General features: G+C 35.0%; 2 pseudogenes; both read left to right on the forward strand.

Annotated features, from left to right (window-relative positions):
- The first annotated feature begins 23,003 nt into the window (after window positions 1–23,003).
- Window positions 23,004–23,882, forward strand: LOC113630217 (microtubule-associated protein RP/EB family member 1 pseudogene; annotated as a pseudogene).
- Window positions 23,883–48,840: 24,958 nt separating this feature from the next.
- LOC113630202 (EH domain-containing protein 1 pseudogene) lies at window positions 48,841–50,202 on the forward strand (annotated as a pseudogene).
- The last annotated feature ends 21,887 nt before the right edge of the window (window positions 50,203–72,089 follow it).

The raw sequence follows: 72,089 nt of genomic DNA on the forward strand, positions 1-72,089 counted from the left end.
TCATGGCATTCTTCACCAAGATGATTGGCAAAACAGTTTTATTTCATTCTGGGTGCCGTGGCTAAAATGCAGAGTTTAAGGCTGAATGGAATTATAAAACAATAGGATGAAAAATATTTTTTCAACAGCTCTACCTTATAAAGGGAAAGAGAAAAAACAATAGCAGAGAGAGGGGATTTTATGTACAAAGTATTTTTTGACAATGAAGAGACATGTGTATCATTAACTTTCTCTGGGAAGGATCTAATTTAGAAGGAGTAGCAGAAGAAAGTTGATTATTGAAAAAGGGACAGCCCACTCATGAGACGGCAGGAATATTTGAGAATCGTAATCCAGATGGATGAATTAGGTTTAGGAAATAGGATAGACAGTAGGGATTGATGAAAATGTTAAAGTTTAGTGGCAAGAAAATAGTTCCATTTTTATCTAGAGTCTTTTATTTTCTCTGAAAAGTGGAATTAATGTCACTTAGAGTGAGACAAAGTGGGCTCATCAAAGATAACAGAAGACTAAAGTTTTGAAATGGCTTCATGACACTGCGCTGGATGATGAAAATTATTAGACTGATGTTTTCTTATTTGCTATGTGTTTAACTAAATTCTACTTTGTATTCCCATCAATTTCAAAATGTTTAAAATGCTTCTATTGTGTAAATTTGCATGAACTAGAATAATTGAATATTGTAGAATAAAGAGATAATAATATCACACATATATCTTACTCTTTTCTCCATAGCCAGTTGAAAAATCTAGTGGGATTGTCTAAAACTGCATTTCTCAAATGGGAGGGAATTGTAGGAAGAGGCAAGTCATGATCAGTTTTAAAGGAGCTGACTTTTGCTTTGGGATGAAGCTTACCGGTGTGCTTGAATAGACACTTTCAGGTGAAAATGATTGGCCTTTCTTCTCCCCTATGCAACTAATCTTTTAATGTAAAGAAAAGCATTAAAATTGTTGTCTTAAATAGTTCCAGATTATATTAATACTCCAGTTTTATTTTTATAACTTCCTTAAATGAGAATTTAATATACTTAATTTTGAAACACACAAAAAACATTTTCAACTTTATAATGCTGCCTAGGGATAGCTTAGGCCCTGCTATGTCAAGATAGTCAGAGATCTATTATTTCTAGAAATCTATTCTTATCTAAATGGATAAATGAGCAATTATTGCATTATAGAATACAAAAACAAAACAAATAAATCCCAAATTTTTACACATCAGCTTTTTATAGTCAGTGCAAGAAACTCTAATGGGAAAAAATACATCAAAATACCTTGTATTGCTTTTGCTATTATGTTTCTATATCAACCTCTAGAGAAAGTATTATTATTAATAGTAGTTATTGCTCTTGAAACTATATTGCCTTTCCAATAAAATATAATCCACAAGTCTTGAACTTTATAAAAGTAGCCTGGAAACACATGTAATAATAGCAAAGGTATCTCTGGTTTTCCTCTCCAAAAATCAGAAAAGTAATTACAGGACTTGCTGCCTATGTGAAATCCCCCTGATAATTTTAGTAAATATTTTTTCTTTCCTAAACTATTGAGTAGTTTTACTTTTTGCCATTTGATAAGGAATTGTGAACTAGCTTTTGGTTTTAACCAAACAGGAATAATTTTGGGAAACATTTTTAAGAGTGGGAGTCTGTGTATAAACAGATAATATCTTACACTGTATATTTTCATGATTACTTGAAAATATTCATATTTTCATCATTGTTTGAAAATATGCACTCCAGATTTTCTCTTATTCAGTTATGCTCAAATGACATTGAAAAGCAGACAAAACATTTTATTTAATTATATGAGTTAGTGAAATGCAGCTTAAATAAATATATATTAACTTCATGAAGCAAGCTTTTTATAAAGTTGATGATTTTTCAGTTTTTGACTAACTTGTCTACTGTAATAATCAGTTAAAATCTACTTGGGATTGGAATTCTGTATTTTGGGAGTACTGAGAAAAAAATGTAGAAGATGTTTGAAATTACTTGATGATATAAGAAATATTTAAGATTTTTAAACATTTATCTACAAATAACATAATTATATAATATATGGTAAAACCACTTATAAATGTTTATGTTTTCTATACAGAGAAAACAATAGAACAATTAAGCAATGTAGCAAAGTAGACAGTTTTTATTTTAGCCCATGATGGATTCCATTATTTCTTTCAAATGAATTTGACCATCTATATTGATGTCATAAGCCATCCTGGATGCCACTGTATTCTATACAGGGGTAGGTATGCCCTTGATTGAGAAAGTATGCTATTTTTTCAGAATACCCTAAGTTACTACTCAAAATTATCCCAGTAAAATCATATCAGTGGCTTCTGTGGAGGTAGGTAGACCTCTTTTCTATATGCCCTGAAAAATGCTGTTGTTTGCTTACTTATTCCATATCATTTCCTGTATCTAGGCTGAATCTATTTCTTTGTCTATTTCTTCTCTACCATTATGTGCTCTATAATATGAGGGCAGAGGAAGAATTCTCATCTCTGCCCAGAAATAATCGTTTACAGACTGGAGTTGAAGATAGAAAGGGTTCCTTAGATAGAAGTGGAGATATAATAATACTTCATGGTATAAAACAATGAATTCTTTCTTCACCTTAGCAGCTAATGAAACACTTTTTGTTTAACCAAAGAGAACCAAGAAGCTGTAAGACTGCTTAGGAGGAAATACTTATGTGTGTGAGCGATTTAAATCATGAGAAAACAGCCTTTTATTAATTTGCAATTTTTTTGACTGATTTTTTGCATTTTTCCAATATTTACAATTATTTCAGTAATGTAAAACAAGGTTTATAATTAAACTTATAAATTTAACACTTACATAAAATAGACCAAAAGAAATAAGCTAAATTCAAAATGAGTTACTCAGCAAAAGGCAGGATTGGGTGTGTATGTGTAGCTTTTGAATTCTTTTATAGCTGCTTAGCCTAAAATGGACAGTAAATTACACATTGGCAGTTGTGATTATTAGTAGAACTACTGCATTTTGTGTGGAAAATATATATTTTGTAGAATTGGCACATAAAAGTCATTCAGTTTGCTTGATTTCAAGCCCTTCTGCCAATATAGTAGATATAATCAGTTTACAATGTATTTTAGGATTGATGGACTAGAATACTTTTTTTTTTAAGATTTTACTCATTGTTTAAGGACCATATATCAAGGATCTACTGTTTCTAGGCTGTTGACTATGTACTGAATCTAAAGTTGTGGCTAAATCTATATCGATATCTCCTGTATATCTATATCTATCTATGTATTTCCCTCACCTCACAGAGCTTTGAGTTTAACAGGAGAAAAAGAGGGAAGAAAATTAATAACAGAAAATATTCTACATGCTACAGCTACATAATGGAACAACTGGGATTAAATATGAAAGAAGATTTAGGCATCTAGTATAATTTATTTTTATTTATTTATTTATTTAACATCTTTATTGGAGTATAATTGCTTTACAATGTTGTGTTAGTTTCTGCTGTATAGCAAACTGAATCAGTTATATGTATACATATATGCCCATATCCCCTCTGTCTTGTATCTCCCTCCCACTCTCCCTATCCCACCCCTCTAAGTGGTCACAAAGTACCAAGCTGCTCTCCCGTGCTATGGAGCTGATTCCCACTAGCTAACTATTTTACATTTGGTAGTGTATATATGTCAATGCTACCCTCTCACTTCATCCCAGCTACACTTCCCCCTCCCTGTGTCCTCAAGTCCATTCTCTGGTAGGTCTGTGTCTTTATTCCTGTCCTGCCCCCAGGTACATCAGAACTTTTTTTTTTTTAGATTCCATATATATGTGTTAGCATATGGTATTTGTTTTTCCCCTTCTGACTTACTTCACTCTGTATGACAGACTCTATGTCCATCCACCTCACTACAAATAACTCAATTTCATTTCTTTTTATGGCTGAGTAATATTCTATTGTATATATGTGCCATATCTTCTTTACCCTTTCATCTGAAGATGGACACTTAGGTTGCTTCCATGTCCTGGCTATTTTAAATGGAGCTGCAATGAACATTGTGGTACATGACTCTTTTTGAATTGTGGTTTTCTCAGGGTATATGCCCAGTAGTGGGATTGCTGGGTCATATGGTAGTTCTATTTTTAGTTTTTTAAGGAACCTCCACACTATACTTCATAGTGGTGGTATCAATTTACATTCCCACAAACAGTGCAAGAGGGTTCCCTCTTCTCCACACCCTCTCCAGCATTTACTGTTTGTAGATTTTTTGATGATGGCCATTCTGACTGGTGTGAAGTGATAACCTCATTGTAGTTTTGATTTGCATTTCTCTAATGATTAGTGATGTTGAGCATTCTTTCATGTGTTTCTTGGCAATCTGTATATCTTCTTTGGAGAAATGTCTATTTAGGTCTACTGCCCATTTTTGGAATGGGTTGGTTTTCTTTCTTTGATATTGAGCTGCATGAGCTGCTTGTATATTTTGGAGATTAATCCTTTGTCAGTTGCTTCATTTGCAAATATTTTCTCCCATTCTGAGGGCTGTCTTTTCATCTTGCTTATGGTTTCCTTTGCTGTGCAAAAGCCTTTAAGTTTCATTAGGTTCCATTTGTTTATTTTCTCTTGGAGGTGGGTCAAAAAGGATCTTGCTGTGATTTATGTCATAGAGTGTTCTGCCTATGTTTTCCTCTAAGTGTTTTATAGTGTCTGGCCTTACATTTAGGTCTTTAATCCATTTTGAGTTTATTTTTGTGTATGGTGTTAGGAAGTGTTCTAATTTCACTCTTTTACATGTAGCTATCCAGTTTTCCCAGCACCACTTATTGAACAGGCTGTCTTTTCTCCATTGTATATTCTTGCCTCCTTTATCAAAGATAAGGTGACCATAGTGCGTGGGTTTATCTCTGGGCTTTCTATCCTGTTCCATTGACCTATATTTCTGTTTTTGTGCCAGTACCATACTGCCTTCATTACTGTAGCTTTGTAGTATAGTCTGAAGTAAGGGAGCCTGATTCCTCCAGCTCCGTTTTTCTTTCTCAAGATTGCTCTGGCTATTCGGGGTCTTTTGTGTTGCCATCCAAATTGTGAAATTTTTTGTTCTAGTTCTGTGAAAAATGCCATTAGTAGTTTGATAGGGATTGCACTGAATCTGTAGATTGCTTTGGGTAGTAGAGTCATTTTCACAATGTTGATTCTTCCAATCTAAGAACATGGTAGATCTCTCCATCTGTTTATATCATCTTTAATTTCTTTCATCAATGTCTTATAATTTTCTGCATACAATCTTTGTCTCTATAGGTAGGTTTATTCCTAGGTATTTTATTCTTTTTGTTGCAATGGTAAATTGGAGTGTATCTTTAATTTCTCTTTCAGATTTTTCATTATTAGTGAATAGGAATGCAGGAGATTTCTGTGCATTACTTTTGTATCCTGCTACTTTACCAAATTCATTGATTAGCTCCACTAGTTTTCTGGTAGCTTCTTTAGGATTCTCTATGTATAGTAACATGCCATCTGCAAACAGTGACAGCTTTACTTCTTCTTTCCGACCTGGAGTTCTTTTATTTTTTTTTTCTCTGATTGCTGTGGCTAAAACTTCCAAAGCTATGTTGAATAATAACAGTGCGAGTGGGCAAACTTGTCTTGCTTCTGATCTTAGAGGAAATGGTTTCAGTTTTTCATCATTGAGAACAATGTTGGCTGTGGGTTTGTCACATATGGTGTTTATTATGTTGATGTAGGTTCCCTCTATGCCTACTTTCTGGAGAGTTTTTATCAAATGGGTGTTGAATTTTGTCGAAAGATTTTTTGCATCTTTGAGATTATCATATGGTTTTTATCCTTCAATTTGTTAATATGGTATATCACATTGATTGATTTGTGTATATTGAAAAATCCTTGCATTCCTGGGACAAACCCCACTTGATCATGGTGTATGGATCCTTTTAATGTGCTGTTGGATTCTGTTTGCTAGTATTTTGTTGAGGGTTTCTGCATCTGTGTTCATCTGTAATATTGGCCTGTAGTTTTCTTTTTTTGTGACATCTTTGTCTGGTTTTGGTATCAGCGTGGTTGTGGCCTTGTAGAATGAGTTTGGGAGTGTTCCTCCCTCTGGTATATTTTGGAAGAGTTTGAGAAGGATACATGTTAGCTCTTCTCTAAATCTTTGTTAGAATTCTCCTGTGAAGCCATCTGGTCCTGGGCTTTTGTTTGTTGGAAGATTTTCAATCACAGTTTCAGTTTCAGTGCTTGTGATTGGTCTGTTCATATTTTCTATTTCTTCCAGGTTCAGTCTCAGAAAGTTGTGCTTTTCTAAGAATCTGTCCATTTCCTTCCAGGTTGTCCATTTTATTGGCATATAGTTGCTGTAGTAATCTCTCATGATCCTTTGTATTTCTGCAGTGTCAGTTGTTACTTCTACTTTTTCATTTCTAATTCTGTTGATTTGAGTCTTGCCCTTTTTTTTTCTTGATGAGTCTGGCTAATAGTTTATCAATTTTGTTTATCTTCTCAAAGAACCAGCTTTTAGTTTTATTGATCTTTGCTATTGTTCCCTTCATTTCTTTTTCATTTATTTTTGATCTGATCTTTATGATCAGTTTCCTTCTGGTAACTTTGGAGGGTTTTTTTTTTTTTTTTGTCCCTCTTTCTCTAATTGCTTTAGGTGTAAGGTTAGGTTGAGTTTTTTCTTGTTTCTTAAGGTAGGATTGTATTACTATAAACTTCCATCGTAAAACTGCTTTTGTAGCAGTCCATAGGTTTTGGGTCGTCGTGTTTTCATTGTCATTTGTTTCTAGGTATTTTTTGATTTTCCACTTTGATTTCTTCAGTTATCTCTTGGTTATTTAGTAGCATATTGTTTAGCCTCCATGTGTTTGTATTTTTTACAGTTTTTTTTCCTGTATTTGTATCTAGTCTCATAGTGTTGTGGTCAGAAAAGATACTTGATATGATTTTAATTTTCTTAAATTTACTGAGGCTTGATTTGTGACCCAAGATATGATCTATCCTGGAGAATGTTCCATGAGCACTTGAGGAGAAAATATATTCTATTGTTTTTGGATGGAATGTCCTAAAAATATCAATTAAGTCCACCTTGTTTAATGTGTCATTTAAAGCTTGTGTTTCCTTATTTATTTTCATTTTGGGTGATCTGTCCATTGGTGAAAGTGGGCTGTTAAAGTCCCCTACTATTATTATGTTACGGTCAGTTTCCCCTTTTATGGCTGTTAGCGTTTGCTTTATGTATTGAAGTGCTCCTATTTTGGGTGCATAAATATTTACAGTTGTTATATCTTCTTCTTGGTTTGATCCCTTGGTCATTATGTAGTGTCCTTCTTGGTCCTTGTAATAGTGTTTATTTTAAAGTCTATTTTGTGTGATATGAGAATTGCTACTCCAGCTTTCTTTTGATTTCCATTTTCATGGAATATCTTTTTCCATCCCCTCACTTTCAGTCTGTATGTGTCCCTAAGTCTGAAGTGGGTCTCTTGTAGACATCATATATATGGGTCTTGTTTTTCTATCCATTCAGCCAGTCTATGTCTTTTGGTTGGAGATTTAAACCATTTACATTTAAGGTAGTTATTGATATGTATGTTCCTATTACCATTTTCTCAATTGTTTTGGGTTTGTTATTGTAGGTCTTTTCCTTCTCTTGTGTTTCCTACCTAGAGATGTTCCATTAGCGTATGTTGTAAAGCTGGTTTGTTTATGCTGAATTCTCTTGGCTTTTGCTTGTCTGTAAAGGTTTTAATTTCTCTGTTGCATCTGAGTGAGACCCTTGCTGGGTAGAGTAATCTTGGTTGTAAGTTTTTCCCTTTCATCACTTTAAATATGTCCTGCCACTCCCTTCTGGTTTGCAGTTTCTGCTGAAAGATCAGCTGTTAACCCTATGGGGTTTCCCTTATATGTTATTTGTTGCTTTTCCCTTGCTGCTTTTAACATTTTTTTCTTTGTATTTAATTTTTGATAGTTTGATTAATACGGTTCCTGGCATGTTTCTCCTTGGATTTATCCTGTATGGGACTCACTGCGCTTCCTGGACTTGATTGAGTCTTTCCTTTCCCATGTTAGGGAAGTTTTTAACTATAATCTCTTCAAATATTTTCTCAGACCCTTCCTTTTTCTCTTCTTCTTCTGGGACCCCTATAATTCGAATGTTGGTGTGTTTAACATTGTCCCAGAGCTCTCTGAGACTGTCCTCAATTCTTTTCATTCTTTTTTCTTTATTCTCCTCTGTGGTAGTTATTTCCATGATTTTATCTTCCAGGTTACTTATCCGTTTTTCTGCCTCAGTTATTCTGCTATTGAGCTCATTTAGGCGGTGCTCTGCCTTCTGTGGGCAGACTGGGAAGGAATCCTCTCTCCTTGTGCACCCTGAAACAATGGTCTCTTGCCTCTTAGGCAGGTCCAGACTTCTTCCCAGACTCTCTCCCAGCTAGTTATGGCACACTAATCCCCTTCAGGCTGTGTTCACACAGCCAACTCCAGTCTTCTCCCTTGGATCTGAACACTGAAGCCCGAGCCTCACCGCCCAGCCCCGCACCCCCAGCGGGTGAGCAGACAAGCCTCTCAGGCTTGTGAGTGCTGGTTGGCGCCAATACTCTGTGTGGGAATCTCTCCACTTTGCCCTCTGCACCACTATTTCTGTGCTCTCCCCCGTGGATCCGAAGCTCCCCCCCCACCCACCCTCTGTCACCGCCAGAGAAGGGGCTTCCTACTGTGTGGAAACTATTCCTCCTTCACAGCTTCCTCCCAGAGGTGCAGGTCCCATCCCTATCCTTTTGTCTCTGTTTATTCTTTATTCTTTTGCCCTAACCAGGTATGTGGGGATTTTCTTGCCTTTTGGGAAGTCTGAGGTCTTCTGCCAGCGTTCAGTAGCTGTTCTGTAGGAGTTGTTCCACGTGTACACGTATTTCTGGTGTATCTGTGGGGAGGAAGGTGATCTCCGTGTCTTACCCCTCCACCATCTTGAAGGTCCCCATCTAGTATACTTTAGATTGAGGTTATAAACTGGGAAAGTTGTTTAAAATTTGAACAGATTTTCAACATTTTAAAATTGATATTAGAGAGGAAAGTCTGTTTTCCTGGACTCTTTTGAAAAGCTGGAAGATGTTACAATACTGGGCAAATACCCATGTTATAGTGGTCCACTGGGTCTGAGAGGAGCCACCTCTGTTAGACAAGGGACATATCAGTCGAATCTATGTATTCCACTATCCCATATTTACAGATTTACACTGATGTTGACAATTGACATTTTCATTTGCTATCCAGCCAGTTAAAATATAATTTGTATTATAAAAATGTAAAGGGCTTCCCTGGTGGTGCAGTGGTTGAGAGTCCGCCTGCTAATGCAGGGTACACGGGTTCATGCCCCAGTCTGGGAAGATCCCACATGCCACGGAGCGGCTGGGCCCGTGAGCCATGGCTGCTGGGCCTGCGCGTCCAGAGCATGTGCTCTGCAACTGGAGAGGCCACAACAGTGAGAGGCCCGTGTACCGCCAAAACATAAAATAAAAAAAAAAAAAAGTAAAAACTACACAAACAAAGAAAACAACAACAACTATAACAACAAAACACTTGGTTTTCTTGAATAACAGGACTTTGTAGTTATGTGTGATTCTTCTAGAGCAAGGAATTTAAAGCTTTCTGAAGGAAGTGATATATAAGCTGAAACCTGAAGGAGGAACAAGGAAACAACAAGGGTGAATTTAGCTGTTAGGCATTTATCCTCTCAAATAATAAACGCTCACAAGTACCTAATATGTGGCAGGCATTGTGGCATATTGGTTTGGACATATACTTAGTTCCTGCTCTAATGGAGCTCACAGTCCATGAAGGAAAATGTATGTGCCAGACCCAGGATTTGGCAGGCATGAAATATGGAATTTGAATAAATTCACTATGGTTGAAGGTAGAGCCTGAGGGTGAAAAATGTTGATACATTACTTTGAAAAGAGAGATAGGATTTACACTGAAGGCCTTATAAGTCATGTTAAGAAAATATGACTTTATTCTACAGACAAATAAATGAGAAGGCACTGCACAATTTTAGTGAACTAACATAACTCTGTGTGTGTGTGTGTGTGTGTGTGTGTGTGTGTGTGTTACACTTGAAAAGGATATCTTTGACCACAGATTGGACAATTATTAAGAGAGGTGGAGCATGGAAGCATGTAGTCTGGTTAGTTTACTGTATCAGTAACAAAAGTGGGAGTGACTGTGGGCTGAAGTAGTTAAGATGGAGATGGTCAGGAGTGAACTGAATAAAGAGTTGCATGATTCAGAAATAAGCATGAATATAGAGACATTCACCTCATCTTTCTCAGTGGCTAATACATTTCCTGGTACATAGGAGACATCAGCAATTTTGTTATAAGTTGTCTTATTTGTTATAAATTGTGCCTGGCTCACAATAGGCCCTCAGTCAATATCATCGATGTGACAGACGAAGAAAGGTATTGTAATGACAATGAACATAAGCTCTGGAATCAGACTGTTTGAATTCAGATATCAGACAATGTTGTTTAACTAGATTCCAACTTTCATCAGCTTTGTAACATGGAGGCATGTTATTTAACTTTATTGTGCCTCAGTTTCCTCAGTTGTAAAATAGGGCTTATACTGGTGCAAGGATTCAGTGTGATACTGCATGCAAAGGGCTTAGAGCAGTGCTTATCAAATATGGAGAGATCAAAAGTCCTGGGTCTGTCCTAATTAGCAAGATGGGCAGTTGTGCCTCTTTAACCTTTGATCTAAGCGAGTACAACCTAAGAGAAATTCTAGACACCAAAAAATAGCTGGATGTGAAAATATAAAGAGGGACAGTTAAGGCACGATAGAATATAGGTGGTGTAGTTACCATAAGCAACTCTTACAGTTCTAAGCCTATTAGAAACAGAAAAAAGATGGTTAAATACATCAGCTAAACTATAGTTTCTCATGAACCATAATGTTCAGAGTAACAGAGAAATGTAACCAGACCAGAAAGTAGGATTATATTAAATTACAATTACAATTACCTTAAATTACCTTAAAGCACAATTACAAAGGAGAGGAGCTACCAGAGAGCAGAAATAGAGTGCTCACACTGATTTGTCCTTCCTTTTAGATTTGAAAAACCATTCAACAGACAAAAGACAATAGACTAAAGTGTAACTCACTTGTTTGAAGTTAGCCACTGGTCTAAATAGATGTTGCCTTATGTAATAATGAGTAAAATTTATTGAGATGCAGCAAACTAACCAAAGATGCTGGCAAAGGAGTCTCCAGAAAGCTTGAAAAGAAACAATCATAAAATATGTGATCAAAATATTTGAGTGGAAAAATTTTGATGTTTTCGGATTAGAGGGGCTTTTCTAAAGTAAGACCTTATCTTGATCAATGACAGCCCCTCCTTCCCTAAAGGTAAAACCTGAATTGGAGGCTTGCAAATAGTTAATTTTCAAAGCAATATTAGGGAGTGAGCAATATAGAAATGGAACAGAGAGAGCAAAAATAAAAAGATAGGGCTTCCCTGGTGGCGCAGTGGTTGAGTCCGCCTGTTGATGCAGGGGACACGGGTTCGTGCCCTGGTCCGGGAAGATCCCACATGCCGCGGAGCGACTAGGCCCGTGAGCCATGGCCACTGAGCCTGCGTGTCCGGAGCGTGTGCTCCGCAACGGGAGAGGCCACAACAGTGAGAGGCCCGCGTACCGCAAAAATAAATAAATAAATAAAAAGATAAAGAATTAGTTATGAAGGATGGTTTATGAAGTTGGTCACCAATTTGACAACTGATGTTTAATCCTGTGTGACATTCTGTGGAGCCTTTGTAAAAGAATAGCAGAACTATACACAAGGGTTGGGTTATTAAAGGGGAACCCTTATCCACTGTCCAGCATCCATCATTGGTCAAGCAATGCATTTACAGGGTTCCTCTGTGAATGGCAGTTGTGTCACTTGGAAAAGTTTTAAGGCTGGCAGCAAGAGACACTGCAGCCATGTGCTGGTAGGGTGAACGTGTGAAGTAGGTAAAATCTGCTCTGAACCAATCAATTCGACATTGGCAGTCGGGGCTGGAAAGATTTAAGTAATCTACAAAAGGAGGCTAATACAGTCTGTAACATTATTAGGGAAAAGTGTTGAACTATAAGAATGAGGAACATATCCTATAAGTCTTCAGTGAAGGAGGAGAGATTTTCTTCAGTCACTTCAAAATTTTTTTGCCTCAGACTCCTAAACAATAATGAATACTGCAAGAACGAGAAGAGTTTTACTCTGCTTTATTTGGAAGCTGTTATTACCCAATAACTTTATTCTCAGCAAATGAATAAAGATTGTTTTTGTTGCAGTTGATGTTTTTGTTGTTGTTCTTAAAATGATGATAGAAAGACATTCTTGTACATGAAAGGGCTCGGATGTCATTAGAGTCTTATACTCCTGGAAAAAATAATTATCTAAAGTTACTTTCCAGGCAAGGAGGGTAGAATATGAAAAAGAACTACAGCAATGTGGAAGAGAAAGTATGAAAGAACAGGAAGTAAACACTGAGGAGACAGAGAACCCTATAAAGTCTCACCTACTCATTTTATCTAGAGTACTACATTCCCTCTCCTTATTTTTTATCATAGTCAAACCATTGATTTCCTTCCTAAAGCTTACTGTTAATATTTTAAAATATTATGTGTAAAATAGATGAATTATTCTTAATCTCCACTAAATTGTAAAGACCAGGAGCACTAAAAGCATATCTTTTCTTTACCATTCTACAGTCAAGGCCGTGTTCGTTGTATCAAATTATATGTTTATTGAATTAATTAATGCATTAATTTCCAGCTAATGTCAGGGGAGAGTGAAATTGTACTCCCAAATAGCATAAATAGATGTTCCACAAACTCAAAGAGTCTTTGAAGTTGCTTGATTTGTTTTAGAAATTCAAGCACATTTTGAATTTTATTACCCACTCTATCCATGTTTGTACTGATTAACCAAAATAATGGTTTAATTTGCTTATCTGGAATAACATTCTTGCTTTAGGGAGATGGCAAATGTTTACTAATTAACAATTCAGCCCCTCCAGTGCTGCCTGCCTCTATTTAGAAGAAAAATGATAAAAATCTAAATATAATATATAATTAATGTTTTGCTAGATAAATTCACACTTTTGAATAACAGACATGTTTTTAGCTTTCAAATGGCTTTTAGAAATTTGATAAATCAAGATTTAAGGGTTCTTCCTCCCTTCTCCTGCAGAGTCTGTTCTCTCTTACTTGAGTATCATGAAGCTTTAATCCCTTGCTTAACCATAAAACAATTTAAAATACATATATTTCAGGTATTACCAATATATAAAAGAGCCCTGCCATTTTGAATTTTTATATTTAGGACATGAAGTGTGAGAGTCACCTAGCTTCTTGTTGGTGAGCATTTTCCTCATTCCTTCCTGGGCATCATAGATGAGTAGACTCTTAGTAAAGTCTGATTTAAATTCTGATTCTTAGCATACTTTCACATTCTACTCCTCAAAGTGTGCAGCAATTAAAACACACACACATACTTATGAAATACTCAATTATCCAAATCATAAGTTAATAATTATAGTGAAGAGAATTGCATAGCTTCAACCAAAGACGTACCTTGCCACTCTTATTTAACACACCAGCCCTTGCTAACATACCCACATGAGCTGATAATGGAATTTAAACAAGGCACTTCCTTCTCATTCTATACCCTCCATGATAACAAGGACTCAAGTCTTCTCAATCTGCTTTCCTTATTTATGCTATCTCCTTATTCCCTTAGAAACAAGAGATCCTTATCCTCTTGGATTCTATTCTAAGTGGTTCTAAGCTTACGACTTTCTCTTCAAATCCAAAATGGGATAAATCACTTAAAGTAGCTCTCTTAGGGAATTCCCTGGTGGTGCAGTGGTTTTATTTTTTATTTAAAAAATTATTTATTTATTAATAAATAAATTAATTAAAAAAATAAATTAAATAGTTCTCTTATTTAAGTGGATTTTCATAATAATATTTTAACAAAATGAAAAAAAATAAAACCAGGAGATTCTTTCTCATTTTTTTTTCATTTTGAAGGTCAATTTATTAGGACTTGCTTTTCATTGACTTATTTCAATTTTATGATTTTCTTAAGAACATAGGTATCTAATAATTAAATTGAGGTCATTACCTTTTTCAAAAAGAAACTAATATTGTTATTATGATAATTAACATGTGTTTTATTATGTCTTGTTGAATGATAAAAATTCCCTTGTAATTCAGTTATTCAAAATAATATAATTTAACAAAATTGTATTTCATTTTCATTGTCTCATTGTAAAACATTAAAAAATAGTATCATTTGTGCATATAGTATTATGTATTATATGTAATAGTGTTTTCTTCTTAGTATAATCAGTTTATCTTAAATTTTATTTTTTTCTGTATTTCTCTACAACCAGCTTGTGACATGACTTTTAATATCAATAAATTATTAGTATATTTCAAAACATATAAATTTGCTTTCTTAAAAGTTAATTACTCACTAAATGTTTCTATGTATTCCTCTGTGTGTGTTTCTTACTTCATACCTACTGTGAAAACAATCTTGTTCTTGAGAAATATTCTCAGACACTAAATAAATATATAGATAATTCCTTGATGATTGATAATTGAAAATCTACTAGAAAAATATTTCAAGGGATGTTTAGAATCCTTTGAAGTAGTTTTGTCTAATAATTCAATTTATAATCTGACTCCATATAGTAAGTGGTATCTTATGGGAAGATATTGTCCTGAATCTATTATTCTTTTATAATTTATATATTCTGTATCTGTAAGTAATTTATGTAGAGAAAATAAACTGGGTCTCTCCAATCCAATTATAAACTAATCACCATGAAAACAAAATGTTAAGCACATTGGTGTAAAATGGTCCTAAATTATATCACTAGAAAGTGTTTACATAATAGGTTTTCATTTTGGTTTTCTAAAGAAAGCAGATACTTACTTTTGACAATTTAAATACTGTAATTCAATGACAGGATAAAATATTATTTCAAGAGAGATACACATGGTTCCAGTAGACCTTTGTGTAATGATTATTAACCCTAGGTAACCTAAGTACAAATAGGTGTAAAAAGACTTGGTAATTGATCTACCTGCATAGGTGTGGTCAGTGACAGAGCAGAACTGAGATGCGTGCTGTTCTGAGTCCATAGCCCATTTTTCTTTTTAGATATGATGAGTTTCTCAGCAATTGTACAACATCATCAGTTGTCTATATGAGTACTTTTGTCCTTTGCTAGCTACTATGCAAAATAGTTAACAGACATACTTTTTCAGTATTAGCTTCCAAAATGAGAAAAAACACAAATGTGGATTTAATAAAATTAGAGCAATAGTTTTAAATACCCCAAATATACATTTGAAGGGAAAAGTAATACATATCTCATGAGGAGATAATTTTTTATATGTAATGAAGATTAAATTGAGGTATTTAGAAATTGGTTGTCGAGGTGTTCAGTTCTATTGCCAGTATAAAGGGAAAAAAATCAATGATATAGAAAGTAATTTACTGAAGGTGGTAACCCCACTTTGAAAATGTAAAAAATCATTTTTTAATTTGTTATTTAATTAATTTCTACACTGTAGGAGGTCCAGGAGAACCTAATTATCACTCCTCCCTAAAGAATTCTAATTAATTAGAATTTCATTTAATAGACATATTCTTCAAATGGGAATAAAAGTATCTTTTTTCTGCTATCGCTAGACTGGAGAACTTGTTTCCTAGGTAAGGATAAAAACTGTATTAAACAAATTCCATAATGAAGTAAAATAATCCTTATACTCTCCTCCATCTCTTATATGAATATACAGTTGGAGAATATGCCCCAGTAGTGGGTAGATACATGGAGAGCTTCATGGTAGGGGTGAGTAGGCAGGTAATGGAGAATTCCTGCTGCAAGGACCTTAAGTATCAAAATAATGTATGGTTTGTATCCATCCCAGATATTTGCTACAAACTTGGCAGAAATAACTAGAACTGTATACTTTCAGTGTGTGTTACCAGATCTTCTCGTGAAATATCTGCTTCAGAGGAGAATTGTTTCAAGTGGTGAGCTGAGGGGCCTAAACTAGGAAATGTGCTCAATGTAACCAAATTTGTTGTTAAAAATTTGGTAAATATCAACTGAATTCGCAGAGTAACCTGAAGAAGAAATTTTTAGGTTTTGATTGGTCTTAGAATAAGAAGCTTCAATTTTATCAGTCATTTGCCTTTTTTATTTAATAAAAAAATATAGCAAACACTTGACTGCTTAGTAAGGGACGGGACTATTTAATCTTTACACCAGCTCTATAAGCCAGGTTTTACTAGGGTCATCTTTTCCTTGATTGGAAATCAAAAGTTTGGAGGCTAAATACCTTGTCCAAAGTCTTTAGAGTAATTAAGGTTGATGGAGTTTTTATTATAACCCAAGCCAATTAAATTTAAGAATCATTATTTTCATCATCATGTAATATCATTCTTGAGTTTGTAGTCACATTTGAATACCTTGAGAGTATTCTTCCAATACATTATTCAAAATAATAAGGTAGGGTTTCATACATATTCAATTTCATGCTAAAAATCTAAAAGAATAACATTACAATTTCTCAAAGTCTTGAACTTGGTGTCAGCAGAACATCCCATAAGAGTAAGTTGCTTAAATTATTAACATTTCTGAAGATCATTTCATTAATATATGATACTTAAAATATAGTATGTTTTTTGCCTGCCGTTGGGAGCTATAGAGTTCCTTGCTTGTGGATCTGTGTTAACTACCATTATTTTTTCTAAAGAGGGAAATTAAGTCTTATTTTAATTTTAATATACTGTGTTTATCACATGACCATAACATAAACTAGTAAGAGGGTGTCAAATTAATGTATGCATCCATGAATGAATAAATTATAATTATAGTATTATTAGTTATAAGTAATTATAAGTAACCAACTTACAGAGAAATCTGTCAATTTAAGAAGCATTATGTATATAAATAGATGATCATATTTTAAAATACCATGCAAACATATTTTGCATGCAATTCCAAAATGACTTAAATTACATTTTAACAAGCAATTATGAAACAGAACTTGTAAATTTCCAAATGGCCATTTTGAAAAAAATTACACTCAAGGATGCATATAAATATGGTTAGTATTAATACATTACAAGTTGAGTCATAGGATTTTATATTCTCACATTATGAATTTATCATATGTCTTACTTATTATACTACAGAACTGGCATAATTATTCATTGTGCCCAAATTTACTCTCTAAAGTATTAAAGAAACCTTTAAAAAGTAGTTTATCCCAATGCTGCTTAATCTATTATGGAGAATAGAAAATAAAGGAAAACTTCCAAATTAATTTTATGATGAAACCATAATATTCTTTAAGAAAATTGTCAAGAACTACACAAAAAAGAAAGCCATATACCAGGCTCATTTATGAATATAAATTCAGAAATATTAAATGAAAAATACCAAACAGAATTCAATAGCATATTGAAAAAGTAAAAAAAAATTAAAAACATGACTAAATAGTTTCAACTCTCTCAGAAATCCAAGCATTTCAATAGAAGCAACTGTTTCAATATAGTCAATCATAATAATATAAGGAGAATCACATAGTAATTTATAATATTTTATAATTTTATAAATTATAAAAAATGAAAAAAATGCCCATTTGTGGTAAAGAGCTCTAAATAAAATAATAATTGATAGAACGATATGCATTCACCCAAAGATCTTTATCTATTTAATGGAAAAACATAAAAACCTTTTCTGCTACTGTCAAATATATAAGGCGTTACATTTTCACTACTATTTAAAATAATGTAAGAAACATTAGTCAATGCAGCTGGAGAAGAGAAAAAAACATAGAATTTGAGAGAAAGAAATTAAACATTATAGATGATGTCACAGCCTAAATAAGCCAATGTAAAACTACCATGAAAACAGGAAAACTTACTAAAGTAATAACAATGAAATGTACATAAAACCAATAGTTTACATATAGGCAAAGAAAGCCTATCAAAAGAGATAAAAATATAGAGAAAACCCCCATTTACAATTAAAAGAAACAATTTACAAGGATGACTGGAAGTAAAATTAGAAAGAAATCAATTTAAAGTAGATGTTAACATCTGTAAAACTTTCCTGCATCAAAAGAAAGTAGATTTGAAAAAAATGAAAAATTCTCTTTGAATAGAAGTGATCAATATAATAGGTATTACATTTTTATAGGTTAATTTATAAATTTATTACAATTCCAAATAAAATGCTGTTGTTTTCCACTTTTTAATAGTTATTAAAATCAATTACAAAGTTTATTTTGAACAACAAATATGCCAAAAGAAGAGCAATGATAGGGAATTACTTCTTTAAGACACCAAATGTACTATTAGGTCTCTATAATGTAAATAATTTGGAATTGTCACACATACAAAATACATCTCAAAAAATAGAATAGAAAATCCAGGAAAAAACAAGATTGCTATATACAAGAGTTCATATATATACAACTGTTTATATAGTTTAAAGTGACACCACAGTGGTTTCTGCTCTAACATATAAAGACCCTGGAAGTCATAGCTTCCACCCTCATTACAAGAAAAAAAATCTCTGAAAAACTGAAAATCAGCAACTCTTCTTAGATCTATCAGAGAATTGAGGTCACAAGGCAAACTGTCTCAGAAAACGGGGGGAAAATGCAAGTACACAGAATCATGACTTATCAGGAGAGAAGCCACAGAAGACAGTGACTGGTAGAAACCCCAAACAGTTGCTGATGAACTGTTGTAGACTGAGTGTGGAACAGACTGAAAGTTAAATTCCTATAGGCCCAGTATAAGGGCAGCCCCCACAGTTTCATTAGTTTTACCTTCAGGAATACCACCAGGTTCACACTGCAAAAATTGGAAAAACATCCCCTTTCCTCAGCCCTTACTCTCCAATAGTTCAGGCAGGGAAAGGGGAAAAGTAACCACTTTGAAAATGCTCAAAGGAGAGAAATTATTTTGAAATCACCATATCCAACTATACATAGAACACTTAAAAGTAAGCAATAAGAAAATAAACAACCCACATGAAATGCAGGAAATATCTGAAAAGATAGACCACCAAAGAAGATATATAGTTGGCAAGTGAGCTTAGGAAATGATGGTCAACATCATTTGTAATTAAGAAGCTGCACATCAGGACTGCCAGTTCCCAGTCCTGCATGTTAGGGGCTTAAAAGCCTGCCCTAATAACAAGTAAAAAGCTGAACAATGTGAAAAATCAACTCTTCTTAGATATGTCAGAGAAGTGAGGTCACAGGGCAAATTGCTTCTCTAAAAGTTGGAGAGGCAGACAGGTAGATAGAGAGAACTGCAGCTTTTCAGAGCAAAAATGAGGGAGCAGAGGTCTCCGTGGGATTCAATACTAGGGCAGGAAAATCTGAATTGAAAAATTGCTGGACAATCAGTGATAACAAGTTTGTGAGTTTAAAACTCCATGGGGGAGCCCCACACTTTAGTTAGTTTTATTTCCTGGAGCTCTTCCAGTTTCCCAAGGTGAATACTGGAGAAATTTTCCCTTTGGTTTCCTACAAGACGGGGGGAAAGTAACCACTCTGAAATATGCCAGAGCATTCCATTCTTCTTAACAAGACCTACCCTCAAAAGGAACTATTTCACCACAGCCTATTGGGGTTTAGTCAGAGACTCACTGATCTACGGCAAGGGAAATACCCAAATCCAGTCTCCTCTAGCCTTCTAACGGCGGTAGAAATACCCAACTCCAGTCCCCTCCACCCATACTATCCCACCTAAGATGGGGGTAGGAGGATTGACAGGTACTTGTGAAATTCACAGGTTCACAAAAAGACTAGTACGGAATCATAGGACTACAGAATGTTTCCCCTGCCCCTACACCTCACCACCGCATCACTAAAACACTAATTACTGGAGTTCCCTTTACCGAGCACATCATGTCCAACTTTCAACAAAACGTTGCAAGGCAAAATAAAAGACAAAAACAAAGTTTGAAGTTACAAAACAAGACTGAAAACCAGACTCAGGTATAGTAGGGATTTTGGAATTATCAGACTATGAATTTAAAACAACTTTGATTAAAACATTAAAGGCTCTAATAGAAAAAAAAAAGACAATATGCAAGAACATAAGGATAATCTAAACAAGGAGTTGGAAAGAATCAGAAAGAAATTGCTAGAGATCAAAAACACTAAACAGAAATAAAAGTCTTTGATGCACTTAGTAGTAGAATGGATACAGCTGAAGAAAGAATCTCTGAGCTTGAAGATAGGTCAATAGAAACTTCCAAAACTGAAAGCAAAGAGAACAGAGACTGAAAAAAATGGAACAGAATATCTAAGAAATGTGGGGTAAGAACAAAAACTGTAACATAGCATATAATGTAACATACATATATGGGGATATCAGACAGGAAAGAAATAGAGAAAGGAACAGAAGCAGTATTTGAAGCAATAATGATGGAGAAGTTCCCTAAATTAATACCAAACCACCAAACCAGACACCAAATCACAGATGCACGAAGCTCAAGAACACCAGGCAGGAAAAATGCCAAGACAAAACAAAACAAAACAACAACAACAACAGAATTATACCTAAGTGTATCATAACTGCAGAATATCAAAGATAAAGAAATAATCTTGAGAGGAACTGCAAATTAAACTACAATTTGTTACTACTATACCCCTATTAAAATCCAAAAAACACCGACAATACCAAATTCTAGCAAGAATGTAAAGGAACAGGAACTTTCATTCATTGCTGGCAGGAATGTTAAATGGAGCATCCACTTTGCAAGACTTTTTGATAGTTTGTTACAAAGCTAAACACAGTCTTGCCATATGATCTAGCTAAGCTCCTCAGTATTTACTGCAATGAATTGAAAACTAATATTCACACAAAAATCTTCATGTGACTATTGACAGTAGTTTTACACATAGTTGCCAGAATGGAGGCAGTCAATAAGTCCCTAAATTGATGAATGGATAAATAAAATACCATGTTTATATCCATACAATGGAATATTATTCAGTAATAAAAAAACTATCAAGCCATGAAAATACCCGGAGGTATCTTGCATGTATGTTGCTAAGTGAAAGAAGCCAGTCTAAAAGGGCTACTTACTGTATGATTTTAACTATGTAATATTCATGAAAAGGCAGAACTATAAGGATGATAAAAATATCAGTGATTTCCAGGGTTTGCACAAGTAGAAGGAGAGATAAGTGAAGCACAAAGAAATTTGGAATGGTGAAACTATTCTATATTTAGAGAAATCAGAAATGTGGCTTGTGGTTGCTTCTGGGGAAAAAACTGCCCTAAGAGGTATATAGAGAAATGTTTTTAGCTAATATTAAGGTGGTAAACATATTGCAATATATAAATATATTGAATCAACATATTGTACACCTTAAACTTACATGATTTTATGTCAATTATATCTAAATTAAAAACAAATAAACAAAAAAGCACTTAAAACCATCTAATATACCATTTAAAATAAAGAGAAATTCTCTGGGGTAAAGGAAATCTTATACATCTCAAATGATAGATAAATAGATCTAAAGATTATATATATGTAAAAACTCATCCAATGTACACATAAGATCTGTGAAATTCACTAAATGCAAATTATATTTCCAATTTTAAAAACTGAGAAAGAAAAAGAAAAAAAAGACTTGAGGGTTATATCATCCAATTATATACACAGATATTACTTAGCTTTGTCTTCAAACTGTTAAAAAAGAAATTAAAAATGGATTTATAATACAATTGATATCATGTGAACAATGGAACCAACCTAAATGTCCATCAACAGATGAATGGATAAAGATGGATAAAAAATATCCCATATATACCATGGAATATTACTCAGCCATAAAAAGAAATGAAAATGAGTTATTTGTAGTGAGGTGGACGGACCTAGAGTCTGTCATACAGAGTGAAGTAAATCAGAAAGAGAAAAACAAATACCGTATGCTAACACATATATATGGAATCTAAAAAAAAAAAAAAAGGTTCTGATGAACCTAGGGGCAGGACAAGAATAAAGATGCAGACGTAGAGAATGGACTTGAGGACACAGGGAGGGGGAAGGGTAATCTGGGATGAAGTGAGAGAGTAGCACTGACATATATGCAGTTCCAAATGTAAAATAGATAGCTAGTGGGAAGAAGCTGCATAGCACAGGGAGATCAGCTCGGTGCTTTGTGACCACTTAAAGGTGTTGGATAGGGAAAGTGGGAGGGAGATGCAAGAGGGAGGGGATATGGGCATATATGTATACATATAGCTGATTCACTTTGCTATACAGCAGAAACTAACACAACATTGTAAAGCAATTATACTCCAATAAATATGTTAAAAAAATAAAATAAAATAAAGCCCTCCCAAGTTTCTACAGTTATCAATTCGTGTTGGATCTTGAATGCAAACACCTAACTACAAAGGTAGTTCAACTTCAAATTTTCAAAAGAATAAAGTGTATTCTTTGTACTGTGGCCCGTTATACTTTAACTGCATTCCTTCAATTCTCCAGTAACTAGACCCTTGCTTTATTACTTAACAGCTAAACAATAATAAATGTTTTATTGGAATACTTAATATCTTGGTTTTAATCCTTGCATGGCAATCTACTTCTTTATATTGTTCAATTAATCTTCATTTAACTTGTGCCTATCTGGCTTTTTCCTCAATAGTCTTTCACTTTAGCGTTCTAATTTCTCAATCTTAAACCAATTTGGGATTCCATACATCAATAGGCCCATGACTTTTTTTCATATTTGAATTTTTATCAGTTATTAGACTGTTTTTCCCACTTAGTACTTTTCTGTGTGATCTCTTTTGGAATCTATAAATCTCTGATTCAGACAAGTGGATGCTTAATAAAAGCTTATTAATAATATATACACAGGGGTGGGCGGGGTCAGGCGGTTTGAATGAGATGAAGATGGAACCGGAGCCGGGTATGGGCAGCAGACGTAGTCCAGCCGAGAGCCGAAGATGGCAGTGAATGTGTACTCAACGTCGGTCACCAGTGATAACCTCAGTCGACATGACATGCTAGCCTGGATCAATGAGTCTCTGCAGTTGAATCTGACAAAGATTGAACATCTGTGCTCAGGGGCTGCCTATTGTCAGTTAATGGACATGCTGTTCCCTGGCTCCATTGCCTTGAAGAAAGTGAAATTCCAAGCTAAGCTAGAACACGAATACATCCAGAACTTCAAAATACTACAAGCAGGTTTTAAGAGGATGGGTGTTGACAAAATAATTCCTGTGGACAAATTAGTGAAAGGAAAGTTTCAGGACAATTTTGAATTCGTTCAGTGGTTCAAGAAGTTTTTTGTTGCAAACCATGATGGGAAAGACTATGACCCTGTAGCTGCCAGACAAGGTCAAGAAACTGCTGTGGCCCCCTCCCTTTTTGCTCCAGCTCTGAACAAACCGAAGAAACCTCTCAGCTCTAGCAGTGCAGCTCCACAGAGGCCCACTGCAACACACAGAACTACTGCAACCCCTAAGGCTGGCCCGGGCGTGGTGCGGAAGAATCCTGGTGTGGGGAACGGGGATGACGAAGCAGCCGAATTGATGCAGCAGGTCAACGTATTGAAACTTGCCGTCGAAGACTTGGAGAAAGAGAAAGATTTCTACTCTGGAAAGCTAAGTAACATTGAATTGGTTTGCCAGGAGAACAAGGGGGAGAACAACCCTGTATTGCAGAGGATTGTGGATATTCTCTATGCCACAGACGAAGGCTTCGTGGTACCTGATGAAGGGGGCCCGCAGGAGGAGCAAGAAGAGTATTAACAGCCTGGACCAGCTGAGCACCATCCGAATTCTTCATTCCAAATCATGTGCTTAACTGTAAAATATTCCCTTTTATTATTCTTAGAGGACTCACTGGTTTCTTTTCATAAGCAAAAAGTACCTCTTCTTTTATTTTTTTTGCTGTACGCGGGCCTGTTGTAGCCTCTCCCGTTGCGGAGCACAGGCTCCGGACGTGCAGGCTCAGCGGCCATGGCTCACGGGCCCAGCCGCTGCGCGGCATGTGGGATCTTCCTGGACTGGTGCACGAACCCGTGTCTCCTGCATCGGCAGGCGGTCTCTCAACCACTTCGCCACCAGGGAAGCCCAGTACCTCTTCTTAAAGTGCACTTTGCAGAAGTTTCACTCCTTTTCCAATAAGTTTGAGTTAGGAGCTTTTACCTTGTAGCAGAGCAGTATTAACATCTAGTTGGTTCACCCAGGGAACAAAGAGGCTGACCATGGGGCTCACTGTGTAGATGCTGGTAGCACTGATGGCTGGAGAAGGTGGAGACCTCAGTAGAGAAATGTAAAGACTGATTTGAATTTTAAGCTAATGTGAGATCTTGACAGAGAACGCTTTAATAAATAAATGCCTTAAGAGTATTTAAAAGATGTTTCAATATTTCAAAATGTAAAATGTAACATGGCAGGAGCTTTTGTGTGTTTGACATTGTGTCTGGGAAGGAAGGGCCAGAACTTGGACCCTTTGGGACCTGCTGTTCCCAGCCCTCACGGGGCTGCCTGATCCTCACAGGCCCAGACCTTGGCCCAAAAGGAAAGTTTGAAAAGTTGCTTTGTAAAGCCAGTTAGTGTCCTTGACCAGTTGCATCCTTGATAAGAAGCAGGAGGCATTGTTGCCTGGATGAAAAAGCGTGTGTTTCAGCCCTGAGACATTTTGAGTAAAAGAGCTTGATTTTCATAGAACATTTCTCTGGTGATTTTTCCAGTTATCCCTGATATTTCTATGTACTGTGTTTTGTTGTTGTTGTTTGAAATGCGGTGTGTCTAGTTTTTAAATCTAACAACTACTTTTGGGGACTTGCCCACATCTCTGGGATTTGAATGGGGGTTGTGTCCCATTTTACTGTCTTTTAAGTTTACGTTTAACATGTTTCTCTTCTCTGCTCCCCTTGCTCACTGGGGACTCCTCTTTGGCTCCTTAAAGTTTGCTGCTTAGAGTGGAAGTTCAGCAGGCAGGTGATCATGCTGCAAGTTCTTTCTGGACCTCTGGCAAAGGGAGTGATCAGTGAAGGAAGGCCACTGCTACCTTGGGATCTGCAAGGCTGGGTGTTTTCAGTACCTGCTGTCCACAGCCCTCCACTGTTTTCGGAATACTTTGCCAGCACACTAATCTCTTTGGAGATAAAAATGTTAGTGTGTTACTAAATGTTAATTTTCTTTTGCAGGAAATACAGTACCATGTCTGAGTTAATTATTAATATTTAAAATATTTCATTCCTTAACTCCCTCATTTGCTTTGCCCACAGCCTATTCAGTTCCTTTGTTCAGCAGAATTTTGCAAAATGTGTGTTACCCACTACTGAGATTGTTCCCTGATGTATTTGTATTGATTGGTTTCTGGTGGTAGCTTGTCCTAAAATGTGGGTAGCAAGCAGGTATTTCATGATAAAATTGTTGTGTAGTGCATGCTCTGTGTGGAATTCAGAGGAAAACCCAGATTCAGTGATGAACAATGCCAAAAAATGCAAGTAACTAGCCAATGTTCAAATGACAGTGGTGCTATTTCTCTTTTGTAGCCTTTTAGACTTTTGCTGCCCTAAAATTCCATTTTATTGGGAACCCATTTTCCACCTGGTCTGTCTTGACAGGGTGTTTTGCTACTTTAAACAGTTTCTAAATAAAATTCTGTATTTAAAAATAATAATAATATATACACAAATACTACTGTTAATATCTCAACAGATGTTTTCATCCACCATTTTATTTTGAGAAAAACCAAGAAACCATCATTTTAATTGAAATGCTAATATAAATGCAAGCCACGTATCTTCTGGGAGATAAAAATACAACTGCTTTGCTTTAATTAGATATGGCAAAAGACCTTTAGTATGAAGTACCTATATTTAGAAGGTTAATTATCAATTTACAAAATGACCTTGAAAAAGATGTGCCTGCCTTAAGACTACAGACAGATGGACTTTTATGGATTTTAAAGAGCAGCTTAATTGTGCTAATAAAATCTAATATGAAACAAAATGGATTAGGTGAAATTCTTTAGTATCACTAATTATGCATATGTTAGAGAGATTAAAATTACCATCAGACCAAGACAATTTCACTAATTTACCCAAATTTCTGATAATACTTATAAGCTATTTTTCACCATTGCCTCCATTTAGAATTAGGGTAGTTATAATATTCATAATCTATTAATGTCAAATTCAAAGATACATACTGAACTCCAAGAGGCAATATATGACTCATTAATAGCACAAAGTTTGGAGTAAGGGAGATTAGATCGACGGTTCTCAAAACTGGGCAAATCTCCCCTCCCCTGTGGGACTTTGGGAATATCTAGAGACATTTTTGGTTGTCACAACTGAGTGAGAAGGTAGTTGCTACTGGCTTCTAATGAGTAGAGCCCAGGGATCCTACAATGCGCAGGACAACTCCCCCCAGGAATTACCTGGCCTTAAAATGTCATCAGTGCCAAGGGTTACAAACCCTGGGTTAGTGCATGTTCTCTGTTCTGCCTCATAGTATCCATGCTACTCAACTGCATTAAAACTGAGTTTCCTAACCTGTAAAAATGTGATCAAAATAATATATATTTGAAGGGTAATTGTGAAGATTAAATAAAAGAATACATCTGAAAGACAACAGCTCAGTTACACACAAAAAAGAGCTTAAATAATGTCTACTACTTGTCTTCTTTGCAAAACCTTTTATCTTACTTGTATAACTTGCTATAAGTAAGACTTTCACACTCTTCACAGCCACACAAAGAAAAAACATGGGTATCCTTCTCTTTATCTACTTCTTAAATATGTCAGAAATAAATCATTAAATTAATTCTCTTCTGCTTCTTGAACCCACCATTTCTTTTCCATCCATATTACCACATTCCTCATTAAGAGTCTGAACTTTTTCTTATCCAGGATCATTTCAAACTTACCTACTTCTAGCCCCGTGTCTCTCAACAGCAAGGTTTGCGTTACCGATCTTACAAGGAGTCTTAGAAAAAAATCAGCTCCAATAAGAAGATATGTGTTGGGTGGAGATTTTTACCATTCAGCTAAACCAGAAGGAGGGGAACCGAGCTGAATTTTGGAAACATGTGCCTGCTATGCTGAAAATCTTCAAAGTCTGGCTAAAGGACTGTGTGAATTTTGGCTTCCATTTAGGATGTAAAAAGCTTGAAACAGCATCATTCCCACTCTTAACAACAGCAAAAACAAACCAACACACAGAAGACACCAGACAATCAGCAAATTCAAATTTTCTTGTTTCCATCAAAAACTGAGGTCACAGGGTGACCAACTAAACAGAAACCTAAGAAAAGACAGGCACTTCTAAACAGAGAAGTAATGCTAGTACTAGCTCACCCGGGACAGCTGCTGCTGGCCACCAGTAAGAAGAATTCTGGGGCTTCCCTGGTGGCGCAGTGGTTGAGAATCTGCCTGCTAATGCAGGGGACACGGGTTCGAGCCCTGGTCTGGGAAGATCCCACACGCCGCGGAGCAACTAGGCCCGTGAGCCACAACTACTGAGCCTGCGCGTCTGGAGCCTGTGCTCCGCAACAAGAGAGGCTGTGATAGTGAGAGGCCCACGCATCGCGATGAAGAGTGGCCCCCCCTTGCCACAACTAGAGACAGCCCTCGCACAGAAACGAAGACCCAACACAGCGAAAATTAATTAATTAATTAATAAACTCCTACCCCCAACATCTTCTTTAAAAAAAAAAAAAGAATTCTGGAAAAATTTTAATTAGTAAGAGAAGCTAGGAAAATATTATAGCAGGGGTCCCAAGCCCCTGGTCCATGGACTGGTACCGGTCCACAGCCTGTTAGGAACTGGGCCTCACAGCAGGAGGTGGCAGCAGGCGAGTGAGCAAAGCTTCATCTGCCGCTCCCCATCGCTTCCCATCACTCGAGTTACTGCCTGAACCGTACGCCCCACACCCCGCACGTGGAAAAATTGTCTTCCACGAAACAGGCCCCTGGTGCCAAAAAGGTTGGGGACCTCTGTATTAAAGAACCCTTTAAAGCCATATACACTGAAGAAATTTCCAACCTCTCTCAGGCTCTTTTCTAAGGACAGTATCAGGTGTTCACTCAAAATTTGCGAGGTCCTGAGAAAGTCTCACTCTTGCTGCAGGCTTTGGGGGCAGGGTGAACAGTGGCCACTGTGGAACTCAGATTCTTCTCTCCATGTCTCCTTTAGAATAAAAACATGAAACTTCTGGGAATGACAATGAATTACAATAGCCAAAGCTATACTGAAAAAGAAAAAGTTGGAAGTTTCACATGGTTAACTATCTAGTGCCCAGACCTACAGTAATGTTTCATTAATCACAATAATGTGGTTGGAGAAGGTATAGGCAAATATATCAATAAAAGAGAACAGAGTCCAGAAAGAGTACTACATATACTTGTCAATTGATTGAGATTTAATGGACTCCAATCCAATGGGAAAAAAGCTGGTGTTTCCAATAGTGCTGGAATATTCGGAATAGTCACATTAAAAAAACAACACACACACAACATATACACAACTTAAAAAAATTAACTAAAACTAGGTCATTGTCCTAAATGTAAAACCTAAAGCCATAAATTTTCTAGAATAAATATAGGAAAAAAACATTTGTGCCTTGAAGTTAGTTGAAAATATTTTAGCTATAACACTGAAAATAGCATTTAAAAATCATAGTAAATTAGACTTTATCAATGTTACAAGTTGGCTCTTCAAAAAGCACTAGTAAGAAAATGAAAAGAGTCACAGGATGGGAGAGTGTAATTGAAAATTGCATTCCTACCTATAGATTATATTCAGGATTAAAAAAAAATCAAAACTTAACAATAAGAAAATAAATAATTTAAAATAAACAAGGTTGCTCTATAAAGCCAAAAAGTACCATAAAGAAAATGACTATTCCAGAGATTTAAGTATCATTGAAAGTATCAATTCCCTCCAGGTTCCTTGCTTATCCCTGTGGTCTATATTTTTGAACTTTAATTAAGCATGAATTGGGGATAGAAGAATCAACAGTCTGGAAGTAGCAAGATGGAAGGTTGGATCAGACATCTTCACATGGATACATGTGCCCAAAACGCAAAACTTTCAGTGGATAGAAGAGTATAATAATGTATACTTTCAGAAAGGAAACAGTAACTTCCATTATACCTATTGTTCTCTAGATCCTAACCAGTATTCTTAAACAGTAAAAAAAAAAAAAAAAAAAAAGGATAAAACAAGAATTTGAAAGAAAACACAAATTTATAATTAGGAGATAATGTAATATGCATGTAGCACATCACAAACACTATAAGAAATTCAATAAATCAATAGGTTCAAAATCCCTAAATATGGAGAAATAAGGATAATATTTAAATAAACAAAACTATTTTAAAAAGCAATAAAATCATTTTTTTTCTGACCACACCACGTGGCTTGTGGGATCTTAATTCCCCAACCAGGGATTGAACCCAGGCCATCAGCAGTGAAAGTGCAGAGTCCTAACCACTGGACTGCCATGGAATTCCCTAAAATCTTTTTCAATAGCAATAAAATATATGATTTATATTAAAGCAGAGAAAGAGATATTCTCCTGCTCTGAATTTTCTGGTCTATAGGAAAGGTTCTGGTGAATGAAATACAGGCAGAAAAGTTTTTCAACTCCAAGAAGGGTTGGAGAACTCTTTACTTACCGTTAACTACTCCATTCTTTCTCTACTGCTGTGATGGAGGAGGCTGTATGTCCCATGTGATATATTTAAAACTAGTAAACTCTCCATCATCCAGTAACCCAGAATTATTGATTTCCCAAAGTTCCCTGCCAACCTACATGTGACATGGTGTGTGAATAGAAAATAAACTTTTGCTATATAAATCCCTTGAGAATATTGTCATTGTTGTTGTTTCTGCAGCATAATTTAGTCCGTGCTTACTAACTTACAATACTGGTATCAGGAACTGGGTGTTATTGTTGCAAAATATCTAAATGTGTGGCAACGGCTTAGAAAGTAAGTTCCAAAAATGAGGATGCTAATCTCAGAGATTGAAAAGATGGTACCACATGTTATGCAGTGGCAAAATAGCTTTTTAAAAAATGGATGACTTTTCTTAAAAAAGAAAACATTGTAGGTTCTAAGTGAATAGGTTGGAAAGCCATATGTGAGTGTTCAAAGTTATTGTAAATTTTTATCAAGTTAATACAAAAAAGAAGAGTTTAGAAAAATTATTGGCCTATTGCAAGCAAAATTGAAAGGAATACAAAGAGTTCAGAAATTCAGGCAGTGTTGGATAAGTCAATTGTTTTAATTTCTTTTTAAGAGCAAGAAAACCCTCCTAAAACTTCCTTAGTTAACTTAACTCCAAATATGATTAGCCAATATTGTAATCCAGGCCAAAGCCTATATCATTAGAAAGGAACACATTCTAATATATAGTGCACAGAAAACACCCATCCCTGTGGTTTATGATTCCATAGTTTCTTGACTCAACAAATTTGCTTTCAGGAAGAATAGGAGAGCATGAATGGATAGTAAAAGAAAAAAAAAAGTGTTTCCTGCATATAACATACAAAAAAACTACTTATGCCTGTGTACATTTTTACCTTTCTCCTGCAGCTAACACCTCCTCACTCAAATCTGCGCTCTTATACACAACTTATGATCTTCCAAACGTAACATATTGTTTCAAGTCTGTATTTTCTTATGCTACCTTTTTACTGATCTGCACTCTGAGACTTGGTCTACCAAAGGAATGCTTTAACCTAATAGACTCCACTCAAGTAACTGCCTCTGAGAGAGCCTTCCTTAACCTCTCTTAATCTCTTTCCCAAGACTAGTTGAGTTTACCTCTCTATTTTTATGTCACTATGATGTTTAGGAATTACACCTTTTGTAACCCTTTACTTTTGCTATTATGTTTTATTTATTTATTTTTTACATCTTTATTGGAGTATAATTGCTTTACAATGGTGTGTTAGTTTCTGCTTTATAACAAAGTGAATCAGTTATACATATACATATGTTACCATATCTCTTCCCTCTTGCATCTCCCTCCCTCCCACCCTCCCTATCCCACCCCTCTAGGTGGTCGCAGTGCACCGAGCTGATCTCCCTGTGTTATGTGGCTGCTTCCCACTAGCTATCTATTTTATGTTTGGTAGTGTATATATGTCCATGCCACTCTCTCACTTTGTCACAGCTTACCCTTCCCCCTCCCCATATCCTCAAGTCCATTCTCTGGTAGGTCTATGTCTTTATTCCTGTCTTACCCCGAGGTTCTTCATGACATTTTTTTCCCTTAAATTCCATATATATGTGTTAGCATACGGTATTTGTCTTTCTCTTTCTGACTTACTTCACTCTGTATGACAAACTCTAGGTCCATTCACCTCATTACAAATAACTCAATTTCGTTTCTTTTTATGGCTGAGTAATATTCCATTGTATATATGTGCCACATCTTCTTTATCCATTCATTCAATGATGGACACTTAGGTTGTTTCCATCTCCGGGTTATTGTAAATAGAGCTGCAATGAACATTGTGGTACATGACTCTTTTTGAATTATGATTTTCTCAGGGTATATGCCCAGTAGTGGGATTGCTGGGTCATATGGTAGTTCTATTTGTAGTTTTTTAAGGAACCTCCATACTGTTCTCCATAGTGGCTGTACCAATTCACATCGCCACCAGCAGTGCAAGAGTGTTCCCTTTTCTCCACACCCTCTCCAGCATTTATTGTTTCTAGATTTTTTGATGATGGCCATTCTGACTGGTGTGAGATGATATCTCATTGTAGTTTTGATTTGCATTTCTCTAATGATTAATGATGTTGAGCATTCTTTCATGTGTTTGTTGGCAGTCTGTATATCTTCTTTGGAGAAATGTCTATTTAGGTCTTCTGCCCACTTTTGGATTGGGTTGTTTGTTTTTTTTGTTATTGAGCTGCATGAGCTGCTTGTAAATTTTGGAGATTAATCCTTTGTCAGTTGCTTCATTTGAAAATATTTTCTCCCATTCTGAGGGCTGTCTTTTCATCTTGCTTATGGTTTCCTTTGCTGTGCAAAAGCTTTGAAGTTTCATTAGGTCCCATTTGTTTATTTTTGTTTTTATTTCCATTTCTCTAGGAGGTGGGTCAAAAAGGACCTTGCTGTGATTTATGTCATAGAGTGTTCTGCCTATGTTTTCCTCTAAGAGTATGATAGTTTCTGGCCTTACATTTAGGTCTTTAATCCATTTTGAGCTTATTTTTGTGTATGGTGTTAGGGAGTGACCTAATCTCATATTTTTACATGTACCTGTCCAGTTTTCCCAGCACCACTTATTGAAGAGGCTGTCTTTTCTCCATTGTATATTCTTGCCTCCTTTATCAAAGATAAGGTGACCATATGTGCGTGGGTTTATCTCTGGGCTTTCTATCCTGTTCCATTGATCTATCTTTCTGTTTTTGTGCCAGTACCATACTGTCTTGATTACTGTAGCTTTGTAGTATAGTCTGAAGTCAGGGAGCCTGATTCCTCCAGCTCTGTTTTTTGTTCTCAAGATTGCTTTGGCTATTCGGGTTCTTTAGTGTTTCCATACAAATTGTGAAATTTTTTGTTCTAGTTCTGTGAAAAATGCCAGTGGTAGTTTGACAGGGATTGCATTGAATCTGTAGATTGCTTTGGGTAGTATAGTCATTTTCACAATGTTGATTCTTCCAGTCCAAGAACATGGTATATCTCTCCATCTGTTTGTATCATCTTTAATTTCTTTTATCAGTGTCTTATAATGTTCTGCATACAGGTCTTTTGTCTCCTTAGGTAGGTTTATTCCTAGATATTTTATTCTTTTTGTTGGAATGGTAAATGGGAGTGTTTTCTTGATTTAACTTTCAGATTTTTCATTAGTGTATAGGAATGCCAGAGATATCTATACATTAATTTTGTATCCTGCTACTTTACCAAATTCATTGATTAGGTCTAGTAGTTTTCTGGTAGCATCTTTAGGATTCTCTATGTATAGTATCATGTCATCTGCAAACAGTGACAGCTTTACTTCTTCTTTTCCGATTTGGATTCCTTTTATTTCCTTTTCTTCTCTGATTGCTGTGGCTAAAACTTCCAAAACTATGTTGAATAAGAGTGGTGAGAGTGGGCAACCTTGTCTTTTTCCTGATCTTAGTGGAAATGGTTTCAGTTTTTCACCATTGAGGACGATGTTGGCTGTGGGTTTGTCATATATGGCCTTTATTATGTTGAGGAAAGTTCCCTCTATGCCTACTTTCTGGAGAGTTTTTATCATAAATGGCTGTTGAATTTTGTCGAATGATTTCTCTGCATGTATTGAGATGACCATATGGTTTTTCTCCTTCAGTTTGTTAATATGGTATATCACATTGATTGATTTGTGTATATTGAAGAATCCTTGCATTCCTGGAATAAACCCCACTTGATCATGGTGTATGATCCTTTTAATGTGCTGTTGGATTCTGTTTGCTAGTATTTTGTTGAGGGTTTCTGCACCTGTGTTCATCTGTAATATTGGCCTGTAGTTTTCTTTTTTTGTGACGTCTTTCTCTGGTTTTGGTATCAGGGTGATGGTGGCCTCGTAGAATGAGTTTGGGAGTGTTCCTCCCTCTGCTATATTTTGGAATAGTTTGAGAAAGATAGGTGTTAGCTCTTCTCTAAATGATTGATAGAATTCACCTGTGAGGCCATCTGGTCCTGGGCTTTTGTTTGTTGGAAGATTTTTAATCACAGTTTCAATTTCAGTGCTTGTGATTGGTCTGTTCATATTTCTATTTCTTCCTGATTCAGTCTTGGCAGGTTGTGCATTTCTAAGAATTTGTCCATTTCTTCCAGGTTGTCCATTTTATTGGCATAGAATTGCTTGTAGTAATCTCTCATGACCTTTTGTATTTCTGCAGTGTCAGTTGTTACTTCTCCTTTTCAATTTCTAATTCTATTGATTTGAGTCTTCTCCCTTTTTTTCTTGATGAGTCTGGCTAATGGTTTATCAATTTTGTTTATCTTCTCAAAGAACCAGCTTTTAGTTTTATTGATCTTTGCTATCATTTCCTTCTTTTCTTTTATTTCTGATCTGATCTTTATGATTTCTTTCCTTCTGCTAACTTTGGAGTTTCTTTGTTCTTCTTTCTCTAATGGCTTTAGGTGCAAGGTTAGGTTATTTATTCGAGATGTTTCCTGTTTCTTAAGGTAGGATTGTATTGCTATAAAATTCCCTCTTAGAACTGCTTTTGCTGCATCCCATAGGTTTTGGGTCATCGTGTCTCCACTGTCATTTGTTTCTAGGTATTTTTGATTTCCTGTTTGGTTTCTTCAGTGATCATTTCGTTATTAAGTAGTGTATTGTTTAGCCTCTGTGTGTTTGTAGTTTTTACAAATCTTTTCCTGTAACTGATATCTAGTCCCATAGCATTGTGGTCCAAAAAGATACTTGATACAATTTCAATTTTCTTAAATTTACCAAGGCTTGATTTGTGACCCAAGATATGATCTATCCTGGAGAATGTTCCATGAGCACTTGAGGAGAAAATATATTCTATTGTTTTTGGATGGAATGTCCTATAAATATCAATTAAGTCCATCTTGTTTAACGTGTCATTTAAAGCTTGTGTTTCCTTATTTATTTTCATTTTGGATGATCTGTCCATTGGTGAAAGTGGGGTGTTAAAGTCCCCTACTATGAATGTGTTACTGTTGATTCTCCCTTTTATGGCTGTTAGTATTTGCCTTAGGTATTGAAGTATTCCTGTGTTGGGTGCATAAATATTTACAATTGTTATATCTTCTTCTTGGATCGATCCCTTGATCATTATGTAGTGTCCTTCTTTGTCTCTTGTAATAGTCTTTATTTTAAAGTCTATTTTGTCTGATATGAGAATTGCTTCTCCAGCTCTCTTTTGGTTTCCGTTTGCAGGGAATATCTTTTTCCATCCCCTCACTTTCAGTCTGTATGTGTCTCAAGGTCTGAAGTGGGTCTCTTGTAGACAGCATATATATGGGTCTTGTTTTTGTATCCATTCAGCTAGTCTGTGTCTTTTGGTGGGAGCATTTAATCCATTTACATTTAAGGTAATTATCGTTATGTATGTTCCTATTCCCATTTTCTTAATTGTTTTGCATTTGTTATTATAGGTCTTTTCCTTCTCTTGTGTTTCTTGCCTAGAGAAGATCCTTTAGCATTTGTTGTAAAGCTGGTTTGGTGGTGCTGAACTCTCTCAACTTTTGCTTGTCTGTAAAGGTTTTAATTTCTCCATCAAATCTGAATGAGATCCTTGCTGGGTAGAGTAATCTTGGTTTTAGGTTTTTCTCCTTCATCACTTAAATATGTCCTGCCAGTCCCTTCTGGCTTGCAGAGTTTCTGCTGAAAGATCAGCTGTTAACCTTATGGGGATTCCCTTGTGTGTTATTTGTTGTTTTTCCCTTGCTGCTTTTAATATGTTTTCTTTGTATTTAATTTTTGACAGTTTGATTAATATGTGTCTTGGCATGCTTCTCCTTGGATTTATCCTGTATGGGACTCTCTGTGATTCCTGGACTTGATTAACTATTTCCTTTCCCATAATAGGGAAGTTTTCAACTATAATCACTTCAAATATTTTCTCAGTCCCTTTCTTTTTCTCTTCTTCTTCTGGGACCCTTATAATTCTAATGTTGGTGCGTTAAAGTTGTCCCAGAGGTCTCTGAGACTGTCCTTAGTTCTTTTCATTCTTTTTTCTTTATTCTGCTCTGCAGTAGTTATTTCCACTATTTTATCTTCCAGGTCACTTATCCTTTCTTCTGTCTCAGTTACTCTGCTATTGATCCCATCTAGAGTATTTTTAATTTCATTTATTGTGTTGTTCATCATTGCTTATTTCATCTTTAGTTCTTCTAGGTCCTTGTTAAATGTTTCTTGCGTCTTCTCTATTCTATTTCCAAGATTTTGGATCATGTCTACTATCATTATTCTGAATTCTTTTTCAGGTAGACTGCCTATTTCTTCTTCATTTGTTAGGTCTGGTGGGTTTTTATCTTGCTCCTTCATCTGCTGTGTGTTTTTCTGTCTTCTCATTTTGCTTATCTTACTGTGTTTGGGGTCTCCTTTTTGGAGGTTGCAGGTTCGTAGTTTCCATTGTTTTTGGTGTTTGTCCCCAGTGGCTAAAGTTGGTTCAGTGGGTTGTGTAGGCTTTCTGGTTGAGGGGACTAGTGCCTGTGTTCTGGTGGATGAGGCTGGATCTTGTCTTTCTGGTGGCCAGGTCCACGTCTGGTGGTGTGTTTTGGGGCATCTGTGGACTTATTATGATTTTAGGCAGCCTCTCTGCTAATAGGTGGGGTTGTGTTCCTGTCTTGCTAGTTGTTTGGCATAGAGTGTCCAGCACTGTAGCTTGCTGGTCGTTGAGTGAAGCTGGGTGTTGGTGGTGAGATGGAGATCTCTGGGAGATTTTTGCCGTTTGATATTACATGGAGCTGGGAGGTCTCTTGTGGACCAGTGTCCTGAAGTTGGCTCTCCCACGTCAGAGGCACAGCACTGACTCCTGGCTGCAGCACCAAGAGCCTTTCATCCACACAGCCGGCCTGCCGGCCCCACGACTGTTGCGGCTTCGGCTGCCGGGGCCCCTCCAGAGCCAGCAGCAGCCTCAGTGAGGCCGCCCTTCCCTCGGGCTCCGGGGCAGTTCTGTGATGGCGGAGGGAAGAGACCACTATTATGTTTTTAAATATGACTTTGCTTCACCAAATTTTGAGTGCCTTTGAAACCAGGTCTTCTGTCTTATAATTGTTATAAGCTCAGTATCCAGCATTTAGTAGACACTAAGTCAATACTTGCCAAATGACAGAATAAAAATAAAACAGGTTTTTTTTGCCTTATACTCAGTTGAATATCACATTAAATGATGACATTTTGAAATAAAAAATTAAGCAGCATATTGCAATTAATGATGTTTTAAAAAATGTTTTCTTCTTCTAAGTTTCTACTTTTCTACTAATAGTTTCCTGTGTTTATGGAAGCTAATTAGTGAAGTGTCTGATTTTCTTCACTAGCCTAAAAAATCTTAGATCTTCACAATGATTTTAATATTTTAGTAGTAAGAGAACTTTATTTTCTTCCTCATTATGCTGTTGATAGGATTCAATTAATCCCATTGTCTAGTTCTATAAATAGCTGCCTTTACAAAAAATTGTTTGCTGTTTTCATTTTATGTTTTCTAGTTGTTCTTCCAAGAAATACCATGTTACAATAATTATATATGTTTATATATATATATATATACACACGTGTATATATATGTGTTTGTGTATATATATATATATATATATATATATATATATATATATATATATAAAGAGGTAAGAGCTGAGATCTGTAGTGTGAGTTAGCAAGCTGAAAATCCAGGAGAGCTAATTGTTTAGTTTCAGTTCAAGTCAGAAGTCTTGAGAACTAGAAAAGCCAATGCTGTGGTTCCAATCCAAAGGTCAGCAGGCTCGAGACATAGGAGGGGCCAATGTTTCAGTTCAATTCTGAAGTCAGGAAAAAAGCCGATCATTCAGTTTGAAGGCTATCAGGCAGAAAGAATTCTCCCTTACTTGGAGGAAGGTAAGCTGTTTTAATTTTTTTTTTTTTTTTTAGTTTAAGTTATCAGCAGATGGTCTCTACATTATAGAGACCAATCTACTTCACTCTACCAATTTAAATGTTAATCACATCCAAAACACCCTCAGAAAAACACTTAGAGTAATGTTTGAAGAAATATCTGGCCACTTTGCAGCCCAGTCAATTTGACACATAAAATTAACAAACAATGTGTCTATAATTGCATTTGCATTGTGCATATAAGGTTTCTATTATAAAAATGTTATAATTATTTCAATTATAATGTTCATGTCACATTTAAAAATATAGGGGAAGAATCTCAAGGCCATATAAGAATATAGAATAACCATAGCTAGAATCACTTGTGGAGAAGGTCAGGGAATAATTGAACAATGAATGTCAGTGGCTGAGTAGAAATACAGCTCAACTATGAATCAGAGGAGAAATGAGTACAGTTCCGATGGTCAGAGAGAAGACAAAAAAACTGTTCTTGGAGTGATTATTTTTATACATTAACCCCCAAATCCAGTGATTTAATGCAATAGGAGTGTCTTTCTTACTCATGGGAGGTCCAAAATGGGTTTGTCTGATGAATATGTGGTCTTATAAATGGTCTTTCAGGTACACAGGTCCCCTCCCCGGTTTGGTCTACCCTGCTTTAGAACTTTGAATCCTCTGAATTCAGCCAGCATGTCTGATAAAGATGGTAGAAATAACACATGGGAAATATTTGGGGCCAGGCCTGGAAGTCATCTGTGTAAATTCTGATGACTTACTTGCCACAACTGAGTCACATGACCACACTAACTGCATAGAGCCTAGGAAAGGAAATCTGGCTCTGTTCAGAAAGAAAAAAAAATGGTTTGGAGAACAAATGGGCAACCTTTGCCACAAATGAGAAGCAAACCACTGCTGATTTTAAAGTGATGAATCGAAAAATTGAGGTTAAAAGACCAGAGGGTCTTTTCTGAAATCTGTGTGCATGGTATATTGCCGTATCTAAAGATAATACAATGAGCAAATTCAAAATTAAAATTTATCCCTTGAAAAATCATTCTCATTCATCGTCTATAAAGTATATAATTCTCTATTATATATTTCTTCAAATAAAGACATTTTATAAAAAATTGCCAATAAATAAATGAATTAACATAATAAAAACAAACAATATTCCTGAAGATATATAATAAATGGTCATGACATTTGCCCCCATAGTTTATGCCTAAACTTTAGCAGTATATTTTTAACCCTGAGTCAACAGAAAAAAAGAAGTTATGAATTAGATTCTGATTAAAAAGAAAATCTTCCCCAAAACTTATGAGAATCAATAGGGGTTTTAGAAAAAAAACAATAAATACACAAAACTTTTTGGGTATCACTGAAGTTAAGAGAAATGAAAATTAAACTACCCAAAATATTTGATTTTGCTATTAGAATTTGAAAAGACAATTATGAAAATAAACATTGAGCCTGAAGGGCAATTTTTAAAGGTAAATATTAATTTTGAAAATTAAAGAACAAGGACATAGATAGGTAGAAAATTGAAATAAAAGTACTATCATCTTCCTCTGCCAAATTCTTACCAAAATAAGATTTAAATTATGCATTTATGTATATGTGTGTATATATGTTTGTTAGTTGTTAGCTTGTGCAAGTGTGCTTTATATGTATATATGTACTATATATATATAGTAATTAAAATATGTGGCTTTAAGCTTAAGTAACTGTTACTCATGTCAGCTATAGTCTGGACTATAGCCATAATGAATAGCTTGATAAGTGCTTAATAAGTTTATGATATTATCACCACATATTATCCAGTATAGAATATCCTTTTTAAACAAATATTCATAATAAAAAGGTATTTTAGATTTATTTAGACATAGATACTAAGAATATATCATTTTAAAATTAAATATATGGTCAATGAGAAAATAAAACGGTTAAGGTTTTTTAAAATACTTTTCCCACACAGTATCGTCTCTTTCCAGTAAAGAGTCATGAGAATATAGCAGGTTTTTGAGTGTTTTCTCTTTAAGGGCTTTCGTCCAAAAATCTTCAATATTTTCCCAAGTTGTTGACATCCATTTTTATATTTTTGATGCTTGTTTTTTTTTTTTTTTTTTTTTTGCGGTACGCGGGCCTCTCACTATTGTGGCCTCTCCCGTTGCGGAGCACAGGTTCCGGACGCGCAGGCTCAGTGGCCATGGCTCACGGGCCCAGCCGCTGCGCGGCATGTGGGATCTTCCCGGACCAGGGCACGAACTCGTGTCCCCTGCATCGACAGGCAGACTCTCAACCACTGCGCCACAAGGGAAGCCCTTGATGCTTGTTCTTAATCGATGTTTCCTGCAAGTGAACGTTTTCACCCAACAACTAGGACTCATGTGCCTGCTTTCACTGTTTCTTAGTTTGTTGACTAAATTGTTGAGAGTTTACGGTGGGCAGTCATACCACCAAGAATAACAGCCAAGTTGGCACATGCTGGGCTGATAGCAATTTTAAACGTCATTGATTGTCAGACAGTTTCAGTGATATTGAAAAGTGTAAAAAGTAGATTTAACATAGTAATATTAACTTCTTGAAAATGAAGAGATATAGGCACATGAACAATCAATTTTTTCTTTCCTCCAGTTTATACTTTATTAATACAGTTTAATGATAGGAGAGAAATTTATAGTAAAGTGTACATGGAATCAGAGCATAAGGCCACTTTCCATTCTGCTGTTAGATGTGATGCTTTTATAAAAAAAGGTATAATTCAAATTATATATTGATACTTTATAGGATCAACCACACATTCAACATTCCAGAAAGTTCATCATATTTGGTTACATGAAATAGTTTGTATATGAACAGATTCTTTTTCAATGACTGTCAGACAAAGTTTTGTATTTAAAAAAAACGTATATTTGAGTACTTGCTATATTCTGAGACGTGCCTAGGTGTATACATATAAAGATGTGTTAAATTTAATTTCCGACTCTAAAGTATTTCTTAGAAAATGAAGACAACAAGAAATAATCAAGTAAAAGTGCAATAGGGAATGCCATAACTGAGTACAGAACACAGTGCAATGAGTGTGAAGAAGAAAGAATAATGAATTGTCAAGATATACAGACATTTTTAGAACTTGGATTTGTGTGACTTTAAGAGGGAACACCAATGGATAAGGCTATTCCAGCCAGATGAAATAGCATAAGCCAAGACACAGAAGTATGAAACTATATAGGAAGTAGCTTGGCCTGCTGAAATTATTCACTGCATTTACAGAAATGCTATATTAGTAAAAATTATATTATATATCCATATAAGATGTTATATATCCGTGTAAGCATGCTGAGAGTTTTAAGCTTCATCATTGGCACATGATGCAAAAATAAAACTTTGCTGGTATTGTGAAAAATAGGTTAAAGGTAAAAATATTGAAAGTTGACCAGTTATATTGCAAAAAGAGCCTAAACTCAAGATGATGAGGTTTAATTAAGATGTTAAACTTGGCTAGAGATGTTAGAAAATAAAATGGGGAGTCATGGAGAAGGTAAAATTGGCAATTAACTAGGAAACTGGTTAAGAAGGAGAAAAAAGTTAATTAATGAATAAACCCCATAATCAATGATGAGATTTTTTTAAAAGCTCAATTTAAGAGAATTGAGCTTTTAAGGGATTCAAGGGAATCCCCATAAGGTTAACAGCTGATCTTTCTATCTCTCTATAGATAGATGATAAATAGATATTTATAGATGATAAATAGATATGTAGAGATATAGATATATGTATAGAGCTATCATATACATGTGATATCATATATATAATAACATATGATATATTATATATGATATATATGTCATATATGTATGGGCAGAGAGAAAAAGAATAGTCACTAGTACCTTTCAATCTAGCATGCCTTAGATATTATTAAGAGACTGACATTATTCAAAGCCATTAAGCTTAAATAAAATGAGTTAATTCATTTTTTTAAACATTGTTATTTTATCACTATCATTCTCCATGGTATCACTTCAAGTTGTTAAATCTAATCAGTCAATTTATTTATTGTCTTGAAGTAAGGCTTAATGTAATTATTGTTCAATAAATAGTTTTTGACATAGTAAGTAATAGCAATAGTAAAAATAAGATTATCTAATATTTTTTCACAAACAAACAATGACTATTATTCCTGAATCATTTACTACTACAGAAATAACATAGAAACACAGAAAAGGCAGATAAAAGGATGCCAAAGTACCAAAGTATTTTAACGTAAGTAGTAATGAATACACAAAATTTGCTAAAATTATAAAGAATAAAAACATTGCTAAAAGGACAATAAAATGGTACGGATATTCCTACAATAAGAATACTCTGTACATAAAACTATTAATATTATTGTGCTTGGCTTCTAAAATGAAAAATAATCAGAATATTTCATGTAACAATTGCCTGCAAGAATTTTCTCTCTGAAAATCTCTAACGTTTTTAAGTCTCTCAAATTATGTAATCAATCAATGCAAACATTATTTTTGAAACTATCATTTTCCCTTAGAGATAGCAAATGCTTTGAAGATGAAAGGACAATGCATTTAGATGGCTTGTAAAAAGATCTATTTCCAAACACATTCTTCTTAATATTTTTCTTTAGGTAATTTTATAATTATCTCACAACTGATGTAAAAATGAGATTTTGATGTGAATTTTTTCATAATTTGACCACATACTTTGTTTTTTTATACTTATTGATAGTTGGATAACAATACAGTAGAAAATCATACAAGGCAGTGCTGGAAATCTATGTTGCTTGAACTGAAGATTTATTGATAAGACATTGCATCATAATTTGTAAAAGATAGAGAATCACATTGTAGTGAATAAGATTAGTCCTCTCTGCTGTTGAAATAATCAGTAAGTGAGGTAAGCCAGAAAGGGGATGAGGACAATTCCCAACCCCACACATCATTTCTATTGATTATACCCAGATCTTACACTAGCCATGATATGTGCCTGCCCAGATATCCAAAGATTAGATTTGAATCCAACCCTGTGCTGGTGTTTCCTCTTATGTCCATAGATTTCCATTTATCATCAGCAACCAACATAGTGCCCCAAGAGTAACTGAGAATTTTTAAGCATTCTTCAAATGTCCCATAAGTTAAAAGACAAGTTAAAGATGCTCAAACTTCAGCTCTAGGCCAACCTTTAGGTAAACATATTTTAGAAGATATGTATCATTCCCTTAAAAATCAACCGTAAATTAAATAACCCATTGCTGGGTGTAAGACTACCATTAAAAAGCAAATGTAGCAAAGTTATCATTAGATTTATTGACCTTTAAATAATGTAAAGTTTGAACCACTGAGTTTTCTTATATTTCATTTTTTTCTAGAATATTCGTGTGTAACAAATCCATAGTCTGCTATAATCAGAAACCACTGACAGGCCTCCTCGAAAATGTTAATTTGTAAGCCACAATAATGAACCTCTGGCTGAAGTAAAACCATAAGAAACATTTCCCCATAGATTCAGAAGAAATAGGAGTCACTCCTGAGGCTCATTTGCGCTGCATTCTCGCTCCAGGCACAACACGTTAATAAACTCAGTTTTGATTACAACAGAGGTGTGTCCTTGGTTGCCCCCTCTTGGTGGACTCAATAATATTATAGTGCTCACATGTGAGACCCCTTTACTTCCAGCTGTTAGAGACCACCTAGCTTGTTACAGTGAAATACTATGCTGAATATAATCTCAAAGTTTTTCTTGAACCCTGTGCTGTTGTTTATTTTTATTCATAAGATTAAGTATATAATTTAGGAATCTGATCAGATTATGTCATTTTATGTCCCTGAGTGAAACCTGGCCTATATCTTTATTTTCTATTATTGTTTCCCTTTTATATTTGTAGATTTTATTGTTGCTAATAAAAGAAAGTGGCAACAGGTAGGAGAATATGCTCAATAAACCTGACAACATGAATTAGCCCTGAAGGCCAATAAGTAGAACGTCTCAAAACACTGGTGAGCTTTGGACAAATTTGCCTTGGGTCACTACTCAAGACCTCATATGGACTCTTTTCTGTTTGTCTCCCTGAGAATCAATTTGTTTATTCCATCTACCAGGAAGTGCAGCAAGTAAGGTTTACTGATGGTGACAGCTGGCATTTGGTCAGGATATAGACACCCAGGATGTAAAAGCAGCATATTTATTTCCAACTATCTCAGCTCTCATAGGTTGTCCCAGTGGAATCCTCATCCCCACCCAGGGAAATTCATGCTTCATCCATGTACTCTCACCATAGACCTAAACAGCGTTTGTATCTTTTGAAATTTTACACTTTTACCAAACACACTTACATGGACCAAGAGTCAGAGAAGCTGAAGGAAGATCCTAGGGAAGGTGGAATATTTTAAGGGTCAGCAGCTGGGTCATGCTAATAAGATGAGCAAGTAATTAAGTAGCAGTATGTGTGATCTACAAAATGGCTGTTGCTTCACTTCTGTCTTTCAAATACAATCTACCCTCCATATCCACGGATTCTAGGGCTCCACATCCAAGAAGTCAACCAACAACACATTGAAAATTTTGGAAAAAAAGTTCCAGAATTTACAAACATCAAAACTTGAATTTACAGCACTGACAATTATTTACATAGCATTTACTTTGTATTTACAACTATTTACATAGCATTTACATTGTATTAGGTACTATAAGTAGTCTAGAGAGATTTTAAAATATATGAGGATATACATAGATATATCCTCATATACATAGGATAGGATATATATATACATAGTGTTTGTCTATAACTATACATGGTTATAGACAAACACTATGCCATTTTATATAGGGTATTTGAGTATCTGAGGATTTTGGTATCCTTGGGGGTCCTGGAATCAGTCCCCCACAGACACTGAGAGATGACTGTATCATGCACAAGAATCTCTCTTATGACCCATCTTAATGGGAAATCAGTGGGAAAAGGATTTCTGGGAAAGGCAGTTTGGCCTAGCCAAATGGATATATTATAAAAGCACCCAAGTATGTTTTATTGTTATTTAGTATGCTAAAATATCTGTATTGATTAAATGTGTTTGTTTTCTACTTATTTAAAAACTTCTAACATTCTATAAATATATAGATTTGGTAATTTTCTAGGAATTATTCCCTTAAATTAATATGAAAATATTCAGAGAGTAAATTTGTTATTAAATATAAAAATTTGCCAATTGTTACAATATTCCATGGAATAATTATGGGGGGGCTTGGGCACTTTATTGATTATGGTTCAACTATTTTGATCTACATACAAGGATTATTTTGGCTTTCTGTTGCTTCTTCTTCAAACATTGTCAATATTTTTTGCAATTGATATTTCCTGGAAGTACAATAAATCCAATTATTTTAAAGTTTTATTTGTGAAAAATACTTTGTCAAGTACAAAGATTAATTAATGAAAGCAATGTCTTTGCACAATCATCTCCCTGACAGTAAACTGTTTGAATTATGTTGTCATGCTCATATTAGTTAGATAGGGTTTAATTTTTAGGCAATGATAAATATATTCTAGGAATACAACAATAATAATGCATACATATGTTAATTGATGAAAGAGCAAGTATAAATGCATATGTTTTTAATTAATTTATTTTCTGGGTTCACTTACCTTTCTATAATAGCTTACACTTAATTTACATTATGTTCTTCTATGTTTACATCCACGCTAGAGTCTACATGTTCCTGAAAAATTAAATATTTTGTTGCATTAACAATGTCAAGTAGAGTTAGACTCTTCTGTTAACACTTGTTATTATGTAGGCAATCACTAAACATACAATGATTTCATAATGCTATTATGTGCTTCTATGGTGATAAAGAGCTTGTATTGATGGACAAAAATAGTTGAATAAGCGATGGTGTTTCTTGCATTATAAAATCTGTTACCATTATCTGTATAACTCCTTAATCCCATACGTTCATCCTAAATCTTCTCCAAGTACATGAAACCTTAAAATAGACTTTTTTTGTGAAACTCCATAGGCTCTGCAGCTGGTTAATTTGTTCATCTCCAGTAGTGCTGAAATAGACCAGTGACACCTAAATGCACTCTCTGGCATACTGTGAGAGTGCTAACATGTCAATTATAGATGCCTCTGTTAAACTTTCCTGGAATTATGTGTCCCAGGGAGCTAATTTATAGGACTAAAGGATTTGATATAGGTGTCGATTAAGCTGAATTTGGATTTCCCATAATTGGCAAATCTTAATTGAAATGTGCTCTCATTTGTCAGTATAGTCAGTTCCAGTCTTTAGTATATTAATTCTACAATTTTCCTCATTTCTCTTCAACATTTCACTAATAACCTTTATATGAAGTTGAATATGGTATTGTATAGTGACAATTTTTCTCTCATAGAAGACTGTAAAATCTGATGTATGTGATAATTTTACTGGAAAGGAAAGAATGCAGCTGTTTATGGCATTGGAGGACCATGTACAATCCTGCATTATTCCAACCACCCTTCTTCCTATGAATTTTTTTGGGAACATTACTATGCCCTGGGCCAGTGTCTAAAATCAGAAACGCATAGTTTTCTGGTTATCTGGACTGTCACATAAGGCTGAAACTCAAAGTTAAATACAGCCCTTCTACTCTTAAAAAACTCCAATATATTTTTATATATATATATAATATATATTTTTATGAATAGAAAGGCTCTATTTGACTTTTATATTAATTATATAGCTAATGTATATAATTATATAATTAATGTAATTTTATACAATTAAATATAATTAACATATATCATGTTTAATATTATTATATAATTAATACATAAATCCTGCTTTATCCAAACATTTAATGATATTTTTCACTCTACTGGGAAAATATTAACATTTCGTGAGATATTTCTTTTCTGGGATAAATATTAAAAATAATCGATGTCACTTCAGGGCTTAAATGGGAGAAAATTAACTGAATCTTATGGATCAATGAATTCAAACCTTATTAACAACCATGTGGCATTAGTACTATTAATATTCTCATTTTACAGAGAAGGAGAGTGAAACAAAACATGGCTAACTTTGGATCTGGGCCTTTACCAACTTCCTTCCATTTCTTTCCAGAAAGAAGAAAGTGTGAATTTTAACCATTATTAACTAGGGACTGCTATCAATATCTCAGTGCAATACTGACTCCCTAAAAAAGGTCACCAGAAACCTTATTGATTAAGCAAACTAATTTTTAGACCAGTGCAGGTATGGAGAACAATGCCTTGACTGAATCTTAGTGCATCTCAGAAGGGGAAGATACATACAGAATTATCAGAGTCTGGGGCCAACTGGTTTAAAGCAAGTCTTTCATTGTGAGAACTCATTGGGGCTGGAAACATTTTTCACACAAAAGTTTAGGATTGTAGGCACAGGCAGGAAATGGCCTTAATAAGTAAACTTGTCTGATAACCAAACTGCTTGCCCAGGTGAGCAAAATTTTTCCTTTTAGAAGAGCTATTTGCCTAAATAAGCAAATTATGTTATCATATATTGGCTTACAGGATTTCCTTGAATCAAATACAATATCTACCTACTGGTTTCTAGCCCTAAATTCATGAGCAAGAATGTCTAGGGACAAAGTCAAGACAAGTTAAAATGGTAGGAGGGGTGGGGTTCAGTTCTTAGTTAAGATTCCTAGGCTATGTTAATGCAATTCAATTCTCAGTACCTTTCTTGGAAAAGAAAATTTCTCATCTTATCATATGAACAAGTAATACTTAGAAAAGCTGTGGGAAATCTTTGTAAAATATGTGCCAGCTTTCTCTTTGGTGCTTAAGTTCAGAGGAAGAACAGATCATTGATCTTGTGTCAAATAAAAAATCCTGCTTCCCTCCCATCAGTTACTAATCCCTGTTGTGGATAATTGTCCAATGTGGAAATAACTCCCATTATCAATCTAAGACTGTTCTAATACAATAGCCACTAGCCACATATAACTATTTAAATTTGAACTTTGATTAATTCAAATGTAAAACGCAATTCCTCAGTCATCCTAATCACATTTCAAGTGCTTAACAGCTACCTGTGGCTAGTAACTACCATATCAGATAATCCAGAATTGCAGAACATTTCTATCATTAAACAAAGTTCCATGGCACAACTTTGATCAGAGATAATTCTTCATGTTCTGAGAGTTGATTCAGAATATATTCACCTTTAACAAAACATAAATGTCATTTCAGGGCTTTCAGAGCAATAGTCTTATTTATGAATAGGGTTAATGCAAATTGTCATGTAGTGGCATGTCACATTAATTATTATTTTTCATGTGAATGACAGCATGTTTTGCATTCCAATTTTGTATCAAACTCACATTGGACCGTCAATTTTTCCTTTCATTATTTTTTGATAAAAAGCTATTAGGGGCAGTGGGAAATACTTTTTCTCTTAATGTTTCATTGAATGTTCATTAGATATTTATGGGCACACTAAAAATAATACCACTGAGTCATTTCTGGGAAATGCAAGAATACATAAGAAGAATCCCATCATGTGCTATAAAACTTTAATGTATATTAAAATTAAACACCTATGACTTCATAGCTTTACTCTATTCCACGATAGGAAAACAAAAGAATTTCATAAATGAGAGCGAGACATAAGTAGTTGATTCTACTTGATTAGTTTCTTTCAGAACAGAATAATTTAGTTGGAAGTATAAGGAAACAAACTATTTGATCTTTTGCTGTGAAACAGTCCAACATTAACTAAAATTGAGCATCTTCAAGTTTCCATGTAATGTGTGTCCAACACAGACCATCTGATAGGGCAGTAAAGCACTTTTTGGTCTGAGTCTGGGCTAATACATTATTACAAGTTCCTTTTTAAAAAGAAATACTTTGAGATAGTAAATTACCAAACCTTGTCTATTAAACATCAATGGGTAAAGTATGATAAATTAAGAAATAAATGCAGTAAATTATGAATTATCTCATATATACAAGTGTGTTTTCTTATTTTCTAACTGGCTCTTAAGGCTAATTTCACCTAGTTATATTCTTACATTTTTAATAACATCCCCATAAATTGAGTCTCTGAACATTTAGTCACGTCTTCTTTGGTCTTGATCTTCTCAATAAAAACACCTAACTCGTGCTATCTCTCTAAGTTAGCGAAAGTAGAGATACCTCCCCCTGGCAACACACAGTGTGCTCCAAAATGGTAGATGTCACAAGATCAGACAGATGCATTTACCTTGTTCTTTTAAGGTAAATCCTCCAATCCCCTATTTAAAATCTCCTCAACCTCAGCAGATTATCCGCGGAAGAGAGGCGCCTACGACCGAGCCTGCAGTGCGCACGCGCAGTGCACGCCGGCCCGCCGCCGGCCCGCCTTGGCTCTCTGCCCGCTTCCGGCTCTCAGCCAGTCATCCGACAAGCCGCAGCCAGCCGCATCTCTGGCAGCACGTTCAGCTGGCTTGGCAAGAACACTCGCCACAAGAAGGAGCCAGAGCGCTTCCAAATGGTGGCCGAGGGGCTGCGGTCACTGTATCCCCCGGAAGCTGCTGCCCTGGAGGAGCAGTAAGGCTCTCACGAGTTCCACTCCCCGCCGCCGGAGGACTCTGACTCTGACCGTAGCCCAAGCTACTCCTCGTGGGCCTGTACAGTATGCGCAAAACCACCTTCAGGAGGCGTCTGATGAAGAAGGGCTTCCTGGGAATGCGTATAGGGCCGAGCACACCACTGACTCCTTTTTCGCCACCAAACACAGCCTCGCCGAGGATGTGGTGCCCGGCGACACCTGCTCGTTGTGACCTCTGTGGCACCACTTCCACAAGCTCAGCATCTTCGGTACAGATTCCCCAACAGGTTCATGCGTGCCCAACTGCCTAGCCCAGTGTTGGACAGCATACACACCCTCGGCCCTCCCGGGATTCTGTCTGGAAAGAAAGCACCTCAGGAGAGGTTATGACCTTGTGGAGGGCCTGGAGTGGTTCACCAAGCGTGTGGACCGCATCATCCTGCCCTTTGACGCTTCTGAAGTGGGTATCTCCAAAGAGTTCTCAGAGGTCATCAAGGCCCATAGGACAAGAGATGCATTGTGTTGAAGTTCCAGGCCTTGAAGCCCAAACTGCTGGACATGGTGGACGATATGCTGGTCAGTGACACCGCTCGGATGATGGCATGGTGTGCCGGGCCAGGCTGTGAAGGGCCGTGCCTTGTATGGCTCCAGAATAGGCGCTTGAGGCATGACTATGGTGAGGGGCGCGGTGAGGACACTGATGACGTTGAGTGGGTGGTGGACAAGCAGAAGCCCACCTGCAACGAGATCTACGTACTGTCACCTTTCAGCTGTCAGATCATGCGTGCCAGTGCCAAGTAGGAGATGGTGAAGTCCGTGCTGACCCGTACGGTGCCGGGGGAGGTCTGGAAGCTGGCCGATGTAGACCAGGACGGGCTGCTAGGAGATGAGGTATTTGTCCTGGGCAAACACCTCGCCAAAGTCAAGCTCAAGGGCCACAAGGTGCCCGCTGACCTGCCCCCTTGCCTGATCTCATCCTCCAAGCAGAAGCACCAGTGACCCACCCTGCCCCGCCCCCCCCCCCCCAAGCCATCCCAGCACCCGGCCAGGCAGAGACTGAGGAGGGGAAGGGTCACCAGTTCTCAAGGACCCTAAAGACTGAGCGGATGTTTCCTCAGCTTTTGAAAAAGGTAAGGAAAAAAAAATTTTTTTGTATAGGATAACAGCACTGATAAGATAACAGTATTGATATCTATCTACTCCTCACTTGAAATTAGTTTACTATGAGCCAGATACTCCATTAAGCACTTTAATATGTATCATGCCTTTTCATAATTACCAAAGCCCAATGAGAAAAGTTATGTCAAATGCTGGTTATAGGATTTTGAATCTCAGTAAGACACCATAACTTTCTAAAGAGTTTATAGCTAATACATAATAGAACTGTAACTTAAATCTGAATTTCAGGTATCTTGATTTCCAAAATAATGTTTTTTTAAAAAGTTTTAGCTGTAATATACAAGTGCAGGAAATTTAATATCCCAAATCTGTTTATCAAAAAAACTATCATTACCTCCATAATTAAGGGTTTTCTTATCAAGCCATCAAAAAAATCTTACCTTAAGCAGTCCTGCATGCGTGATGTTTTCTATAATTAGTTTTGCTGTTTGGGAATTTAATGTAAACGTGTTTTCTTGTGCCTGGCTTCTTTCATGCAACATAATGTTCTTGAGATTTTTCTGTGTTGCTGCATGCATCATGGTTGATCCTTTGTCATTGCTAAAAAAAAAATCATTGCATAAGTATACTTCCATCTGTTTATCCAGTCTCCCTTTGATGGATATTAGGGTTGCTTCCAAGTTTTGGCTACTGTAAATCATTGGTTATTTGAGGCTGAAGATGGGTGAGTTTGATTGCTAACAGGCATGAAGGAACATTTGGGGTGATGGAGTTAGTTATGCAAGTATATACATTCAGGTGCATTTTAATGTGTGTAAATTTTATCTCAGTAAACTGAATAAAATATCTGTTTTTCATATGGAAGAATGAGCTGTAACACAAATATGACTGCTCCACCACTTTTCTTCAAGCACTTCAGTTATTTCCTAATATTCTTCAGGAAAATATCAAGCTTCATAGCATTTATACAGCGGCTTCTCTGATCTGATTAACTCACAATTGCCTATTTTACTTTCTGACTACCCAACTTTCTAACTTGATCTTCTTACAATACCTTCATGTTCAAATAAAAAATATGTTTACTTTCCTGAACATGTTGTGGTAATTTATGTCTTTACACACTTCCTGAAATGACTTTCTATTTTATTCTATTATGTGATTTGTTTTTTTACTGCCCCCAATTACACAACCCCCCACACACCATAGCATCAGCATCACCATCAACACAGCAAACACGATCCACAACTCTACCACTCTCCACTCTAAGTAATTATAAATCACACTTCAGATTTGGATCACGTGTCATCTCTGTAAATTCTGTGGTTAAATGACTGTGGTTTATAATCTCTGCTCCACCATCCACAAGCTGTGGAACAATGGAAAAGATATCAAACCTTTCTAATCCTGATATTCCTCATTACAAAATAAGGATATAGCAGAATAGCAATAATTATAGTGATAGTAATTGATTCACATGTGATTCCCATGGAGGATTAAACAAGAAAAGGAATATAGGTAGTTCATCTAAATGAATGGCATATGACAAACATCTACCTATGTTACTGCAATGCAATAAGTTGGATGAATTACTTCTCCTTTAGCTACTTTATTACCTTTACTTTCTTAAAATTTATACAACAGTGTTGAAATTATCTCATGCTTTTTCATATAATTATATTTTTATAGAGATATAAACATTTTAAATAGATATAATTTTATACACCAAGTTACCGTCACAGTGTTTGGTAAATAGTAATATCTAAAATAGTTTATTGAATTCTTTCAATTGAAATAAGGAATACATACTTTAAATACAATGCCTTCCTTATAGCTAAAACAATTTGAATGATTTTTTGGCTTCATTACACAAGCATATGGTGGAAGGTACTTTCTGTGTACGCCTAAACCCTCTTTTTCACATCAATCTGACATTGTTTTATCACATTTTCATGTCATAAATACTTTGGAGACTTTTTCTCCTCAAATAACTTTATTTCTTCAACACTTATTTAGCATTTGCTTTAAAGAAAACCTAATCTTATGTGAGAGAATTTCCTTTGAGGTCAACAAAATTCATCATACTGTGAATTTTCCTTAGTTTGATTTTAGCTAGCAATAAAAATATTCTAATGTTCACATAACATAGAGAATCCAGCTGATTTTTCCTCTTTTCTAGAATAAATTAGTGAATTAGAACCTAATTAAAGTATATTGTACATATCTCCACAAGGAGTTCCTATAAAGACTGATAAAAAGGAAGGCACTGAAATGAGCAAAATATGTCTCTCATAGCCTTATGTATTTCAAAGAATCCAAGGGACTTCCCTGGTGTTCCAGTGGTTAAGACTGCACTTTCACTGCAGGGGGCACAGGTTTGATCCCTGGTCAGGGAACTAAGATCCCACATGCCACGTGGCCAAAAAAAATAAAATAAAAAATCCAAAGCAATGATGTTAATAAATAGTCATGATTTTTATATTATATAGTAAACTGCATGTTCACATGCACAACACTATGCATAATAATATGAATATCAATAAATAAAATTAAGTAATATGAGTAATTTAAAAAATATGTGGATTTGTACACTTGGATATAATCTGCATGGAAATAATTAAACTGTTATAAAACTTTAATACACCTTCTTATAGACCTTTTTATATAGAATAAAGAGAAAGGGGTTCAAAAAAGCCCCAAGCAACAATGGTTACATGCACAATAGTTGTTTAGGAAATATTCGTTAAATGAGGGGGTAAATATATGTCTTCTCTGGATAGTAATGCTGATGATGTGAGTAATATATAATAATTGATCCATATCCTAGTAGATATCTTATAAAAGCATGTATAGGCTGGAGCCTCAGTTATTTCCTTGTAAAATAATCATGATAATCATTTTTATTTCATTGGGTAACTGAATAAATTTATTAAAACAATGCCTGGCACATGGTAAGCACTGTATAATTGTTAGTTGTTAACACAACTGTGGCTGTTACTAATGCTACCATAACTACCGCTCGGTTTTCTACTCTGTCCCTCAGTTTTGTCCACTGCAATTGAGGTTTATAATAGCATGCCTGTCTTTGTGAGGATTCATTGAGTTAATATATGTAAAGAAGTAGTAAACACTTGGAGAATATTAGTCATTGAGTAAGTACAATAAAAGTGTTAGCTCTTATTTTTATTTTTTGTTGTGTTTTTGAGAAGTCATATTCTTCCAGATCCTTAGTTTCTCCACTCGTAGAGTATAAGGTAAATTATATTGGGAATGTGTTCACATTTAAATTTTGTAATTCTGCATTTGAGGCTCCATCCAATGAAGAGTTTTATTTATCAATATTCTGTAAATTTAGCCAAATATAAACAGATGTACTTGTCAATATGTACTTTGCAACATATAAAAAAAGAATAAATCAACCCCAATGCCTATCCAACAAATGTTTAGTTACACTAGAGTATGTTAATAATAGAATACTGAATACTATTTTTGACCTCAAAAATTTTGATACTTCTATAAGTATTTAGAGAGATATACAAAGTATTATATGTATAGTGCAAATAAAAGAAAATTAAGAATATGTAGTTTATTATTTAAACAATAATTTAATTTAATTATAATTTAAATAAAATTAATTTTATATTATGATTTAAATAATTCAATTTAATAATATAATTTTAATAAATTACATATAATTTACATAAATTTATATAAAGTTAATTTAATTTATAATTTAAATAAAATATAATTATAATTTATTATAATTTAAATGAAAAGAAAAAAGAAATTATTATGGAAGCTTATCAATCATACGTGAGCATTGAATTTGGAGAAATATAAAAATACATATATATAATACATAAGTTTACACATATAATTTTTATATATAATATATGTTTATGAATTTTAGAGGAGATACATATATAATGTAATATAATCTGTATGTGCCTATTTCAGTGATAATTACAGTTCCTGAATTCTCAAATTATAATTTACTTTTGAGTAACTGTATAATTATTAAAATTATAATTGTGGTTTAAATGAAGTAAAGTACAGAAGAGTTAATAAATAACCTTTCTGGGAAAAAATAGCTTGTTTCTATTTAATCATATCCATAGCCCACCAATTTTATGAAATTGTTGCAAAACTGTTTGATTTTTGGTGTAATACATATTTTCAAAGGATAAAAATACCCTAAAAATTGAATTGCCTTAAATTATTAAGAAAGTCATCAGCTCATCCATGGTAAATTCCAGCTAATAGGAAATAATCTCTGGTGACAGGGCTTTCACTAGTGAAGTATTGATATGCTATATTACTCTCATTTAAGTAAATTAAAATATAGACTCATAATCATCTAAAGCAGCAAACTGCATTGCCCGGAACCCCATCCCATGTTTGGTTTCAGGTTAAATTTTGTCAATGAAAGGATAATGTGAATAAGATGTCTCAGTTGAAAGAGAAGTCATTATCTTCAGAAGCTTGCGGGGTCAGAATCAGTACCGTTATAAGGTTTAGTGGTTTCAGCTAATGAGACAATTTTCTATTAGTAGTAAGCTTTGCAGACACCCAAACAAACTCCTTGTATTTTTCCTTGTACATGAACATGACTATATTCCTAAAAATTGAAATCATTTAGATATACTGATAATTTTTCTTACATTTAAAAAATGTAATTAAATTTGGAGAATGCCAAGGAAACATAATTACTTTTTCTCTGCTTCCTTTCAAAAAGTGAAGGAGTCTGTCTTTGTATAAACTGGTGACGATTCCAGGAAACCCAAACATGATTTAAGTTTAAAAGAAGAAAAAAGGAGATTCTCCCTAAACTGTACAGAGCACAGGGACACTTTTCTTAGTTCTTTGGCCAAAATAATTGTTTCTCTTGGAATTTTTGCTGTGCAACAAAACTCTGCTAGGATCTCACCGGAGGGTGCTGGGCAAAGAAGTAACAAAACAAAACCAAAGACCAAAACAAACAAACAAAGCCTCATAGCTCACCTCTATATGAATTACTCCTTCGAGTTTTCATTCCCTTTCCTTTTTGCTGGTTTTTCCTTACTTTTACAAGTTCTCAGGGTGTTACTTAAATTTTTTCCAGAGATTGTAGTTGTGACCAGCAATACAGATGGGCTGTTGGTGGGCTTACTCTGTCGAGACTGGATTGAGTAGTCAATAAATATTTAATTATTCTTAATCTAGGGATTTAATTTATCATAAGCAAAATCAAGAAGGATTGTGAGAAGACACAAGATATGAACAAAAATCAGTACTAAAGGCAAGAAACAGTTCCTGGCAGATTCTGAAAATAAATTTAAAAAAGCAAAATTGATAATTAGCAAGTATTTTTTAAATAAGAAATTTTTGGTATAAATAAAGCAGGAGTATGCCAAATGTTTTGAGCACTAACAGAATAATATAATTATTAAACTAAACTGTTTTTGAGCACAAAAATCTTGGTCATTTTATAGAAACAAATACAGATTTTAAATTTACTTTTTGTGGTTCTCCATGTAATAATTTGGTATAAATTACTCTACTTGCGTGAATAAATTCATTAAGGTTAAACTTTATTTTAGAAAGACAATTTGTTATTTCTTTTGAATTTATTGTTGGAAAGCAAGATAAACCAAGGCAAGTAGAGATGATTTTATCTGACTTTTAGGTTTGCATTGTGACCTCAATTTGTATTTAAATTATTTTTTACTATTGATTACCTTTGTTTTAGTCTTAATATGCTGTTTAATCTTAATGTGCTGGGGGCTATGTGTGTGTGTGTGTGTGTGTGTATGTGTGTATTGTATGTGTGTTTAGACATGTGCAAATCTGTAACTATGGTTATAATAGATAAAATGCAATTAAAATGTTTACTTTTGCTTCATTACATATGTATATAATGTATCAACTAAAATAATGTGTTAGCATAACTAAATGACAATACAATGAATTAAAAGACATACAATATTTTAAAACTAAAATGAAATTATTCTAATTTGTTGAAAAAACTTTATCAGAAATACTACCTGGACTCAATAAAAATAAAACTCTGTATCAAAAGAGAGTTACAATCAAAAGTTTTTATCAAAATTTGTTACAGTTCTTTAATTCATACAGAAATCTCTAAGTATCTACTTTTTCTTCCTACGTAGGAAGGAAGGCCATTACCAATTCATTTTTGCTTTCCCTGAAAAATAAGAATTTATTTTGTTTTAGGTACAAATTTGTCAAAATAACACAGCAAAACAACAATAATGGAAACAACAATAGCAAAAATAAACTCAGCTCTGCTTATTCATCTACATACCAAACATACAATGACCAATTCTTTATTAAAATTTTTCTTCTGAGGTCCAGTTACAATAAGGGAAATTGATGGAAAAATTACGTTTTAAAATTTTTAGAAAATATAGATTTTTTTGCATTAGGTACTCCAGAGTATTCACATAATAATAGAAAAATATTTTTATGTCATATAATCTTCAAAGTTTCTCAAGAGAAGTCACAATAAGAAGGAAAGACTTGCAAAAGAAGGGTCTGGAATTTACTTTCAACAAAAGTAAAATTACCACTGTGAAAAGCTGATTCCCTGCGTGCAAGCTAAGGAGAGGACTTTTTTTCTGGGGGCGGGTGTTGAGGAAGATCCATTTTGACAAAACACATAAGAGAAAGAGATCTTTCACCTTCTTGGTTAAATTTATTCCCAAGTACTATTGCTTTTGAATGAGATTGTTTTCTTTATTTCTTTTTCTGATGTTTTGTTGTTAGTGTGTAGGAAAGCAACAGCTTTCTGTATGTTGATTTTCTGTATCTTGCAAGTTTACTGAATTTGTTGATTTGTTCTAGCAGTTTTTTGGTTGAGTTTTTATTATTTTCTATATTTAAGATCAAATTATCTGCAAACAAAGATATTTTTACTTCTTCCTTTCCTATCTGGATGTTTTCTATTTCTTTTTCTTGCTAAATTACTACGGCTTGGGCTTCCAGTACTATGCTGAGTAGGACTGGTAAGAATGGGTACCCTTGTCTTGGTCCTGACCTTAGAGGAAAAGCTTTCAACTTTTCAGCATTTTGTATGATGTTGGCTTTGTCATACATGGCCTTTATTTTGTTGAGGTATGTTACTTCTATACCCAATTTGTTGAGTGTTTTTTTTTTTTTTATCATGATAGAATGTTGTTAGAATGATAGAATGTTTTTTTATCATGATAGAATGTTGTTTTTTGTTAACTCCTTTTTCAGCATTTAGCAAAATTTAAATGCATTATTGAGATGATCATATGATTATTTTTCATTCTATTAATATGGTGCATCATGTTTATTATTTGCATATGTTGACCCATCATTGCATCCCAAGGATAAATCCAACTGATCATGATATATAATCCTTTGAATGTGCTGTTCAACTCAGTTTGCTCATATTTTTCTTGATAACTTTTACCTTTATAATCATCAGGGATATTGGTCTGTAATTTTCTTATAGTTTCCTTATTGGGCTTTGGTATAAGGGTAATTTTGGCCTCTTAAAATGAGTTTGGGAGTGTTTTCTCATCTTCAATTTTTTGGAAGAGTTTGAGAAGGACTGGCATTAATTCTTTAGATGTTTGGTAGAATTCACCACTGAAGCAATCTGGTCCTAGGCTTTTCTGTGTTGGGAGGTTTTTGATTTTATCTCCTTACTTGTGTTGAAGGAAGTAATCAATAGCCAGTCAACAATAAGAATAGAAGAGAGTTTTATTCAAGCTAAACTGAGGACTGTAGCAGGGGAGATAGCCTCTCAGATAGATCTGAGGAACTGTTCCAAAGAAGCTTGGTTTTCAGCACAGTTTTATGTCTTGTTGGAACAAAGAACATTAAACGTGACAGGGATACATTCCTTCAAGATTTCAAAAAGGACAGATCACCAACTACACAGGCAGTCAGTATGGCCTTGGCTCTTGGGAAGGGAGCCTTATCATCTAAGGAGTACTAGCACTAACATGCCAGGAAGGGAGGCATTTATCTCTATCTTTAAAATGGACATTCTTTACTTCTGGGCCATGTACCCATTTCTTAAACGGTTAAAGCAGATATACAATCTCTGGGTCCATCCATGTTGCTGCAAATGGCATTATTTTGTTATTTTTTATGGCTGACTAATATTCCATTGTATATATGTACCACTTCTTTATGCATTCCTCTGTCGATGGACATTTAAGTTGCTTCCATGTCCTGGCTATTGTAAACAGTGCTTCAGTGAACATTAGGGTGCATGTAACTTTTTGAATTATGGTTTTCTCTGGATATATGCCCAGGAGTGGGATTGCTGGATCATATAGTAGCTGTATTTTTAGTTTTTTAAGGAACCTCGATACTGTTCTCTATAGTGGCCGTACCAATTTACATTCCTACTAACAGTGTAGGAGGGTTCCCTTTTCTTCACACCCTCTCCAGCATTTATTGTTTGTAGATTTTTTTATGATGGCCATTCTTACCGGTGTGAGGTGATACCTTATTTGTAGTTCTGATTTGCATTTCTCTAATAATTAGCGACGTTGAACATCTTTTCATGTGCTTTTTGACACCTGTATGTCTTCTTTGGAGAAATGTCAAAATGGTAAAATGTTCTTATTTACAAAACAGAAATAGAGTCACAGATGTAGAAAACAAACTTATGGTTACCAGGGGGAAAGGGGAGGAAGAGATAAACTGGGAGATTGGGATTAACATATACACACTGCTATATACAAAATAGGTAACTAATAAGGACCTACTGTATAGCACAGGGAACTCTACTCAATACTCTGTAATGTCCTATATGGGAAAAGAATCTAAAAAAAGAGTGGATTTATGGACATTTATAACTGATTCACTCTGTTGTACACCTGAAACTAATACAACGTTGGAAATCAACTGTACTCCAGTTTAAAAAAAAAAAACAAAAAAAAACAGATGTACCATGTATGTTTAATAGGCCACAAACAGGTTATTCCTCAATATGTGAAAATTTCACCCATCACTTGTTATTGGTCTGTTCAGATTTTCTATTTCTTCATGATTTAGTCTTGGTAAGTTGTATGTTTCTATGAGTTTATCCATTTCTTCTAGGTTATCCAGTTTTTTGGCATATAATTATATCATTATAAAATCACATTTTCTTTAATATTTCTTATAGATACTATTATTGGCTCACAAAGACCTCTCCATCAGGTGCATTGCATCCTTTGACAATAACTAGTGAATGACAACCAAATGTAAAACAGATAGCTAGTGGGAAGCAGCCGCATAGCACAGGGAGATCAGCTCGGTACTTTGTGACCACCTAGAGGGGTGGGATAGGGAGGGTGGAAGGGAGGGAGACGCAAGAGGGAAGAGATATGGGGATATATGTATATGTATATCTGATTCACTTTGTTATAAAGCAGAAACTAACACACTATTGTAAAGCAATTATACTCCAATAAAGATGTTAAAAAAAGAAACATAATTACTGAAACATATTTACATCAGTAATACTTTAGCTATACAAAATTAATCTAGAAATTGATTTTCTCTTTTTGATCTAATAGTTTTTCTACAATGTTATATGAAAAAAAATAGTAGTTCTTCTAACACTGTGGATCCAGTTGTAAAATAAAGAGCATAACAAATACAAAAATAAATAATAATAACTAGTCAATGAAAAAGTCGAGTAAATTAATTTAAAAATTTCAACTCCACTCTATTGCCCTACTCTGAATATATCTGAGTTTGGAACATATCAATGAAGGTTGAAGTATTGCATTTTGTATTGATAGTTTTATCCTTATTCAAAATATGTGTAAAAGGAAGAGAAGACTTTGTTTGTTTTGTTTTGTTTTTTTGAGGTATGTGAGCCTCTCACTGTTGTGGCCTCTCCTGTTGCGGAGCACAGGCTCCGGATGCGCAGGCTCAGCAGCCATGGCTCACGGGCCCAGCCGCTCTGTGGCATGTGGGATGTTCCCGGACCAGGGCATGAACCCGTGTCCCCTGCTCCGGCAGGTGGACTCAACCACTGCGCCACCAGGGAAGCCCGAGAAGACTTTTTATGGGTTTATAGTGCCTTCACTATTGGAAAATTTATTATGATCTTATTTTGACAAAACTTAAAATCATGAATCTTATAAAAAATAAAGGTAAAATGAACATATGGCAAAAATTATTTGATTCCTTTATTAGAGAATCAATATCATAGTGAAGTTGGTCCAAAGGAGAAGTTGAGGAATGTAGACTTTTATTGTCAGTCAGCCAAAGGAATGCTAAAATGAATTGCTAATAGATACAAAAAATAGTTAAGGTATCATTTGTAGTAAACTGAAACATTTCAGGTTATATTTTATTATCTGTTAGATAATTTACAAGTTAATAAGTGATTTCACAGTATCTGAAATATTGTTAAATAGCAGATAACAAATTCAAAGATACATTTTTCCAGGAACAAATTATCCTTGTGAAGGCCTGTGCTCCAGTATGATGTTGTAAGCTCATCCATTCATCCTCTTGCTTTCTGTCTAAATTTTGGATAATTGTTCTTTACAGTCAACATTAATATTTTTAACCTCTTTAATTTTAAAATAATTTAAGTCTTATAAAAATTGCAACACAGTGTGAAGAGTTCATTTATATCCTGTAACTTTCTTCATCTAATGTTAACATTGATGTTTTACATTGGTTTCTGAGCACCAGTGTCCAACAAAAGGAACCAGGGTTCCTTGTAGAAATAGTTGATTCTAGGGCTGAGGCAGACATTATACAAGATGTCTGGAACATATTCTGGTTCCAGAAAGTAAGAACATAATTAGAAAGGAGAGGGGGATGGAGAAGAGGGGCAGGAAGAGAAAGGGGAGGGGGACAGGAAGAGAGAAGGAGGCAGGAAGGGGAGGAAGGGGAGAAGAGGAAAGAGAAGGAGAGAAGGAGAAGAAAGAGAAGAATAAGAAGAAGGGGTACTGAAAGAATACAGGAGTCACCCTGAAGAATTTCCTAGTGACTACAGCTGGAACAATTTGAGCAATGAATCAGTATTTTTTATAACACAAAAGGGAAGAGGCTATGGTACTAATTGGAGTAGGAGAAATGAAGCCCTCCTTTGTGTAAAATGGAAATATTAAAATGTCAAAAGCCACCTAAGGCAGACTTTTTTTTTTTGGTAATGTGGAATATTTACTGTAGTTGGCAATTTAAAAGTTAATTCTCTATGACTATCTTTGCCTACATACACCTTGGAAAATCTTGTTTAAATGGAGAGTTGCACCTTTCCCAGTTTGAAGACCACTGGTATAAAATGTGGGGTTCCTATTTCACATGTACTATTCTAAAATCCAATAAAAAAGATATAATCTGTGAACTCCAAATTTAATTAACATATTTTTAAATGCCTACTATATGCCAGTTACTCTCAGAAATCCCTTCCTTTGCAGAGCTTACAAATGTTGTAGTGAAAACATTTATGTAACACTTAAACATGCAAGGAACATTTCTAGGTACTGTACTTGTATTAACTCATTTGATTCTTACAACCTTGTAAAATAGCTTACATTAATATTTTAATTTTACCAGCTAGTAAACCAAAATTAAGCAAAGGAAAAGAAAAAAGAAAAAAAAAAAAGCACCAGAGCTTAAGTAATATTCACTTGAGCATTTAAATTAAATCGGGGTTTATTTTTTGCAGATTTTGTCTTGAAGTATATGTGTTGACTTTATAAATAGTCAAAAGTATATTAGTTTTATAGAATGGTTAATCAAAGAGTTAATTGTCACAGCCTTAGAAACAGCCCTATAAATAACATTATTTGATTTCAGTAAAAGAAGATAAATAAGGATCAGCTCTAGTGATTACTCAAATTCCATGGAAACTAGAAACATATATTTATAGAAAACTTGTTACTTTATAAATATCAAATTGTACCATTATCTGCAGATGTGCCAGTTCTGTCAAACTTTGCCAAAATTATATAACTATTTCTAAAACAAATGGCTTTATGATGAAAATGGCAAAGTGAAAAACGTAATGTCTCTTTCTACCTTCAATTTTTTATTTTTATGTAATGGAGTGAGAAAAATTTAATTGTTAATTTAAATTTTTTAAATGATTGCATAATATTATAGAATATATCATACTTTGCTATTAGATTCCAAATATTAAGGTTTTATAATATTCCTTGATATTTTAAAGGTAAAGTTACCATGCTATTTTCATCATTTTGAAACTTTTAAAGAATAATCATAAAAGGAACCTAATTGAAAGGTACAGTCTTTACTAAACATTAGTTTATGGATCATGATTTTAATTATTTTTTAGTAATATGAAACATGGAAAGATCTTATATATTAAATGTTGAATATTTCTAGTCCTGCACTAATCAAATCTAGGAAGGAAGAGAGATTTTTCTTTCATACTTGCTTGCTATTTCCTTTTTTTTCTCATTTCTCAGATACATACTTTAACTCAATGCTATAAAGAAAAAATGGCACTACATCAATCAAGAGATAGTTTAACAGCTCAACAGATAACTGTAATGCTTTTATAAGCCAATTATTTGTATTAAAAATATTTGGGGCGGGGCTTCCCTGGTGGCGCAGTGGTTAAGAGTCCACCTGCCGATGCACGGGACACGGGTTCGTGCCCCGGCCTGGGAGGATCCCACATGCCGCAGAGTGGCTGGGCCCGTGAGCCATGGCCGCTGAGCCTGCGCATCCGGAGCCTGTGCTCCGCAACGGGAGAGGCCACAACAGTGAGAGGCCCGCGTACCAAAAAAAAAAAAAAAAAAAAAAAAAATGTGGGCAATGCAATGTTAATCATATTTGCCTCTTAAAATACCAGTTATATCACATTATTCATAAATGCATCTCATACACAGCTTGCCCAGGAAATAATTAATTAGTATTTATTAACGTCTAATGAAATTATCTAGTACTCACTTTTCTCTGTTTTGTATAATTAACATCACATTGATGTAATTACTGAAACATGTATGTCATTAGTTGCATTAACATTGTTTCTAATGAGCTCATGGGCATAAATAAACTTCTACTTTTATACTTTAATTTTGGAATTATGTGCTCAGATTAATCTACCTCAAATTATTTAGCAATTATGCAACTGTTCTTGTTTAATATAGAAGTATTTTGCCAGGTACACTGCAACCTTATCATTGAATTATTTTTAAAACTAACCATGTCTTTTTTATTTGTGTATCATGTTTATATCAGTTCCAGCCTTTGTTGATACCAGTTTGGCAGCAAAAGTCCAGGTTATCAGCCTTTCTGAACTGATGAAAGTGGTCTCCTTAGCAACCAAAGCACTGTAGAATCTCTCAGAACACCTGTCCTTCCCACTCATAATTCCTGCAGCTGAGATGTATGCACTTGAAAACTGCCTTTTCATTTTGATTTTTGCTTTTCTGTGTTCGGGTTGGTTAGGACAGTGGGAATTTGCTGAGCTTGGCTGCTCACATAGATCAAAAGATTAGTGTCTACATGCTTTAGACTCACTATCATGGTTAGCAATTAGCATTTCATCTTCTCCACCCTCGAAGTACTCCTCCTGTATTTCCTTAGCAGCCAGTTATAATGGTAAGATTTGGAAATCCAGCTAGGGCAGTAGACATTCTGTAAGTGCAGATGACAAAATGTGGCTCTGTTGTCACCCTCAGGCTTTTTATCCAGCCAACATTCATAATTCATTGGGCCTAGTAATATAAAAGGGCAATGTGCCTGACTGCTTGTGAAAATTACTGTCATATTTTAGTTTATAAATTTTTAAAATAATTCATTTTCTTGATTGTGTAAGGTCATTCTTCTATTTTTCTTGAAAACTTACCTGAACTTATTCAGATACACTATCTGTATTAGGCCTCATAAGAGAGATTTAAAGAAAAAAAAAAGATCCCTCAGTTTTTTTCTTTCTTAGAACAAGTTCCTAAGAAACCTAAACTTCAGTAGTATTTTAATGTTTCATTTTAACAATTCCATGAACAGTTTCATTTAAGAGTTCCCATTTTAAGATATCTCTTAAGAGATTAAATAAAATAAAGAATGCATAATAAGTTGTCTTTATAAACATACAACCTTTCATATGTAGTGAAACATGTCATAAAAAATAAAAGCTCATGCAGGGAGGGAATTAAAGTTAATTTTCCATATATTGATTAATAATCCTATCATCTATCAAAGTTTTCTTTATACACAAACATATGCTACCATTTATTTAATTTGCAACTTATTTTTTGGTCACAATCTGATTTTCTAAATAAGTTGGTAAGTCATTTCCTCAAACTAACCTTTACCAGTTAATTAAATATTACAGGCAAATTGTTTTACATGTTCACCCAATACAAAATATGGCTCTGATTAGAGGAAGTAATTATTTTTCTATTAACAGAAAAAAACTGTGTAAAAATGATTTATATTTTATTATTCTAAAATATGCCTATTTAAAATGATTTATAAAACAGGGCATATTCTTTGTAGTAGGCCTTTTACTATTTGACTGTTGAAATACAGATATTAAAAACCTTTGTTGGGCTTCCCTGGTGGCGCAGTGGTTGAGAGTCTGCCTGCCGATTCAGGGGACACGGGTTTGTGCCCCGGTCCGGGAAGATCCCACATGCCGCGGAGCGGCTAGGCCCGTAAGCCATGGCCGTTGAGCCTGTACCTCCGGAGCCTGTGCTCCGCAGCGGGAGAGGCCACAACAGTGAGAGGCCCACATACCGCAAAACGAAAACAAACAAACAAACAAAAAGAAAAACCTTTGTTATGAGAGACCCACGTATGTAAATTAAAGATGAATTATTCTGCTTTTTTTTCCTCATACACTACCATTGAACATATATCTTCCTTCTGGAAGTTATAGATATCCCAACATGTGCTAAAAATCCAAAGGATCTAAATATTTAAACATTCCTTGATGTTGTTTAGAAGTTCTTCCACTTCAGGACATCGTTTCTTTTGCATTTTGAAATAGACACAGCAATTTGAGGAAGAAATAACTTGAAAAAATTTTAAATATTACTTTCATTGTTTCTCCTTTTCAACAATTACCAGTATTAAGATTCCCCCAGGGCCCTTGTTCTCTTTTTCTAACATCACAGCTTCTTTCCTCCCTTTCCTCTTTTCCTCTCCCTCCCCTTCCACATTCTTCTCCTTTCCAGATGACTTTGCTCTCCTAATGCAAAGAGCAGATACTTTTGCTGTTCATCACTGTATCCCTAGTGACTAACACAGTGCCAAACTTATAAAACTGGCTTAATTTTACTTTCTGAAAGATCAGATCAATCCCCAATTTTAACTGTCATCTTTTACATCTAGCTACATTTATCCAGTTATTGGATATCTTCTTACCTTTTAGTATCTGCAACCTAAAATCACACATACAGAATGCCAAACATATTAAAGTGAACATCCTAATAAGATTGTGTGTCATCGGGGGGATTCTAGCTGCTGCAACAAATAAATGCACGCATTTTCATGGTATAACACAATAGGCATTTATTTCATGCTGATGTAATAATGTGGTGTGTCATTACAAGTCTGCAGGCAGCGTTCCTGCAGGATGCCTGCATGGGGTCAGGGACTAAGACGCCTTCTGTCTTGTGGTTTCATAGGCTTTCAAAGAGCTCTGCATTCTATTAACTAATGGGGTTGACAACATTAGACACACTGTTTTTTTATAAAGTACATTTATTTTTAGAGCAGTTTTAGATTTACGGAAAAATCGAGAATATAGCACAGAGAGTTCCCATGTATTTTGCACCCAGTTTCTCTATTAATACTTTTATTAGTATAATATTTGTTATAATTAAGGGATTGATATTGATACATTATTATTAGTCAAAGACCATACTTTCTTCAGATTATCTAACGTCTTTTTTCTGTTCCATGATCCTAAACAGGATACTGTATTACATTTATTTGCATGTTTTCTTTAGGCTATTCTTAGGCTTTCTTTAGGCTATCTTTAGTATGTGACCATATTTCAGAATTTCCATGTTTTTGATGAGCTTGACTGGTCAGATATTTTTATAGAATACCTGACCTATTTATAGAATACCTAATACCTATTGTAATTTCTATGACGTTTTTCTTCTAATTAGACTGGAACTATGGATTTTAAGGTGGAAGGTCACAGAGGTAAAATTCCGCTTCATCATGTCATGTCAAGAGTATTTACTATCAACATGATTGATCATTGTTTATACTAATCTTAATCACCTGGCTGAGGTCGTGTTTGTCAGGTTTCTCCACTGTAAAGTTACTTTTTTTCCTCTTTTCCATTTTGTACTATTTGGAAGGAGGTAACTTGGTGCAGCTCATATTTATGGAATGGGGGTTTATATTCTCTCTCCTTGAGGGCAGGATATCTACATAAATTGTTTAGAATTCTTCTGCATGAGAGATTTGTCTGTTCTCCACACATGTTTACTTATTCGATTGTTTATTTATATCAATCTGAACTAATAGATATTTATTTTATCCTTTGGGTTATAATTCAATACTTCTTTATTAATATTGCTACTCAAGTTTTCTAGCTTTGGCCATTGGGTGCTCTTTTAGTTGGATCCTGCTGTACCCCTTCGACGCATTTCCATCAATTCATTTTTGTATTTGTTTTATTTTTATCTGTTTTTTAGCACCTTGTTGCTCTCTAGCACTACAAGCAATACTTGTGCCAGATACTCCAGGCTCATCATGTATAATTCCTGCCTCAGTCTTAAAAATAGCCATTTCTCCAAAGACCCATGGTTCCTTTTATTGGAGAATAGTATTAGAAACCAAGATCTTGGTGCTAAGTGTGCTTATTGCTACCAGAATGTTCTTCCTTTTAGACACTCTAAGCTGACAAAGCAAGGAAATGTGTGTGTATATTAGCCTATGTATAAACACGTATATTAAAATCTTTCTACATCTGTGTCTAATTAAGCTAAAAACATGTACAAACTGATGTCTCAATTCTATTCCATTACCACAGGGATCTTTCAGTCCTCCTCTTACTTATTTATGAATTTCCTTGCCAGCAGTGAGAAATCTGACTCCCATCTATTTATTTAACTGTTCAATTTCACTACACAAGTATAGTAGTACTACATCTGAATCCTCATGAGAAATAACTTTATCAACAAAAATACAGTGCTTATGTACTGTTTTTACCTTTAGTCTTACAGAATTTATCCTTTTTTAATTGAAGTATAATTCATATACAATGTTATATTTATTTCAAGTGTACAACATAGTGATTTGACATTCATATACATTATAAGATGATTACCACACATCTATTTTATTGTCTGTCACCATTTAGAGCTATTACAATATTATTGACTATATTACCTATTCCGTATATTACACTCCCATGACTTACTTATTTTATAACTGGAAGTTTGTGCCTCTTAATCCTCTTTACCTATTTCGTCCATCTGTTCAACCTCCTCCTCTCTTGGAACCACTAGTTTGTTCTTTGTATCTTTGACTCTGATTCCATTTTGTTTTGTTTTGTTTTGTTTGTTTGTATGTTTTAGATTCTACATACACGTGAAATCATATAGTATTTGTCTTTGTCTCTCTGACTTATTTCACCTAGCATAATACCCTCTAGGTCCATCCCAGTTGTCACAAATGGCAAGATTTAATTCGTTTCTACGGCTGAGCAATATTTCATTATCTATCTATCTAATCTAATCTATCTATCTAACATCTTCTTTATCCAATCATCTATAAATGGATACAGGTAGCAATCATATCTTCACTATTGTAAATAATGCTGTAATGAACATAAAGGGTGCATATATCTTTTGAAATTAGTATTTTCATTTTCTTCAGGTAAATACTCAGAAGTGGAATTGCTGGATCTATTCTATTTTACTTTTTTTGAGGCACCTCCATACTGTTTTCTATAGTGCCTGCACCACTTTACAATCCCACTAACAGTGCACGAGAGTTCCCTTTTCTCTACATCCTCACCAACACTTGTTATTTGTTGTCTTTTTGATAATAGCCATACTGACAGGTGTGAGGTGATATTTCATTGTGGTTTTGATTTTCATTTCTCTGATGATTAGTGATGTCGAGCATTTTTTCATGTGCCTGTTGGCTATTTGTATGTCTTCTTTGAAGAAATGACTTCAATTCCTCTGCCCATTTTTTAAATTGGGGTTTAGTTTTTTTTGATACTAAGTTGTATGAGTTCTTTATATATTCTGGTATTAACCCCTTATTGGACATATCATTTGCAAATATCTTCTCTCATCAGTCATTTGTCTTTTTGTTTGTTGCTGGTTTTCTTTGCTTTGCAAAAGCTTTTTTGATGTAGTCCTGTTTATTTTTGCTTTTGTTGCCCTTGCCTGAGGAGATAGATTCACAAAAATATTGCTAAGACCAGTATCAAAGAGTGTACTGACCATGCTTTCTTCTAGTAGTTTTATAGTTTCATGTTTTACATTCAAATCTTTAATCCTCTTTCAGTTTATCGTTTTTTTTTTTTTTTTTTTTTTGCTGTACGCGGGCCTCTCGCTGTTGTGGCCTCTCCCGTTGTGGAGCACAGGCTCCAGATGCGCAGGCTCAGCGGCCATGGCTCACGGGCCCAGCCGCTCCGTGGCATGTGGGATCTTCCCAGACCGGGGCATGAACCCGTGTCCCCTGCATTGGCAGGCAGACTCTCAACCACTGCACCACCAGGGAAGTCCTCAGTTTATCTTTGTATATGGTGTAAGAAAGTGGTCCACATTCATTCTTTTGCATGTAGGTATCTAGTTTTCCTAACACAATTTATTGAAGAGATGGTCTTTTTCTGTTGTATATTCCTGCCTCCTTTGTCATAGATTAATTGACCATATGTGTGTGGGTTTATTTCTGGGCACTCTGTTCTGTTCCATTGATCCATGTTTCTGTTTTTGTGCCGGTACCATACAGTTTTGATTACTGCATGTATATATATATAATTTGAAACCAGGGAGCCTGATACCTCCAGTTTTGTTCTTCTTTCTCAAGAATATTGTGTATATTTGGGGTCTTTTGTGGTTCCGTATAAAGTTTAGAATTATTTGTTACTGTTCTGTGAAAAATACTATTGGTATTTTGATAAGGATTGCATTGAAACTGTAGATTGCCTTGGGTGGTATTGACATTTTGACAAGATTAATTTCAATCCATAAGCATGGTATATTTTTCCATTTATTTGTGCCACTTTTGTGTCATCAATATCTTATAGTTTTCAGAGTATAGGTCTTTCACCTCCTTAGTTAAATTTACTCCTAGGTATACGATTCTTTTTGATGCAATTGTAAATGGTATTGTTTTCTTCATTTCTCTTTCTGATAGTTTGTTATTAGTGTAGAGAAATGCAATGGATTTCTATGTATTAATATTGTATCCTGCAACTTTGTTGAATTCACTTATTTTAATTGTTTTTTGATGGTGTCTTTCTTTAGGGTTTCCTACACATAATATCAAATCATATGCAAATAGTGACAATTTTTATCAATATTTCTTTCTAAAGTTTCTTAGGTCAGCTTGTCAGCATCTTCCTCCCTCCTCCCCACTCTTTACAGGAGATTGTTTTATATATTTGTAATACATTTAGAATATTCATTGTCAGAGTCTGATTTCTATTTTGAGATCACTCAACTTCTTAAATTATTTTTTTAAATTTGCATTCATTAAGGTTAACTCTATGTGCTGTAAAGTTCTACAGGTTTTGACTAATATGTAGTGTAATTTATCTGCAATTACATTATCACAGAGAATAGTTTCACCATCATAAAAATCCCCTTTGTTTCACATATTCAACCCTTCTTCTCTTCCCCTAAACCCCTGGTAGCAACGGATCTTTTTACTGTCTTTATACTTTTGCCTTTTCTAGGTGTCATATAATTGGAAAATACAGTATGTAGCCTTTTCAGACTGGCTTCTTTCACCTTTCAATATACACATATCAATATACATTTAAGTTTCATCAGTATCCTTCTGTGGTTTCATAAATCAGTTCTTTTCATCACTGAAAAATATTTTATTGCATGGTGGTATCATAGTTTGTTTACCCATTCATCTATTGATGGATATCTTAATTGCTTCTAGTTTTTGGTCATTATGAGTAAACTGCTGTAAAATATTCATATATTGTTTTTTGTGTGAACATAAGTTTTAAAATCAGTTGGATAAATGCCAAGGAGTACTACTGATGGATCTTATATTAAGACCATATACTGCTGAACTACTTTCAATTTCATTTATTCTATTAGGTGTGTGGTAGTATCCCATTGTTGTTTTGATTTGCATTCCCTTAGTGAAAAATATGGTACATCTTTGTGTATGCTTATTTGCCATCTGTATATCTTCTTTGGTCTATATCTCTTCATATCTTTTGTCCTTTTCTGGTCTTTAAGTTTTTCTTTGGTTTGTTTTATTATTGAGTTTTAAGTGTTGTTAGTTTGGGATACAAATCCTTTATTATATGTGGTTTACAAAAATTTTTTTCTCAGTCTGTGGCTATTTGTCATTCTCTTAACACTGCTTTACATTACCCACATGCTCATACATGTTGTATACTTTTTCCATTAGGGTCCTTAATGTATTAATTGTCACTATCTTAAATTTTCTGCCTAATAATTCCAAAACAGATGTCATATATGAGACTGATTTTGATGATTTTCTTGTCTCTTTATACCTTTTATTTCTTGTCTTTTAGGATGCCTTGTAAATTTTTGTTGAAAATCAAACATGATGTATTTGGTAATAGCAGCTTAGGTAAAAGACTTTTAGCATAAAGTTTTAAGTTTCTCTGGCTAAGAGTAAGTCTGTGTTTATTCTTTGTTGTAGCTGTAGGTACCTGATGCTTCAAAATTCCTCTGACCAACTCTGTTTGTCTTTCTTGTTGTCCTGGGCTTCCATAAGAATTCTTCCTTAAATAGGTCAGTGCCTTGCAGCTCTTCCAGTTGCAATTACAGTTATTAAGCTGGAGCCCTTTTGATTTGGTAATAAAGTATGGGGGACAGGAAGCATTCTGTAATCTTATGATTAAATTGTGCTCTTTTGCGATTAAATGTGGTATTAAAATGTGGCTTGTGGGGGCTTCCCTGGTGGCGCAGTGGTTGAGAGTCCACCTGCCGATGCAGGGGACACGGGTTCGTGCCCCGGTCTGGGAGGATCCCACATGCCGCGGAGCGGCTGGGCCCGTGAGCCACGGCCACTGGGCCTGCGCGTCCGGAGCCTGTGCTCCGCAACGGGAGAGGCCACAACAGTGAGAGGCCCACGTACTGCAAAAAAAAAAAAAAAAAATGTGGCTTGTGGGATCTTAGTTCCCTGACCAGGGACAGAACCTGGGCCATGGCAATGAAAGCGCCAAGTCCTAATCACTGGACTGCAGGGGAATTCCCTGAATTGTGGTATTTTAGTGGGCCTTTGCGCCTGTGCTGTGACCTTCAAAAGTTTCTTACTCTGCCTTCCCATACCTTAGGTGGGACAGAAAGTTTAGAGGGAGTGGGGTTAGGTAAACTCTCTTTCACTGACTCATACGAGGCTCTGGAAAAGTATTTTTTCCTTACTGAGTGAAACTTTTTTGTGGAGAATGACCTGGGCAATTTCAGAATAGTTACTTTTCGAATCATCCAGCCAGAAGCAGGAGAGTTTCCCTTGGGGGCTTACCTTGAGAACGTGGAGGGGTTTCTGGAGGTAAGCCTGTGGACATGAAGGGATTCTTTAGAGTGTGGGCCCTAGAGTTTCTTACTCTCACACAGATTATACTCCACCTCTAGCAATTTATCCAGTTACTGTGAAAGCGTTCATGA

Source organism: Aethalodelphis obliquidens, unplaced genomic scaffold (assembly GCF_003676395.1).
Source record: "Aethalodelphis obliquidens isolate GAN/ISIS:26980383/991018 unplaced genomic scaffold, ASM367639v1 scaffold29, whole genome shotgun sequence".
In the NCBI taxonomy this organism is placed as follows: domain Eukaryota; kingdom Metazoa; phylum Chordata; class Mammalia; order Artiodactyla; family Delphinidae; genus Aethalodelphis; species Aethalodelphis obliquidens.